This window comes from Chenopodium album, chromosome 1 (genome assembly GCF_948465745.1).
Source record: "Chenopodium album chromosome 1, dcCheAlbu1.1, whole genome shotgun sequence".
NCBI lineage: Eukaryota > Viridiplantae > Streptophyta > Magnoliopsida > Caryophyllales > Amaranthaceae > Chenopodium > Chenopodium album.
Genome location: NC_137834.1, coordinates 87,056,479 through 87,127,448, shown reverse-complemented (window position 1 = coordinate 87,127,448; position 70,970 = coordinate 87,056,479). Strand labels below are relative to the sequence as shown.

At 33.9% G+C, this 70,970-nt stretch overlaps 7 protein-coding genes and 1 long non-coding RNA gene across 17 annotated transcripts in view; 3 read left to right on the top strand and 5 right to left on the bottom strand.

Moving 5' to 3' along the window:
* Positions 1-8,160: 8,160 nt before the first annotated feature.
* On the bottom strand, positions 8,161-8,769 carry LOC145624903 (uncharacterized). Its single transcript, XR_014110481.1, has 3 exons — positions 8,723-8,769; positions 8,403-8,486; positions 8,161-8,294 (listed from the first exon to the last, which is right to left on the bottom strand). It is a non-coding gene; the product is annotated as an uncharacterized LOC145624903 (long non-coding RNA).
* Positions 8,770-9,227: 458 nt separating this feature from the next.
* On the bottom strand, positions 9,228-11,017 carry LOC145624892 (transcription factor TCP20-like). Its single transcript, XM_081677982.1, has one exon. It carries the CDS (start codon positions 10,824-10,826, stop codon positions 9,582-9,584), a length of 1,245 nt encoding a protein of 414 aa, XP_081534108.1. The 5' UTR covers positions 10,827-11,017; the 3' UTR covers positions 9,228-9,581.
* Positions 11,018-23,750: 12,733 nt separating this feature from the next.
* LOC145560708 (eukaryotic translation initiation factor 3 subunit C-like) lies at positions 23,751-28,426 on the top strand. The gene is made up of 4 exons (XM_081621804.1): positions 23,751-23,960; positions 24,327-24,394; positions 24,491-26,275; positions 27,211-28,426. The coding sequence occupies exons 2-4, from the start codon at positions 24,371-24,373 to the stop codon at positions 28,138-28,140; spliced, it is 2,739 nt and encodes a 912-aa protein (XP_081477930.1). The 5' UTR covers positions 23,751-23,960; positions 24,327-24,370; the 3' UTR covers positions 28,141-28,426.
* A 1,690-nt stretch (positions 28,427-30,116) lies between these two features.
* Positions 30,117-35,656, top strand: LOC145624872 (kinesin-like protein KIN-10C). 4 transcript variants are annotated; one of them, XM_081677963.1, is made up of 18 exons: positions 30,117-30,465; positions 31,004-31,169; positions 31,262-31,462; positions 31,563-31,752; positions 31,838-32,043; positions 32,153-32,451; positions 32,545-32,587; positions 32,916-32,969; positions 33,053-33,106; positions 33,194-33,250; positions 33,481-33,540; positions 33,821-33,884; positions 33,982-34,292; positions 34,405-34,451; positions 35,070-35,091; positions 35,197-35,265; positions 35,358-35,396; positions 35,533-35,656. In XM_081677963.1, exons 1-18 carry the CDS (start codon positions 30,290-30,292, stop codon positions 35,572-35,574), a joined length of 2,100 nt encoding a protein of 699 aa, XP_081534089.1. In that variant the 5' UTR covers positions 30,117-30,289; the 3' UTR covers positions 35,575-35,656. The 4 variants fall into 4 exon arrangements, with proteins under 4 accessions (XP_081534089.1, XP_081534085.1, XP_081534101.1 ...); XM_081677959.1 differs by having other exon boundaries at positions 33,821-33,899; XM_081677975.1 differs by lacking the exon at positions 33,481-33,540.
* A 174-nt stretch (positions 35,657-35,830) lies between these two features.
* Positions 35,831-41,025, bottom strand: LOC145638135 (uncharacterized protein At3g49055-like). Its single transcript, XM_081689098.1, has 5 exons — positions 40,981-41,025; positions 40,764-40,840; positions 36,578-36,689; positions 36,371-36,487; positions 35,831-36,289 (listed from the first exon to the last, which is right to left on the bottom strand). Exons 1-5 carry the CDS (start codon positions 41,023-41,025, stop codon positions 35,936-35,938), a joined length of 705 nt encoding a protein of 234 aa, XP_081545224.1. The 3' UTR covers positions 35,831-35,935.
* Positions 41,026-42,815: 1,790 nt separating this feature from the next.
* Positions 42,816-50,168, bottom strand: LOC145560692 (putative metal-nicotianamine transporter YSL6). The gene is made up of 7 exons (XM_081621803.1): positions 49,536-50,168; positions 47,014-47,186; positions 46,410-46,507; positions 45,599-45,736; positions 44,861-45,050; positions 44,386-44,515; positions 42,816-44,123 (listed from the first exon to the last, which is right to left on the bottom strand). The coding sequence occupies exons 1-7, from the start codon at positions 49,891-49,893 to the stop codon at positions 43,183-43,185; spliced, it is 2,028 nt and encodes a 675-aa protein (XP_081477929.1). The 5' UTR covers positions 49,894-50,168; the 3' UTR covers positions 42,816-43,182.
* Positions 50,169-55,543: 5,375 nt separating this feature from the next.
* LOC145560625 (protein LAZY 1-like) lies at positions 55,544-59,541 on the top strand. 2 transcript variants are annotated; one of them, XM_081621800.1, is made up of 5 exons: positions 55,544-55,596; positions 55,677-55,743; positions 56,013-56,758; positions 58,396-58,720; positions 59,328-59,541. In XM_081621800.1, exons 1-5 carry the CDS (start codon positions 55,591-55,593, stop codon positions 59,369-59,371), a joined length of 1,188 nt encoding a protein of 395 aa, XP_081477926.1. In that variant the 5' UTR covers positions 55,544-55,590; the 3' UTR covers positions 59,372-59,541. The 2 variants fall into 2 exon arrangements, with proteins under 2 accessions (XP_081477926.1, XP_081477927.1); XM_081621801.1 differs by lacking the exon at positions 55,544-55,596 and having other exon boundaries at positions 55,671-55,743.
* A 5,887-nt stretch (positions 59,542-65,428) lies between these two features.
* Positions 65,429-70,970, bottom strand: part of LOC145560651 (ABC transporter I family member 11, chloroplastic-like) — a 5,941-nt gene continuing 399 nt past the window's right edge. The window contains exons 2-11 of one of the 6 annotated variants that reach the window (XR_014093291.1): positions 70,964-70,970; positions 68,428-68,507; positions 68,200-68,251; positions 67,974-68,107; positions 67,566-67,680; positions 67,350-67,467; positions 66,579-66,606; positions 66,439-66,487; positions 65,755-65,839; positions 65,620-65,675 (exon numbers count right to left, since the gene is read on the bottom strand). The exon at positions 70,964-70,970 is cut by the window's right edge and continues 51 nt beyond it. Coding sequence is in view for 1 of the 6 variants with exons in the window: in XM_081621802.1 (XP_081477928.1) it covers positions 65,597-65,675; positions 65,755-65,839; positions 66,439-66,487; positions 67,381-67,467; positions 67,566-67,680; positions 67,974-68,107; positions 68,200-68,251; positions 68,428-68,507; positions 70,964-70,970 (688 nt within the window). In the remaining 5 variants the exon portion in view is untranslated. Of the gene's footprint in view, positions 65,676-65,754; positions 65,844-66,438; positions 66,488-66,578; positions 66,607-67,349; positions 67,468-67,565; positions 67,681-67,973; positions 68,108-68,199; positions 68,252-68,427; positions 68,508-70,963 lie in introns of all 6 variants that reach the window. The other 5 variants (XR_014093297.1, XR_014093285.1, XM_081621802.1 and 2 more) reach the window with 5 other exon arrangements.

The window sequence follows — 70,970 nt, the reverse complement described above, 5'->3', positions numbered from 1 at the left end:
GCCAAGTGAATTAGTCAACAGCCAACCGCCAACAGTCATTTGCCAAACAAGACCTTTATCATATTCATATATCTCTAGGACTCCAGCCCATGTATTGAAGGCTAGAAGTTTTTTTTTTCAACACAGTACAAATAAGGAAAGGCTAGAAGTTACTCCCTCCATTTTTAAATACAAGCTTCACTTTCCTTTTTCGGCTGTTTTTAAATACCTATCCATTTTCTTATTTGGAAAACTTTTACAATATTTAATTCATTTCTCTCACCTAGTGGACCTAACATAAATCATATTTTATTAATTTCATATTCTATTTCCTCCAATTCTCTCAACTACTTTTGTTTTTTTTTTTATATAATTTTTTATTCTTCCACCTGCTCCATTACCTTTATATATATTTTATTACGGAGCACTTTCTCCAATTTCTCCTAAAACTTCGCGCATGAAAAAATGGAGCAAGTATTTAAAAACAGGGGGAGTACGTAATCTGCTAAATATTACTGGTCACCTTATCCTATAAATCTATAATATGAGGCTTGCATGACAACGATATCGAGTTACACTAATTTAGTACAAACTTAATTTAGACAAAGTTGCAAAAATTAAGAGCCAAAACAATCCATTCACATTTTTTTTTTTTTTTTTGAAGGAAACAATCAATTCACATAAGGTTAACTAAATATCAATATTTGTCTCTATTCAAAAAAAAAAAAAAAAAAAAAAAAAAAAAAAAAAAATCAATATTTGTCTTACACATATAAATGGCCCTCGTGTTACTTTCTTCAACCCTAATTTGAAAATTCTGATTTGCAGCTAAGTCTTTCTACAAATTAATTACTTAAGACAATAGCTCTCAGTGTCAATTTTAGTGCGTGGAAGTTGGCCAATTAATTTAGATAGATGTTAATCACTAGTGGATGTTGCTCTCTTCTCGTCGTTGTTCTCTCTTTGGGGGGGCAAATGGCCAATTACTCCTTACTATATAAGTTTAGCACATCTCGTGTGTATTGTGTATAAAGAAAAGTTAAAACGATGATACTATCATACTAACAAGATACGATATGATTGAGAGTACAACTTATAGATAAGCATTGGATGTTTTAATTTTTTTTTTGCCAAAAAAAACAAATCTAATTAAAGACTTTGCAAACTAACAAAAAAGTAAATTGTTTTTGTTGTGATAGTTGAATAAATTTTTAATTAATTGTATTAATTTTTATACCTTAACCAAATGTCGCTGGAAAAAAAAAAAAATCTCCTGATTAAGGGCTTGTTCTCATTGACTGAACTCAGCTGAACTGAAATAAATATTTTATAATAAGAGAAGGAAATTATGAGCTGAACTGAACTGAACTGAATTTCAACATAAGAGAACATGCCCTAACTTACAATTTGAGAGACAATACGACACGCATCATATTCGACAATTAGTATTTCCCTATCAAAAAAGTACTACAATTAATAACTAAAACAGAGTGCTTTTAGAATAAACAGATTAATTAGATTTTAAGTTGGTAAAAGAAATTTCTCCACGCACCCAACCAATGAAAAATTTTAAGGTACAGGAGTCTGTACTGAGTATAAACAGAAATTTTAAGATACAAGCGTCTGTATCTGCAGGGATCACCTACTGCCCGACCAACCCTATTAAGATCCTTACACACATGCGATAGATTAAAACTAGAATTCTAGATATCTAGCTAGAGTTGGTATGTATGGTAAAACGTCCTTTAGAGTACCCGAAAGAGCTTCAGAAATGAAGCCAAAATCTTAAAAAGTGCATAGAGACCGAATTTGGAGATTGTATCAATAGGGTGTCTTCTTTTATGAGATTCAAAGAGTAGCATAATTTTTGTGGCCTAACAAAAAGAGAAGGAGGTTCTTATCTCTTTAATAATTTAATTGTCTTGGAATAAAAGTGGCTGCTGGGAAAAAAATAAACAATCTATAAGTGTAATTTATTTTTTATAATAAAAAAGTTTGTCATGCCCTTTTGCAATTGAGATATTTTTAGCTTTATAAAGAACTATAGAAGTAGCTAGATTGACCTCCTAATTAAAATATCTACTTGCACCGTTGCACATGCATTTGGTGTTTTGGCATTTCAAAAAGACTTGTGTGGACCTGGTCCACAATAATCCGAGGTCTATACACACGCAACTGACATTATATTGAACATAGTGACCATTATTTTTAACATAGTAACCTTATTTTTAACATAGTAACCTTTATTAAAACTACTACAACGTTTAATAATATTGTGAACTTGAAATACGACGCTATTATCCTAATTTTAACATAGTGGCCTTTATTATTCATATTGATCAATATATAAAATATTTCATTACAAAAATAACCACTTAGGCCTATATATTACCGAAATGATTTTTATTTCAACATAGTGACCTTTTTTTAAAATTATAGTGACCCTTTTTTTTATTAATAAAACAACCATACTTTCTCTAATGTTAGTGGTTCACAATAAATTAGTGTGAACCAAGTCCATTTAAGAATTTGTATTGGCCTTTAAGTGCCAAAAGTTAAGATTTTTTTGTTGGGTGTGAATGTGTGATATCACCTAAAGTTATACTTTCTTCATTCTTTTTTACGGAGTACTTAACATGTTTCTTTTATTACACTTATCGATCCATAACTTTATTCATCAATAATTTTAATTTTTTATAAGTAAAAATTATACGACTAATAATTAATATTATAATAGTACTTATTGAGAGGATTCTAATAAGATCTTACTTGAATATATGTTTTTCCTTACATAAAATTCACAAAAGACGGTCAAAAGAGCTAGGGGTGGTAAATAGTGTAAAAGTCAAAGCGGATCAAATAAAAATGAACAAAGGAAGTATGTAGTAGATTTTTGTGATATCACCTCATAAAATAATATGTATTAGTTTAATTTACAAATTCTTAATACAGTAAATAAGAACATGCCCTACTCTATTTTACTCCTTTTTTTTTTTTTTTTTTTGGGAGCTCACTTTTGATTAGCCATCTATGTTTTTGTTGTTCAATTTATATGACCTTCACTTTCTATAAATTATTTCGTTATTCAACATAATGATCCCGTTATTTTGTAAAGCTCTTCAAAATTAATTTATTATGAACTAGAATACTAGATAAGTGTGTTATAAAATGATTTCAATCAAAGTTTAATAACTTTGGGATTTGACTTTAAAATTTTTACAGTTATTTGAAAATTTAAATTTGATGAATTAAACAAATACAAACTACAATTATTTTGATTGGAAAGGTACACATAGCGCGCACAATGATCCATACAAATGTAAATTATAGAACATATAAATATGGATCTTGAATTTTCAAATATAGTGAACAATACTTCGTATACTAATAATTGAAAAACACATGACACAAATATGATTTGATGATGAAGGGGGCTTTGGCATATAATACTAAGAATTTAAGATGCATATTTTAGAAAAAAAAAATTAGTCAATATACTAGTATACTACTCTTTGTTCCATGCTTTTTACGATTGTGTGCATCAGATTCAAGATTTCCTCTTATTTACTTATAATTAGTTATAATTGAGATTCAGATTCAAGCGTGGGAATCTAAATAAAACAACTCCCACGTGCTAAAGAACAATCAAGATTAAAAGATGCCATTTTATCTCATCTTTTTATGATATGGAAATTTCATTGTTAATTAATAGAATTATAAAAGGTTAAGTCATATTATACTTGTACTCCGTATATGTATATTTTTTGAGGAAAGTATTATACTTGTATTATTGTATTATTTGTATATGCATTAATCAACAGAGAGTTAAGCATAAATACGATCCCTCAACTATTGTATTTGTAGCATTTTGGTCCTTCATCTTTTTAATAAAGCAAATTGGTACCTTTGCCACCCTTACATGATTTTTTCCGGTGAAAAAATGATGAGTCACCGTAGTTTAGGGACTACAGTGCCCATGTGGCAAAAGAAAAAAAAAATTAATCAAAGTTTAAGGACCTTGGTATGAGTTGGCATTATTTAATTAATGAAGTGGTAAAGTTTAGTGACCTTCTTCCTCGGTTATCTTTGGTCCATGACCTTGTCTTTGACACTATTAGCCCACAATGACACCTTTAACCACTTCCACTTGATCCATTGCTACATCTAGATATTGCCTGTCATCAATAAACATATCAATATTGCTTAAATCTGATCAACTCCTAAATACCTTAATTATTAATTTTATTGCAGAGCAGATACCTTGGCAGGAGCTTTCTTCTTCACTGCAGCAATTATTTTTTTTTCTTTTAGAAGAATTTTTGCTTAATAGCCTGATGGTTTTAATGGCTACCAACATCAATATATATAGCCACTTCTGTGTGTAACAGCTAGTTTTTTGTAACTATTTTGGAATTTGGTTATTGTTTGTTGTTACAATCCTTTAGAATTAAATGCAGAGCCTCTAATCTTCAAACTACCAATTTTTTCAAGTGAAAATATTCATGTAAGCATGCAGCTCCTTAATTTTTTTGGCAAAAAGAAGTGCAGTCCCTAAACTAATGCTGACTCAACGAGAGAAGTCCCTAAACTTTGGCTTAGTTGGCAGTAAACATCCCTCAACTTTACTGACTCAGATTTTCCTCCACCAGAATTGGTGAGCCAAGGGTGGCAGAGGGACTAATTTGCCTCATTTCAAAGATGAGGGACCAAATGTGCAACTAATGGCATAGTTTAGGGACCGTATTTTAGCTTATCTCAATCAACAGACATCTAAATTAAATTAACAAAAAGCATTATCACGTTGGTTTAGAGATATTATGAATGATTGATTTAATTCCAAAATTATCACCTTTTATCTTAAATAAGGAATATAATACGTTTACATATAATCAAATCCGTAATCTTCATTGTATGAGATTGTTAGAATGAGTATTTGCTCAACTTCCACCACTAACAATTTTAATAATCATGTTGATTGGTCAACAAATACAACTGAACTAAATTAAGTCTTTCAAAAAAATAAAATAAAACAAACTTAATTATTATAACCAAGTATATTTTGTAATAGATATTTTTTTTTTTTTTGAAAGAAAAGATAGAGCTTCATTCATTAAGAGGAAATGTCCATCTCAGCTAATGTTACAACACCTTGTGGAAAATTATTAAAACGAACTAATCCTGAATTTCCACTTGTGTCACCCCTAGCAATGAGGTGAGTTACGGTGTTACAATTCCTCTTAGCATGTGAAAATAAACTGACATTAAAACTCGCTCTATCTAAAACAATATCTAATAGACCACATGTATGGGAGAAAGACCATCGTCATGAGAAGATATTGCATTAATCACATTAATCGCGTCCGACTCCACCCAAAGATTATAGTGCGTAACCGAACCTCTGCGCTAAGCAAAGAGCATATCCTACAAAATATATTTTCAAAGAGCATATCATACAACATAGAAATTATAATAAATTAATAATAATGTCAAAGTTGAAATTTTAAATTCCTAAATTAATAGAGAGAGTAGATAAAATTTCCTAGAAGAATACATTGCTTATGGGCTATGCCATCACATTATTGATTTAAATGGTTGAATTAACTTTGATTTCACTTATCTAGTATCGTTGACATGATTTGCTAGCGATTAAAATGTGTTGACAAATTTGTCAACAAAATATCAATTTCAAGAAAACAAGTCAAACATTTAAGCAATCATTGGAAACGCACTATATTCTCATACAAGAATACTAAACTGGGCCAGGCCTAATTATAGTGCATATGGAAGTAATAGGACTATAAATCCAACAAGATGTGTATTATTGGCCCTCTGAAACCTTAAAGTCCAATATTCTTTCAAAGATTAAAAAAGATGTTTTACAATAATACAAGTATAATACTCCCTCACTCTCAGAAATTAGTCTTATAGGGTAAGAAATTATCTCCGTAGCTATGATTGGTACGGTACTCAAGATTCATGTAGTACGTACTGCAATGTTTTCATAATTTAACTTAGTTATTGTAGCAATGGAACTCAAGAAAATCGATCTTAAGAGGAATACAAGTTCTACATGTCTACACGTGACAACTTCACTATTACGGAGTAACATTCATTAAATTAAAGAGTGAGGGATAGCTCAAGTGGTTAGAGCTCCCCTCTCGGTTCCAAGAGAGATCATGGGATCGATTCTCACCCCTGCCCTTTTGGCTCTCTAATCACAAAAAAAAAAAAGCTTAAAGAAAACATTGAAACTTAAAAATAATGGGACTATACGACACTTTGCCTCCACAAATCTAGCAGCAGATAAGAAAATTGAGGTTTTAGCTCAATGATGTTTAAATTTAAGGCTTTGAATTTGTTAAAACATTTATATGATGAATGTGCTTTGATTCACTATAATCAGAGAAAACTTATTAATTAATAGTTTATTTTATTTTATTTTATTTTATTTATGAAAAGACACATTTTAGTGAAATTGCTTCACATGGAGCAATCAAATTAAGGATTTTCCTTTAATTAAAGAGACATGTTCAATTAGTGAAAGGACACATTTTCACCATATTCGTCACTAAAAGTAGGTGGTGTACTGGTATTGTTACAAGTATTGCGATAATTCTAACAAACAAAAACGCAACTTTTTTTGTGAATCAGTTTATTTAAAAACTAAATTCTAGTCGTTTTTTTATAAATCAATAGCCGTATCATGTATTATACATTCCTAAAAAGTTAGTACAAACTATGTAGTATAAGGAAAACAACCATATTACGTGCTAATTAGAAATATACAAATCATTTAGTCTTCCAATCCTTATAACATTGTCCTATCTCTTATGTCTTTATTTAAGTCTTTTAACTCTTTATGTGGAAATCATTAACATACACCCTTTTTTTTTTTTTGTGTAGAGAGGAATCACAAAAGACAATGATGTAGCGAGATTTGATCCAATTTTTGTACACCACTCCGGGCACTCCCCAAGACTTCAACCAACAAAGCTAATAAACTAGCTAATGTCTACCTAGTAGCATGAACATTATACTAAACACATACACTTCCCTCAATTAGGGAAAAGTTACACCCACCAAAAAATAAGGCTTAAATTCTGCATTTCCTGCATAATTTGTTACAACAGATTAACAGTTGACGACAACAACAAACAAAGTATACATTTTATTAATGAAAATTGCATTTCAACAAAACTAGCACTTAATATGAGGCAGAAAACTAATCCCAGGAAAATAGGGTATGTGTCCCTGCAATGGCATGTGTATTGTCAACTAACAAAATAAGTTACAAAGAGGCTGAAGAGTTCTCAACTGCATATTGGTAATGACATACATGATTTATGCATATTAAAGTGCATGAAACATGCATGAAACTAGAAAAAAACTTGATGAAAGTTTATGAAGTAATTCAGCTTGCAGATATGCAGTAGCAAATACATGTCGAAACTGACTTGCAGTGGCATGTCCAGAACTACGACACACAAAAAGAAAGGAACAAATTACTGCTATACATTATACAATAATGTTGCTTAGGCCTCGTATTCCTGTGTCAAACATGAGTACGAGTCCTAGTGCAAGGCTAGGCTTGTTATGAAATTTTTCCATGGAAGTGTCAAACTAGCTAGTAGCTATGAAGTGTTGTCCATGCATCCTCATCTCAAAGTGTAGAGGATCCGACATAGGTTACTTGAGGTGGAATCAAAATTCTAAGTCACATACGTCGTAGTAGTATATAGTTGCTGATTAAAATCAATGTTAGGACATACAACAAAAATTGTACATCTAAAATTAGTGAGTAAGAAGAGGAAAATTGTAAGAGTGTGACAGAATATAACAGTAATATCTTGCAGCACAAAATCTTTTGGTCAAAACTCATTCTTAAGACAACATATTTATTGATTTCTTATGTCTAAAGGAAGTATGCTAAACTCTGTATTACTCTAAATTTAAGACAGTATTATGATGTGTTAGGAAATGTGCTAAACTCTGTATTACACCTAAACAAGTATTGAAGTTTTTCAGGATATTTTTCAAGTGCTGTGACATCACTCTTAAATAGGCATATAACATGACATTCATGAACCTTAGGAAATGCTTCCTAGTAATGTGTGACAGAAATGATAAGCAGGCAGAAAATCACAATGCTCGACTTAAAACAGCTTATGGGGAGGCACATTAAGTACAGTTCAGACAAAGCTTACCCTTCCGGCCAAAAAAAGCTATCATCGAAGACTCGGATCATGACAAGGGCAATATATTACACCGAGGTTTATCTGTAAGAATAGGAATCATGTCTGCATCTTGTGGCAAAACTGCAAATGAACAACTTACAGAATAACTTACCACAGGAAATGAAGGTAAATGGCCATATCTATATTAACTATTAGAGTGTCACTTTAGATTTCTCAGCAATAACTTACACTCTCCACATCTCAGGTCTCAAATGACAGGCGCCATCAATTTTACAGTAGAAGCATCATCTGCTGATGGACTTACACTGCAAACTGATGCAAAAGGCGGTTTAGAAGGCCTGATATATGCAGTCTTACCCAAAAAAAGTAAACAATGCTTGAATACAAACAGCTATTCTGCTGCAAAATAAGTCTATTTCTTAACATTTTTATCAGTACACCCTTAATGACTCCCTAGTTCATAATTAAGAAACTAAGGGCATTATACATCCCCGGTTAGTTGCCTAACTAGTTAAGCAATTAACCCGGCTCATGTATCAAGTGCTTACCACAACCCACTAGGCTAGAGAGTTAACAACTAGAGAACATCTTAGCCTATTGTACAAACCATGCCATATGAAAACACTACAATGCACCTCCTCAACCTGCAATTGTAAATGGCTGCACATGGCCTTCAGTACAAATTAAGTAAGATGCAGAGGCAGATGTCAGCATATGGTCTTTTCAATTTCATGCACTATATAAAATTACAGTATGACAAATATATGGTGCACTTACACCTCTATATTTCATTAATTTCCATAAGAAGCAGCAGACATAGATATCTACCCTATTTATGATCATCATCATACACTTAAAATAAAGCTCATGAATTTCACAATATTACTAATACTCCCTCCGTCTCTAAAAGTCCGCCTCTAACGGTTCTTCCTGTTTAGAGGGTGATTGTTTTGTAAAAAAATTCAAAACAAGAGTACGGAATAACTTTGAGAGACGGAGGGAGTATATGACAGCAAAAAAAATAAAAAACACAAATTTTAATCGATACACCTCTAATCCAAATCAAAGATTCTCATTTCTCCATGAAAATTAAACCTAATTTGAATATAATTAACACACCTCTCTCTCTGCATACTCTATGATCACAAACAACAGGACTATGACAATGAAATTCTAAATCACACTTAAAAATTTACATAAGAGAAAAAAAAAACCCAAAATTGTGAATCTTTTTTGAGTGATTAAAAACAGAAAATGAGAGAAGATTCAGCATTACACTGAAATTAATCCCCCATTCATCCATCTCATCTTCCCTCAACTTTGCAAATTATACAATACCCAAAAAAAAAAAAAAACCCTGATGTTTCTGTCTCCTACCTTCAAACTGCTAAGTTTCTATGAAAACAATCATCCTGAATCTTGAGAATCGTCTTTCGAATCTGATTGTTGTTGATGATGCAAAGAACTCAACCCACTTCCAACATCATGAACACTTCTAGAATGACCCATTTGTTGGTAAATCTGAGATAATGCTTGTGGGGTTAAAACACCAACATGAACATCTTGTGATAAACCAAGCTCTAAACCAGGCATTGTATGATTACTATGTTGTTGATGATGATGATGTTGTTGCTGATGTTGTTGATGATGTTGTTGATGTTGCTGGTGTTGCTGATGCTGTTGTTGTTGATGATGTCCTAAAATTGGTCCAAAATTCATATGACCAAGATTAGCCCCACCTAAGTCAAACCCAGGATACCCAATTTTATGCAAGTAATTACCAGCATCACCAACCAAAGTTGCTGCAGTTGCTCCCCCTGTTGTTGTTGTTGCTGGATTGTTGTTGTTATTATTATTAATACTTGTTGTTGATGTTGTTGACATTTGAAGGGGTTGCGGCGGAGGTGGCCAAATTCCCAAATTACCCCCAGCAGCACCCATGCCTACCAAAGCAGCAGCCCAATTAGTAGGTCTATTACTTGGACCACCCAAGTCATCAATTTTATGATGATGGTGTTGTTGTTGTTGGTTGATACCAGAGATAATTGAGGTCCCCTGTTGCGAAACAGAGGCCCCTGAAGCTGCTAAAGCCGAAGCCGGTATCGTCCCGCTTCCTGTGGCGGCGATGATGGACTGCTCAGCGTGCTGTAGCAGCCATTGAATTGTTTCTCCATCAGATTTATGACCCAATTCTCTTGTCAATTGAAAAATTCTTGCGGCGCAGAGTGCAGGCATCCTGATCCTTCTTCCCCTGCCTTCTACTTTTGTATGTCTGTCTTTGTTTGAACTTCTTTTAGGCCCCAGTTGCTGATTCTGCTGTTGTTGCTTCTTCTGTTGCTGATTCTGCTGTTGTTGTTGCTGATGCTGATCATCTTCTTGTTGCTGGTGTTGCTCATGTTGTTGATGGTGTTGCTGATTCTGTTTGTCAGCAATTAAAATCTGGAAATCCTTGATTTGAGAAGGTTTAATAGAGTTGTTGGGGGTGGGATTAAGGTGATTGTGGGAATTATCAACCATATTAATTGGGATTAATGTTGATGATGATGTTGTAATTGAAGGATGTGGGAGGCTCAAGAAGTGGTGGGGTTGAAGAAGTGGTGGTGGTGGTACATCCTCCTGTGATGGTGGCTGCTTTGTGCCCTTGGGATCCATGAAATCTGTCCCACCTTTCCCTCAAATCTATATATATTTATCAATATTACAAAACTATACTATATAAATTTTAATATAAAATGGAAAGAATATTAAAAGGTTTTTTATACAACTATATTTAATGAACCTAATTTAAAAGGAAAAGATAATACTACTACTCGCAATATTAATACTGGTACATATCATATCGGATCCACATACCTTAAAGCTTAAATCGATGTAATTACTTTGCACTAGAGGCCTTTAGAGATGATTCTCTTACAAGAGGTCTTGTTCTGGTTTATTCTACGACTCAATCTGCCTTGTTGTGTTGAAATCTGTTCTACTCTATTTATCTAGAGTCTAGACGTTCAAAAGAACTAGTCTTATTCTTGATTACTAGCAATTGACCTTTGTAACGTTTAATAGAATGATGTTTTCACCTTAAATACATAAATAAAAAAAATAAAAATAAGAAATGACAAATTGGATACGGTTAGCTGAAAGTCCAAAGGTTTCACAGAAATTTTTACTGTCATAGACAAGAGAATCAGACCCAAGTGTTGGGAATCAGAGGGTAAAACTTTGAAATAATGGTAAAAAAAAAAATTTAAGGAAGTGAGTAGTTGTAGTATAAAGACAGTGGCTGTTACTTCAGAGTTCAGAGAAAAAGGTTAAACCTTAGTCTATTTTGTCTGGTCTCGTACTCTTTATTAACTGATTGCTGCTACTTTTTGACTTTTGACTGCCTTTCATTTGACACTTCATTATTTTCAGCTAAAAAAGAAAGTCTTTTTCTTTGTTTTAACACCCTACTTACTGTCAATTTCCATAATTTATGGCCTAATGTCCATGTGGCATAATATTACAGAGGGATGATGTATGTAAAGTGTGATTCTTATTTTGATGTTTAATCCGTTTCAACAAACTTGTTTCACTTTTTATAATTTTTTAATTTAAAAAAATTAAATAAAATACGGAGTAAAAATTAATATTGTGGTTAATGGCTTGTTTTGCTCTTATAGAGTAATTTTAATTGTATTTCCTCCGTGTTTTAATAAATGTAAATTTCAATTTGACTTTTTTCACTGTTTATATAATGGTTTTGACTTGATTAATTTACTGATATGTAGTATATAAAAAACAAATATTATTGTATTTTACATTGTTGGATTCTATATAACGAATATTTTTATAATATCAATTTCCAATAATTTTAATAACATATGATTAGATAAATTAATGGTCAAAATTGTGTCTCGGCATACGTGTTTGATCTAACAGTAACACTTATTAAAACACAAAGGAGTAGTTAAATTTGCAACAAGTATTCTTCAAAAAACTTTTTAAAAAAATGCAACAAGTAAATAATTTTATTTTACCATAACGCATAAAATAAGTTTCACTTGGTAAAAATTACGGAATAGAATCAATAGATTAATATGCATATATATTTTGTGTAAAATTTACTCTGTGCCATTTTTTTTTTTTTCCAAAAGGAGTGAGGAGTGGAGGGATGGTTAGTCCCTCCATCTCATTCAGGTGTCACTTGGATTTGACTCATCATCTCCTGTGATAGAAGGGAAATCCCCCATATCTTAACGTTTAAAAAAAACAGATTAAAAATGAACTATAGTATGTGCATTTTTATATGAAATATTAATTAAACTTTGAATATGAAATGTACGTATTATATGAAAAATTAACAATCAAACAATTACAAATTCTTAAATGGACCGGTTCACACTAATTTATTGTGGACCACTTACATTAGAGAAAGTATGGTTGTTTTATTAATAAAAAAAAAGGGGTTACTATAATTTTAAAAAAGTCACTATTTTGAAATAAATTAAAAGTCATTTTGGTAATATATAGGCCTAAGTGGTTAGTTTTTTTATTGAAATATTTTATATACGGATCAATATGAATGATAGGCCACTATGTTAAAATTAGGGTAATAGTGTCGTATTTCAAGTTCACAATATATTTAAACGTTGTAATAGTTTTAATAAAGGTTACTATGTTAAAAATAAGGTTACTATGTTAAAAATAAGGATCACTATGTTTAATATAATGTCAGTTTTGTGTGTATAGACCTCGGGTCCACAATAATATTATTGTGGACCAGGTCCACGCAAGTCTTTTTGTCAAACAATTGTTGTTTATAAGATATTGATATAAACTTTATAATATCAACTTTCTTTTTTATTAATGTTTAATAATTTGTATATATACAGGGCCATGCTAAACTAGTGTATTGACAATTGTCAACTTTAACTAAATATATACAGTATATCAATTATTATGAAACATAAATAGTATAAAGAATCATCTTCAAAAGATGAATATATCTACTCCGCCTCTCATCATGATAAATCGAAATAAAAGTGAGTAATCGGACTTTTGTTGAAAAAAAAAAAACAAATCAAGCATCAATGAAAAATTTAAAATGTATTTAAGTCCACACAATTGCTTATTTTCTTTCTATAGCATGCTAAAGTAGTGTAATTAGTTAGGGTTATGTATGATGATGAAAGCCATCTCATCAAAATTTACAGTGAGATTCTTTAAGCTAAGACATCCACTTGGCATGCATTTAACAATAGAATTTGATCAGGTTGCTTGCAAATCACTCCAGATATATATAAATAGGCCCATCTTATTCATTAGTCATTTATATGCATGATACTTTAACATCATTTGTTGATATATATTCTTCATATAATTACATGAGATGTAAAGTATGTAGTACCAGAATATAAATATAGTACAACTATAGTATATACAAATATACAATAATAATTATATAAAAATTGTATGTACAAACAAGATAAAAATTAAAGGATTATGGACCATGGCAATAAGTGGGGATTAAATTAGATTATACAACAGTAGCAGTTTGTAATAATATTAAGTTACAGATCAGCAAAAGCATACATAGATCTTGTAGTTAGTTTAATGTTTTTCAGGTGCATGAAGTTTAAGATAATCCTATATATATTGGTGGTTTTTGTGGGTCCATTAATACAAAAACAAGATCAAGAGTGTATTTATTTGACAGTACATGTGCTAATTCAACCAGAAATACCCTTTTTTTTTCTACCATTTCATGATTTTACAACTAGAGAATGTTTGATTTTGGGTGGGGATAAAGAGCATTTGGGATATAGAAAATTAGTGCACCAATGGACTTATCAATAAGTATAATAACCCTTTGATACCATGTGAAAGGTACATTACATTGTCAATAAATGTGACATGGAAAAAGGGTTACTCTAGTCTCACTCTTTAAATAATCCAAAGTATAGTCTAAGGACATGTTCTCATTGACTGAATTGATGAGCTGAGCTAAACGTACTGAACTTATTAGAGGTGAGCTGAACTAAACTTATTAGAGCTGAACTGAAAATAATTGTATCAGAACAGACCCTAAATGGAAGAGGGTTATATTTTTTTTTTTTTAAGAGTTGAGACTAAATAAAAGTTGCATACTTAATTACATTAGATTTTTAGCGTGGCACAATTGAGAAACTCTAGAGAAACAATAAGTTGGTTCATCACTGTTAAATTTTTTTTCTCTCAAACGTACTTATAGATCTCGCTAAAAATAAAATTAGGACTTGGAAACAAATTAAATAACTTCATGAGTTTTCCAGCCTCTTACTTTTGATTGCTTGTTCGGCCCTTGAAAAGTGGACCAATGGTGGAGGTGTTGTTAGAGTCTTCCCTATACTTTTGAAGATAGAGTTAAGTATAATAGTGGGTACTTAACTTTGCCAGAAGTTGCCAATAGGGGACTCAACTTTCAAAAGTGGCAATTTGGGTACTTAACTTTGGGAGAGTACTAATCGGAGGGAATATTCCAGCAAGTGACCTGTTGTAACCGGTTTCAACCGGTTTAAGCAATTTTTTTAAAATTTTTTTTGCTTATACTTCACTCTTATACTTCACTGATTTCACTCCTTTTATCATTCACAACTTCCTCCACACAATTCATACTAAATCCTTATCAAAATTCTCCAAAACCTCACTTAAATCACCTTGCAAATACCAAAGATACCCAGCAAAATTACTCCTAATAGTCCTAATTACAGTATGAGCATTTCGCCCAAGGCGAAAACTGTGTGATTTCGATGAAAATCTAGACTCAAATACAAGTTTAAGAATCAACAACAAAGCCTCCATAACAACACGGTCTTGAAACGGTAGGTAACTAGAACTCAACAACTTCTTCAACATTGGTTTAGAGGTAAGTTCAGTAGTGGGTTTTTCAATTGGAAGATGATGCAATGTCTATGAGTGAGTAGCGCTGGAGTTAGGAAATGAATAGTAAATGCTTAACAGAACAGTGGTATGCTAAAACCCAGGTATCAAATTTGTAGAGAAATCATGTAAGATTAGATAAAGGCTGGAGTTGAGAAGGATTTTACCCAGATTTCTGAGCAAATTTGGTAAATTTGGCCAAAAAAAAAAAAAAAAAAAAAAAAAAAAAAAACTGAACTAATCCTTGTCATTATAATCTGAACTAATTCTTGACATTGTAATTTCTCATAGTTTGTTTTGATAGTATACCGAATTTTTTGGATCATATAAGTCAACTTTCCATTAAAATCCTTTGTATAAAATAAATCTGATCTACCACAACTTCATCTTAGATTTCAAGGTATTTGAAAAAAAAAAAAAAGAAATAGTTTTTTTTTTATATAATATTTTTATTACAGCTAATAAAAAATTAGTTTTAAAATTGCTTGTATAACCTGCTACAACAGGTAAAACAAGTTGAGTACAAAGTTTAGTACTCAATCTGCAACAAGTGAAAGATGAGTACTCAATCTGCAACAAATTGCAAAGTTTAGTACCTAGTATTATACTTCACTCTTTGAAGATAATGATTTGAATTAATAGTTCAATCAACAGAAAATTTTATGACTAATAGTTCAATCAACATAAAATCTATGATTTTATCAACTTATCAACCACACTACTGAAAACTTAAAATACTACATTTGTTTCACAATATTTGCAACGATTAACTATAAAGTATGAGTATGTAGATTATGTTTAGTTATTGTAAATAATATGATTTATGTTAAATCTTTGCAAATAATATGAAACTAAGGGTTCGTTTGACACTGCTGTGGTTTTCTGTTTTTTGGTTTTTTGTTGTATAAAAATATATGATATATGTTACACAATGAATAAAAAATTATTTAAACTTATTAAAATCATAATACTTTTGAACACTGACAACAAAAAAGTGGAAACACCTTTTTCTTGTTTCCTGTTTTTGGTTTTTAATTTTGAAAAAAAAGGAAACTAAAAATAAAAAATGATGCCAAACAAGCCCTAAGGTGATAGATTTTTTTTATTCTATTTTATTTGCACTCACTGAATTATTAATAAGTCTCAGCTCCCACCATATTAGTAGCCATCAAGTACACATACACACTATGAGAGAATAACCTTTAATTAAAATTAGACCTTTTATTATTTATTAAAAGAGGAGTGATAACATTTAATAAGACACGATTTCTCAATCTTTTTAGAGATAGATTTTAACATACATCTCTACTTTAATCCATAACGCATTAAAATATCTCTTGATTTTTGACTTCTACGATCATTATTGTTAGTTTCTTAACACTTATTTGCCCTTTACAAGCCCTAATTCGTAGGCTAGTAATACTTGTAATAAAGTTAACGATGAGCATTACATGATTAAATTTAATTTAATTTACATCGATCGACTACATAAACGGCACCACCCTTGACCTTAGTTGACATGCTAGGGAGTAGGGAGGCATCAATGCATCACGCATAGCCCAAAGGCGACACTAGCTAGCTTAATTATATTAGTTACATAATTATTCGTCACATTAATAATTGATCCACAATTACGTAAATTAATAATTGAAAAAATGTAAATAATAGCATATAGTAGCATCATAATAATTAAAGCGTGGACTTCACCCTTTAAAAAAACAAAAGAAAAAAAAAAGGGGGGGGAACTAGATTAGTTGTAATAAGGTGGTGTTAAATTACGATTAGACCAAAGTAGGTTATCTAAAAATAATATTGTTCCCTATCATATCATTACTTTACCTCCCGCAATATGTGGGCATAGATATAGTGCCTACGTAGAGGTGTCCACAAGTGGTTTTAAATTAAAGTTACTCATAATTTAATTATATTTTTAATGAATATTATGAAATAGACTCACTTTCAATTGATTGGAATGCCAAAGATGCCAACACAAATTTGCACATTTTGTCAAAAAGAAAGAAAGAAAAAAACTTCCCTCTCTTCTCCAAAGTTTGATTATAATTGAGTGGATTTTAGATATTGATTTAACCTATGACGATAATGACATTTTGACAGTCCGTCATCATCTCTTCAATTTGTTCAACAAAATAGTACCCGTGTTAATACACATGATGGATAAATAAATTTAAGGAAAATTAATGGAAACATAAATATTTTTTTAAAAAAATATTAGGTTAATATTCTTGAGAAATAAAGAGGATGAATAACTTTCTCACTCCTCCAAAGCTCGATTATTATTGAGTGGGTTTTAGGATATTGATTTAACCTATGACGATAATGACATGTTGACAATTCATCATCGTCTCTTCAATTCCTCCAATTAATAATTTTGGTCTAACTATGTTGAATTTTAATTTTAGTCTTGTTTTAGCAACAGAAAATAAATATCCTCTTTTTTTTCTTAATAATATATACGGAGTACTATAGGTTTAAAATAAAGTATTTGTATTTTTTGAGGTTAAGCTTTTGACGTTAAAACTTTGTCTTATTATATATACAAAATTCATCATCAAAATAATTGAGATCGAGAAATTAGTTGGTACTAGCTTGTATTATTATGAAGTACTATATTAAGAGTAGTGGTTAAAGATTAGCTAATAATAACAATAGATTTAAATAGATTGAAGTTAGTATTAACAAATTTTAAAATATTACTATTGTATTTGATAAGATTGTTGTTTAATGTAATGATTAGTAGGGGTGTTCATAAATCGGTTCGGATCGAAAAAATGGACCAGACCACCTCGGACCGACCTCAAACCAGGCCTTCGGTTCAAGAATTTTATTTTCCAGTCTTCGGTCCAGTCCAAAACCCTATAAAAATCGATCTTGGGACGGATCGGTTTTTTTAATTAAAATATGCGTGAAACCCTTCAATAATGGTTAAGATTATCCTTAATAAGCTAATAAAACTTTAAATTTATGAGCTTTTTTGTACTAAATATATATATATAAAAAAAAAAAAAAAGACGTTTATGTGTAGATTTTCCTTTAATTTTTTTTTTCCCGAGTTTTCCATAAAATTAAAAATTAGAATTCTTTTTAAAAAAATTCTTAAATCGGCCCAAAGACTGGTCCGGGTTTTGGACTGATTCTTTCGGTCCGATTCGGGTTTGGTCCTAACTTAATCGATCCATTCTTCGGTTCTTAAAATTCTAATATTCGGTCCGGTCCAGTCTTAGACTAATGAACAACCCTAATGATTAGAATATTCAAAAATTTATTCAACTAAAAAACGTTGTTGTATAGAATTTTGTTCAAAACATGCTCTTTTTGAAGTTTGTGGAAGCGTTTTGGTGAAACTCGACATGTCTTTCTTGTTTTTTTGGTGCAAACGAGGGGTAAGCTCCTATACGACACATGTCTTGTTCGTAAACCAATTGACTTGCATTACGTAAGTAGATCTTCTTACCATAAAACACTACTAGAAAACATGCTATTTTTGACGAAAAAAATTCATTGGAAACACCCTATTTTCCGCGATTTTTGACGGAACTCCATCGGAAAGTGGCATCGTAACAGTATTTATAGGAAATTCGATCTTTAAATTACCTAGCTCACTAGTCACAATGATAAATATCGATCAACATGTACTTATTGATCATAATGAATATACTGAGTAATAATTTAAAGCTAGTTGGCAATAATTTTATGAGGATTGTAATTGAAGGTATCAAAGTGTGATCTTATAATTACTAACTACTCAGAGTATACGCATGAGAAGAGGTTTGTCCAAGAATGCATGAATAAATATAAGGGGGGTAAGTGGCAGTCAGTGATTGGTGCATGTGTTATCTGATCTCAAATATTCTCTGACAAAATTGTAGCTAGGCTCACTTCTATGATAACAAAAAAGGGAATTGATCGATCAATTAAATGCCATCAACGTTTGATCATTCATCCATGTATACATATTCCCATATAAACAGGCAACTATATATATAAGTGATATAATACCCCACACAAATCTAGCTAAACTTAATTATATATACCACTTTCACGTGATTAGGATGGATTTATGAATGAATGGATCATCCTCGATTTTGAGTTGTCAATTTTTCGATCCGTTAAATAATAATTGCAACAATTTATTAACTTTAACTACTTTATAAATGAATTTACATATTACTAATAATTTAAGGGTAATGCTATACATAGTCTTTAGGGCTATATATAAGCATTGAATTTACTCTTGAAAAATGTATAAAGTTAGGAATTCATGACAAAAACACGCGCAGATCGGTGTAATTAGTGTGTTTTTGTCATGATTTTCTAAATTTAAACAATTTTCAAGAGTAAATTAAATGCTTATATGTAGCCCTTAGGGCTATGTATAGCATTTTCCTTAATTTAATTAAATCTAATTACTTCACATAAGTTATAAATTTGTTAATTAGTAAGTAGAGATGTGTGATGTTATCATAAAAATGCTATTGGATTAGTGTATGAGTAATACTCCCTCCGTTTCAAAAAGAACGACCCATTTGGCCAAAATTTTGTCCCAAAAAGAATGACCCATTTGCATTAAAACACCACCAATTTGCAACAATATTTGTGCAAAATTAGCTTCCCCATATAAAAATTTCATTTTCCATGTTATTTTATTACTTTCTCTCTCTATTTTTTACAAACCCCATGTAAATTTATCTTTCCAATATACTTTTACTTCTTTTTACTTAACTTCCTTAATATCCACGTAATCAACCCAAATGGGTCGTTCTTTTTGGGACGGAGGGAGTACATAATTAAAAAATTCAAGTGATCACTATCCTAGTGACTTTTCATTCATCGCAGTTTAATAAATTTACATATCTTTCATTTCTTTTCCTTATTATGATTAGTTTATTTGTTATACTTGATCTGAGTATATATATTATCTATATAATACATTTTTTTTTATTAATTTAATATAATATTTTTATCAATTTAATATCCATCTAAAAGATGTCATTGTTATAATACGAAGTATTTTATATGCATATTAAATAAAATAATTACTATTACACATGTTAGGGCCTGTTCTCATACATTGAAATTCAGTTCAGTTCAGCTCCTAATTTCCTTCTCTTATAAAATATTCAGTTCAGTTCAGTTCGGTTCATCTCAGCTCAGTTCAATTTAGTTCATTTCAGCTGAGTTCAGTCAATGAGAACAGACCCTTAATATATCATGAGTTGTTATGTATTTTTTTGAAATCATTGAAGCACATATGCATGTATGTATTAGATCTTGTCATGAAAAATAAAGACAACTAATTTTCTTAAAACAACCATGCATGCTAAAAATCTATTGATTTTGTACATGTTCTTATAAACCAACCTCCTCCTTCCAAAAAAGAAACCCTAAGCTGTCATCATCTATCTCAAGTTTCCAATTCAATTCAATCTCGGACCTAATTTAGGAGGAAAGGACAGATGAGATCTTTTGCATATCTTGAGAATTTGGCTTTTAATAATTTCTATAAAATGTAGGTACTTGTCCAATTTATATTAGTCTTGTTAATGATAATAAAATTAATAATATAAATAATAATGGAGGTTTGTATTGTGCGTTTTGGACTGCCTTACTTCTCACATGTGTTACCCATCATGGGTGCTAAAAAGGGGCCCCTTTTTATAATACTTGTTGAAATTTCATTCCATTACATTTCACACAATTATATATCGTGGGAAAAGGGCAAGATTTTTCTATCTTTGTGTTCCCATCAGCTATACTCACTCCCCTCTTCTAGTCTTCTTCCCTATATTTTTTCCTTTAACTTTGTCTTTTTAGATAAGCAAAATGAGCCTATTGAATTAATTGGTACCTCTCAAAGGTTAATTCAATTTGACTTTACATGTCAAGCTCTAGGTCAGTGTCGTAGATAATGAGAGAAGAGATAAGAAAATTTCCATCATCAAATAAAGAGTGCCTACTTAGTGAGAGTTGATTCCATAATCTTTAAGTCACGAGATCAAATCCTTATTATTAATTAGGCCGCCAAACCTCACTTGGTATGTAATTATACTCAATCCACTTGATGAGCAATGATGTATGCTAAGTCGCTAACCATTAAAGTTAAATTTAATCTGTTTATTACGGAGTATGATTTAATGGGTTTTTTTTTTTTTTTTTAAAAAAAAAAAAAAATAAATTAACTTTTTTTAAAAAATTTTAAAAAATGGATCCAACTTTAACTTTTACTATTTTTGGTCTATTCTTACTAACCAATATTAGAAACCTATCAATCTATCATACCAAAGAATAGAGTTATGTGGCTAATGCCTTATAGATAGGTTATATCTTTTTAGGCTTGTTCGTTAAAATCTTTCTCAAAATTCCTAAATGATCCCTCTAATAATTGGGAAGTATAAAGACTAAATACAAGTATAAACTAAAAGCCCAATGTGTGTCGTGCAACTCAACAATATCTTATACTTTGTATATGGTCGTTTTCATCTTATGGACATTGTTAAATTTGTGCACTTAGAGAACTAAGAGAAGGATTTTCATTGAGGCTCAATGGCTCATAGTGACTTTCCTCCCTATTAATTTTAAATATAATTACGTAGTAGTTTATTATCTTATAATATAAATAGAGGCTAAATTGCCTAAATGTTCAAATCTTGATCCCCTTAATTTTGGTCCAAAAGATTCACCATTGCAATGGACTAATACTCCGTAGTTTGCAACATATGGACGAAAAAAAAATGCCTAAAACTAGAAAGGATTGAAAACAAAAAAGAAAAAAGTTTATAGCGTATAAATAGTGGGCCTATTGTATATCTTGGTTGGCACAGAATAGATGGGTATCATGAATTCAGCCCAATGCAAACAAAAAAGGGTTACCTTGGACCAAAAAGCTAGTTTAATGTTCAGTCCAATCAAAGAATGTTATTTTCATAAGCTCACTACAAAGAAAGGATGTTCCTTCAAAAAACACAAAATTTTGGTTTCAGTTTAAGTTGAGTTGGTTGATTAGGTCGGTTCATGTCAAGTCAGCTTGAAACGGGTGAGTTTGGTCTTTTGGGACGGGTGAGTTGTGTCCGGTCCAAGTTGGATTAATCGCGCATTTGGTTCATTCTATCTGAGGCGTTGCTATAAATAGTTGTACAAGTACATATTTTAGTGATTGTTTTCATTTGAAAGATTTTGGGGTTCTTAAGTCATTTTTGGCCTTTGAAGTGACTTTTGGTCTTGGTGACTTATCTCTAAGACAATAGAATTGCAACTAGGTATAAGCTTGATTTCAAGTCAGATGAAGCAAGATCATCATTTGACTAGTGTCGAAGGAGAGTTGTGTTTCATAACCTAAGAAGTATATGTGACTTGTTGAGCGTTTATTATATTTGAGGTTTACTCAACCCTAACTTATTCGATATATGTGTCGGCTTAATTTATGTCAAATTTCATGGTTAGGGAGGTAGCCTTTGTGTTTTCCAAAATCTCAAAATGATTACGAGTTTAAGTATTTTTTTTCTACATTGTGAGTACAATTACAAAATATAATGGATTTTGTGGCAATGATTCGGCATGTTGTGATAACACGACTGTTTTTTACAAGTTAATTTTTAGCTTTTTAGATCCTTTTCGATCTCTTGGAAACGGAGAAACAACCAATGGTTTCTCACTCGTTCACTGAAAGCAAAATACCACTCAATAGCTATTGTTACTTGTGAATGTTAATTGCTGAAATTTGTTGTCTTGTCTCGATATAAGACGTGACTATTCTTACGAGGCTAAAATGTGATATTCAAGTGGAAAACTGGTAATGTCTTTTGTGGCTAATTTAATGTTCCACAAAAGTATGAAATATATCAAGGTTATTAGTTGCCATTTTGTTAGATTAAGATTAATCTAGGCAACTTTGCTATTTGCTACATCCTACATTCAAAGTGGTGATCAATTGATACTCCATAGTTTTCAATGCACGAGACCTTCATGGCTACATGTTGTAACTTGAGGGGGCTTTATGATAAATGTTATGATCTTAGTTATTTCAGGATAAAAATAAATATCCACTTTGACCACTTATTCCTATTAACAAGTATTAATTTTAAAAATGATTTTCTTATTTTATTTTTTTTTTTTACAGTGGAAAAATAAATGGTACTCCCTCTGACACAGAATTAGGGCTAACAAGTGGCAATCCATGACCCGACCTGAACCCGACTCGAAGTTACTGAGAAATATCCAAACCCGACCCGAACTGAATAACCTGAATTCGACCCAATTTCATATTTCGTAATAATATTAATTTTCATACTATTTTTGATAGTTTTTCATAATCGACCTGAAATCTGACTCGAATTCGACCCGCTGACCCAAATTGCCATCCCTATCCAAAATACATGACACAATTAATCTTGCACACATGTCAATACACTAGTTTGACTTTATGTTTATATAATTAAATATTAATAAAAATTTATTTTTAAAAATATATTATAAAAATTTATATAAATATTTATTTAATACTCGTAGCATATTTTATACTGTAGTAAATAAAATATGTTTTGATTAATTAAAAAAAAATCATGACCAAAGTTAATACATGAATACATAAAAAGTTACGTTTTATGTAATATTTCGCATGAGACGGAGGGAGTACATACAAGTAGTACACAATTGCTATTCCAAAAAAAAAAAAAAAAAAATTAAATAAAAATTAGTGCACAATTGTATTATTCGATTGATTTCTAATTTGGCTTAGTTTCCTACCTATAGTGAGTCTTTTAACCTAGCATATATTGAGCAGCCGTCGTCCCGCTACAAGCTGCTTTGCAATACACACAGAAAGCATCCAACATCGTCTTCTCTTCATTCAATCTACCATACTCCGCAGCTTCTCTGGTAAGATGTTGTTTTTTCTTCTAATCACCGAATATCGATTTCACTATCTACTGTTATTCGTTAATTTTTATTCAAATTAGGGTTCGTTCAAGGTGGATTGATTATTGCACTATTGGTTATAATTCAATTCTTGTAAAGTTAGAATTTTTCTATTCATATTCTTTTACTAGAATTATTATTCAATCGAATTTGGTTTTTAATGTGTTTCAGAACCCTTTAATTTGATGTTAGGATGAATTATAAAGATGATATTTTTCTCACTCGATCTGAGATTTTGAATGCTTTGATAAGAATTATTGGGTTATAATTTTGTTAAATTTCTTCTGAGCTTAGTGTTTAATACATGAATTTTCTCCCAATTTGTAGATTGAGATAATCAGAAGCTGTTGAAATTGTGAAAAGGAAGAAAAATGGGTTCGCGTTTTTGGACTCAGGTTTGTATTCCGTCAATGTGCTGATTTTTTCATTTAATTTGCAATCCATTATGTAAAGAACATCAATAAAAAGTGTTATCTTTTTTCAATTTGTAGGGTAATAGTGACACCGAGGAGGAGGAGAGTGATTATGATGATGTTGATGAGATTGTTGCTGATGAACCTGAAACTCGAGTTGGGGGTGGTGAAAATAAGTATTTAAAGACCAATGATAGTGACAGTGATGATTCTGATGACCAAAAGCGAGTTGTCGTTTCGGCCAAGGATAAGCGGTTCCAGGAGATGTCTGCTACCGTTGAGCAGATGAAGAATGCTATGAAGATCAATGACTGGGTGAGCCTACAGGAGAGCTATGATAAGATTAATAAACAGCTCGAAAAAGTTATGCGTGTTGCGGAGGCTGGTAAGGTTCCCAATGTCTATATAAAGGCTCTTGTGTTGTTGGAGGATTTTCTGCTTGAGACCTTGTCGAATAAGGAGGCTAAGAAGAAGATGAGCAGCAGCAATGCGAAGGCATTGAATAAAATGAAGCAGAATCTGAAGAAGAACAATAAGCAATATGAAGATCTGATCAACAAGTTTAGGGAGAATCCTGAGTCTGAAGATGATGGGGAGAAAGAGGAATCTGAAGAGGAAACTGAATCAGAAGTTGAAGAATCTGAGTCAGAAGCTGAAGAGTCTGACAAAGAGGATGAAACAAGGGAGGATGATGCTGAAGATGAGGATGACGAGTGGCAAAAGACAGGGAAGAATAATAAGCTAATCGATATGAAGTTACTGAAAAACCCTAGTGAGATTACTTGGGATACTGTGAACAAGAAAGTCAAAGAAATTGTTGCTGGACGTGGTAGGAAGGGAACTGGGAAAATTGAGCTTGTTGAGCGGCTTACCTTTTTGACCAGGATTGCGAAGACACCAGCTCAGAAGCTGGAGATCCTTTTCAGTGTTGTTTCTGCTCAATTTGATATCAATCCTAGTCTCAGTGGACACATGCCGATTAATGTGTGGAAGAAATGTGTGCAGAATATGTTTGTTATACTTGATATTCTCACTCAGTATCCAAACATTTTGGTAGATGATTCTGTGGAACCTGATGAGAATGAAACCCAAAAGGGTCCAGAACATAACGGTACCATCCGAGTATGGGGAAACTTGGTAGCCTTCCTTGAGAGGATAGATATTGAGTTTTTCAAGAGCTTGCAATGTATAGATCCTTATACTCGTGAATTTGTCGAAAGACTCAGAGATGAGCCTTTGTTTTTGGTCCTGGCACAAAATGTTCAAGAATACTTGGAGAAAAGTGGAAATCTGAAGGCAGCTGCGAAAGTAGCCCTGAGACGTGTTGAATTTGTGTACTATAAGCCTCAAGAAGTTTATGAGGCAATGAGGAAATTGGCTGAACAAACAGAAGAGGAGAATGATGAAGCTGCAGGTGAGGAACCCAAGGGGGCTGGTGTAGGTAAGAATCCCTCTTTGTTTGTGACAACACCTGAGCTTGTGCCTCGGAAATCTACTTTTCCAGAGCGCAGCAGGGTCTTGATGGATAGCTTAGTTTCTCTCATTTATCAATTTGGAGATGAGAGAACAAAGGCCCGTGCTATGCTATGTGACATTTACCACCATGCCCTTATGGATGAATTTTCAATTGCTCGTGACTTATTGTTGATGAGTCATTTACAAGACACAATACAACATATGGATATTTCAACCCAGATATTGTTCAATAGAGCTATGGCTCAGCTTGGATTATGTGCTTTCAGAATTGGTCTGATTTCAGAAGGGCACAGCTGCCTTTCTGAATTATATTCAGCTGGAAGAGTGAGAGAGCTGCTTGCACAAGGTTTCTCTCAAAGTCGTTACCATGAGAAGACTCCTGAACAGGTATGTGTGTATAGTTGTGCGACTGTTATCCAGTCAATTTTCTTATCTTTTAATTGCACATTTTACTAAAAATTTGGAGGATATGGTGATTGGATCTGATATTTGCAGCAGCTTCCTTTCTGTTGTAGGAAAAAATTTCTGATTCAGTTTGATGCCTAAATTTATCTCGTCTAATTTGGTAAATTCAATATTGCTGAGTTAAAAGCAGATATTTTCGTAAATATCCTTAGTGCCCTGTGATAACTGTTACATTGCAAAGAAATGCTGGTTGTTGTCCCATGTGATTGAAGAAGGGATTGTGGACTACCCTAATCATTAAATTTATTCTGTTAAATCCATTTGATCTAGGCTCATTGGACTCTTCGATATATATTTGTGTTGTTTTGCTGTTGTAACCCACCTTTTTTCAAAGTTTGTGTTTTGGACCTGCCTAATACTGGGACTTGAACTATATTTGTGTCCAATCACTATTTTTGTATAAACTACTTTGCATAAAAGTAGAATGTACGAAGTTTGTGGATATCATACTGCAAATGTCGTGTGTGTGGAACTGTCAATTTGGATATGTAAAAACTGGAATTACTTTGCAGTGGGTTGTGACTAAGTGTTGTGGTGTGGATTAGCTTTTGAAAGACTTATCTTTGCTATTAAAAACAAAGGAGACATCCCATAAAAGTGCTGTCTTGTGGAAACAAATTTTGGATGAAATAGAGAAAGAAACTGTTAATCCTCTTCTTGTCTTTGAGAATGCAATATGATTTCATAAAAGTGCTGTCTTGTGGAAATAATTTTTGGATGAAATAAAGAAAGAAATTGTTAATCATCTTGTCTTCAAAAATGCAATATGATATCATAATGCGACAACATTTAGTTAATTTAAATTCTTGTCTTTATCCGTTTATGAAACTCACTCTGGTAATTTTTACTTTTATCAGGAGATGAAAGAAAGAAGACAACAGATGCCATACCACATGCACATCAATTTGGAACTCTTGGAGGCAGTTCATCTGACCTGTGCCATGCTGTTGGAGGTCCCTTATATGGCTGCCAACACCTTCGAATCACAGCGCCGAGTCATAAGCAAGACATTCAGGAGATTGCTTGAAGCTAGTGAGAGGCAAACACTTAGAGGCCCCCCTGAAAATGTCAGGGATCATGCTATGGCTGCTACTAGAGGACTCACTCAAGGAGACTTTCAAAAAGCCTTTGATGTTATCACATCTCTGGATGTGTGGAAGCTACTGAAAAACAAAGAGGGTGTCTTTGAAATGCTGAAATCCAAGATCAAAGAAGCTGCCCTTAGGACATACCTTTTTACTTACGCTGTTTCTTACAGTTCTCTGAGCCTTGAACAGCTGTCTAAGATGTTTGAGCTATCTGAGCCACAGATACACAGCATCGTGAGTAAGATGATGGTTAATGAGGAGCTGCGTGCTTCATGGGACCAGCCTACTCGATGCATCATCTTCCATGAGGTTGAGCACACTAGATTGCAGGCTCTTGCTTTCCAATTGACCGAGAAGCTGTCTTTCTTCGCAGAAAATAATGAGCGCGCTATGGAGGCCAAGTTGGGTGGTGGTTCATTGGATGGTTTGCCTCCTAGGAGGAGAGATGGACCAGATTATGCTGCGGTTGCCTCTTCTGGTGGTGGTAGGTGGCATGACAACTCTTATTCTCAAGGAAGGTCAGGTGGGCGTTCAGGATATGGCGGAAAGGCAATGAATCCTGGACAGTTTTCTGCTGGAGGATATTCAAGAGACCAAGGTGGTCATGCTAGAGGGGCAGGCTCTTATGGGCGTGCATCGCGAGGACAACACACTGATTCTTCGGCCCGTATGGTCAGCCTTAATCGTGGGGCTCGTTGATTTGCGAACCGTGATACTTAAGCTATCTGAGTAATTTTGTCCCAAGGTTTCTAAGTTAAGTTTGGTCAATCAGTAATATTTTCATTTCCGGGAAGAAGTTTTGGTTTCAATTAATTAAACCAAATTAGACTAATTAGTTGTAACTTTTGTACGCTTTTTTGTAGTTTGAGTTATGAAACGCAGTAACTTCTTATTTTGTTCCTTCAAACTATTTCGTCAATTTTCTTTAATGTTAGATTGGACTGAAGAGGCCAATGAATTATGTGAGTGTCACCTTTTCTTTGCACTTGTTAGCCCTTGCTCCTTAAACTATAAATAGACAAATATATCATTCACTTTGCATTTAGGCCTTGGATGCACTTAAGACAGTTGATGATGTTCATTAGGGGCTACTATTCTCTCTTAAGAGGACTATTGTTTGAGAGGACACCTACTGATTCGAGTGCTCTTAAATCTTAAGTGAAATCAATTACCACGTCTTTGATTCAAATTATTGTAATAGACGGAAGAAAGATGAACAAATGCAGAGAACACAGAATTTCATGGTTCACTTTGAAATGTGTCTAGAGAAGGTGTTGTAGTAAACCATTCAAGTAAGGTCTTGTTTAGTTTAACTTCAGATCAAATTATCGTTTTATGTGCATACTTTTATCGCTAAGTATCTTTAATCTTGTAATGGAAAAATTATGAAAATTACTTATTAATAAAATACACATTATTACGAATCTAATAAGACTCCATTTGATACATTTTTTCCTTATAGATTATTGTACATTTAAGGTCAAAGTTTGGACAAATCAAACAATCAAATTAGAGCAAAAAGTAAGGTGAATCAAACAAGTCCTAAAGGCTTAGCCCTAAGAATGACAATAAGTCAGATCTGGGCTGAGTCTGACGAGATTCAGATCTAGACTTGGATTTTTAGAGGTGGATTCAAATCTGACTTAGAACTTTTGGGTCTAATTATATCAGACCCAAATCCACTAGGTCTAGCGGGTCTCGGATTTAAAATGGGTTTTAAATGGGACTAACTATGATTTATTTATTTATTTTAATTTTTGTAATCACTTATAATTTATATATTACCTCCGTCAATGGTTGTTCGTAGTTTTGAAATTTTATGTGTCTCACAAATAATACCCCAAAGTTGCAGATAACCATTAATAGAGGTAGTATTATAACTATTCTATTACTTGAATTTGAAAAAAATTCATTAAAAAATCTTGATAGGTACATATGAAAAATGATACGGTACTCTAAAAACAAGATTACTGTTTGAAAACTTGATAGTTTTTGTTTTTTTTTTTTCCTTTTTTAATAGGATTATTAAGTTGTTAAATCAACTTATGACTTATTTTAAGAGCCCTTTCCCTAAATAATGTTGGGAAATTGTCTAATTCCCAAATTACAACTACTCTTTTTTTAATTCCCACCGCACGGTCCACGTCAGCTACGGAAAACAAACCATTTTTTTTTTCTCGATCCAGCAACAAACCGCTACTTCAAGTAACGGTGTTATGAGGAAAACCGGGTTTATGAAATTAAAACCGCTACTTCAAATAGCGGTTTATTCTCTTAACACCGCTACTTCAAGTAGCGATTTGTTATGTAAGTTTTTTTTTAAAAAACAAAATATCTGTAAATAAGTAAACCGCTATTTGAAGTAGCGGCTTTTAGTAGCACACCGTTACTTGAAGTTGCGGTTTTCTAATAAATCGTTTTAAAAAAAATTCCCACTGAACCGGTGACATGGACAGCACGGTGGAAATTAAAAAAAAAGTAGGTGTAATTTGGGAATAGATGATTTCCCATATTTAGGAAAAGGGCTCTTATTTTAATGGGTCTGAACCCGACCAAATGCCAAATACGGCTTAAACATTAGCCAAATCGAATGACTCATTACTCAAATATAACATCATCCTCGAAAGGGGCTTAGGGAGTTAGGGTCTTCAAAAGCTTGCAGTGTACGATTCAAATAACATCAGAGGAGCGCTACGCCAAAATCATCAATTTTCAATTACAACGGCTACTTCTTCACTCTTATCAATTCTGTTTAAAATCTTCGCTTTTTCTCCCTCTTCTTTACCCTTCAAATCCACTCAACAATTAGTATTTCTCTCACTCTTCTTAACTAATTTTGTCAAGAAAAATGAGTTCAAACCCTAAAGTTAGAATTGTTGCTCGAATTAGGGTTCAATCAAACAAATGTGGTGATAATATTGATGGGATTTCAATTTCTAAGCCTTGGATTTCGGTTTTGAGACCCGACACGAATTCAAACCCAAGGAGAGTGAAAATCTCTTTTGGGTCAGATAAAATTTCTAGGTAAATTTCTCAATTTTTTATCAGTTCAATTCTTGATTATTCTCTAATTTGGGTTATTTTGGCTGGTGATTTTCTTGAGTGTTGTAATTATTAGTGCTTGGTATAATTTTTTTAGTTTGCTACTCAATTTGTATTTTTGTCGCTGGAATTTTCTGATTCATTTAATTCTTTGTTGTAATACAGAAATATGGAGTACTATTTTATGTCTTTATGATGTGCGGAAAATAAATGTAATCTAACTTATATAGTAATGCTTTTTTAGGATGATGGAAATTCCAATTATTGTCTATCATATTGTAGGATTGGAAAATTATGATGTACTGTAGAATTTATTTGATAATTTTGTTTGTGAATTTAGTTTCAATGGGTGGCTAAGTGATTTGTTTCGTTGTTGGCTGTTATTGGGTTCAATCTTTTTCCTGAATTCAGTTTACCCAATTTTTGTGTAAATATGAGAATATACATGCATAATTATCCTAGTTGCTTAGGATTTGGTTAATGTAGTTTAGTTATTGATTAACTTTTGGGAATTGGACAGTGGTAAGCAGAGTTGTGAAATAGATGACTGTTATGAGCAAGATGTGGGCAATGAGGAGATTTTTATCAAGGAGATTAAACCCTTAATCTCTGGATTATTTGGAGGTCAGAATAGCACGGTTTTCGCTTATGGACCACGGGAAAGTGGCAAGACTTGCACCATTCAGGTTTGGGTTATTAGTGCTGTCACTTAGTTTGGAACTCTTCAGAAGCGGAATTCTGATGTGCTTGATTTTTTTTATGCTTGTTATGTGTGTAGGGATATGAGGAAGAACTGGGATTGGCAGTGCTTGCAGTGGATGCTATTTTGCCTCTAGCAGAAGAACAAGGAAAAATTGTCACCATTTCTGTATTTGAGGTGTACCAGGACCGAGTTTCGGATATGTTAGACACCAAAAGACCAGAGGTTGCAATATTTGAGGATGGCCATGGCAAGATTAGACTCAAGGGACTATCTAAGGTAAAGTTTGAGAAGGTTACACTAATGGTGTTGAATGTAAAATTTCCACTTCTTTTACACTCTTGGTTATAATTTTGTATGTTTTCTTTATCCTTTTCAGGTCAAGGTGAATTCTACTTCAGAATTTCAAAGATTGTATTTGCAGGCCGCAAATGCTCGTAAAGAATTGCAGAAGATGACCGAGCCTCCTCATCGATACCACACAGGCTGCATTGTCCATGTTGTGTCACCTCAAACTGACAAATCATGTGCTCAACTGGTGGGCAAGATCAATTTTGTCGATTTGGCAAGTATGTCCTTCTACTCAATGTTTTGTCCATTTTCATAACATTCAATGTATGTTTTGTTTTCTAAAAATTAATTTTAACTGAACAGGCTATGAAGATTCTAGAAGAAAGAGTATTGATGGCTTCAACTTGACCGAAGCCACTAGGATAAACAAATCCCTCTACACTGTGCACAATGTTCTATATGCCCTGAATGCAAAAGATGCCCGTGTACCTTACAGGGAAAGTAAGTTGACTCGGATGCTGCAGGACTCCCTTGGGGGCACAAGTAAGATTTTGATGATTTCCTGTATGGTAAGTTTCTTTAAGTCCATGGCTTGGCAGGCTTGCACTTTCTCTGAAGTGGCTAAACTGAACCTTAACATAGTGGTGAACTGATGAATGGTGATAATGTTTTCTGCAGAATCCCTCTCTTTGCCAGGAAACTGTTCAAACAATCAGCTTGGCCTCTCGATCATGCATGGCAGGCTTTTTGGCTTGTTTAGATCCTGGAAAGAGCAGTAGAATTGTTAACAAGACAAGCGGGATGTCGTCTCCACAAGTAATGAAATCAGCTTCAAAATTTAATACGAGATCAAATATGGTGTCTCCTAGGGTTGTGAAACCCATGAGCGCTTCAGTTTCTGGGAAAAAAACAGCTGGGTCAAAATTGCACATGTCTATGAAGAAGGACAAAGATGTATCATTTGAAGTGAAAGGAAGGTCTGTGATTAAGATTAGTACATTATGTATACTATCTGATACTGATGATTGGCTTGAATGCTAATATGTGGAAGTATTGTTTTGGATGTTCAGGAAACTGTTTGATGATACTATTCAATTGAAGAAATCAAAACTGGTATGGCTTTTTTTCCATTTGGTCTGCAGTCATTTTCATTTCTGATTTTTTCAGAAGAACATTTTCAGATTACAGTATATCTCCAAGTATTAGCTAAAAAGTTCATTTTATTCCTCAATAAGGAGTATTTAATTATAAATATTATTCACCAAGTACTATGCAAAATGTTTATTGAAAATAAAATTAACATATTAGTAAACAAACCTCTCACAATGCTGTGTGGAGTATTCCTATAGATGTTGTTAAGTGAGTGACTAGAAGCATTGAGCACTTATTTCTCAATGTTTCGTTGTATCTCTTGAAATATTAATGTTATTTCCCAATGCAGGGAAACAAATGCCCTGAAAGTGCTTCTGCCATGGAATCTTCATCACAAAGAGAGGTAGATATCCATGCCATTAGACATTATGCGAAAAAAATATTTGTCTATTAAAATTGTGCAATTAATTGGATTCTTCTATGCAGACGAGTCTCTCCTTAGCAAGTGAGGCAGTATCCAATTCTTCTACTCAGCAAGAGGTAGGTCTATGACAATCTAAATCATATTATCAGCTCTCCATGACAACGAATAGAATTTGATTAATATTTGATTACTTTACTTTTCAGGAGCAATTTGCATCAAGTGCTATAGATTTGGATTCTTCTCAGCTTCCTTTTGAAGAGGTGATTCATTTTGTCCTTCTAACCAATCTTTTTCTATTAGACTATTTTTGAGCATCTTAATAAGAGCCATGATATTAAATGATGTTAGTAAGATATTCCAATTGAAATCACTAAAAGGCTAAACTTTGTTGAAAGATGAGTCTTTGAGCAACTACCATAGACCCAAAGTTAACTTCTTAAGAAAGAACAGTGAACCTCTTTCTATCTAAATTGAGTACTTTGCCTTTTAGGGGAAAGGTACATTGACAGCATCTTCTGACATGGATTCTTCTTGGCTTCCTTCTGAAAAGGTAGTGCATTATTTCTTTTAAACTCCAACCCAATTACACAATATCATTTGTAAGTTTCCAAGAAAGAAAGCCATATACTGCAAGAATTGTGTCAGCAATTTCAACTTCTAGATTTGAGATCTTTTACCATTTTCAATGATGTAATGATTTTTAGCATAATTGCTGTAATTTGTAGAAGCATTTGAAAGAGCTTAGTCTTTTAGGAAGCAATACATTCTGTTTGCCACTTTTACATAAAGATGTTTATTGTAACAACTTTTAATTTTTCTTTGTACTTTAGGATGCATTGCAAATTGTGAACTACATTGCCCCTACAACTCCTTTCACAGATCAAACACCAACAGGTTATTTTCTTGAAGGTGTATCTCATGGAAATTTACAGCACCTTGAAATTATTATTATTTTTATAATTATTTACTTTTTGTTCATTTGTGAATGTAGAAAAGGAAAACAAGAGTTCTAATCTTAATGACCGGCCATCACCACCACTAAGTGCAAGAATACAAGAACTCAGAAACAACTTGAACTCGCTTTGTTTTTCAACCGATGCAAACTTGAAGATGGCTTTGGAAAGCTTGGAGCCTGAGACTCCAAAATATCTACCTAAAGTGGAGGCCAGTGACAAGCATGTCATTCTTGAAAAGTCGGAATTCAAAACTCCAATTGCTGAGAAAAGTGCTAAAGAAAATTATGAACTTGCTACTATGGAAAGCCCTTGGGAAAGTTTTCACATGCGCAGTTCTAGAGCGAAGGTTAGTTGTTTTGCTGCTTAATGTTGTCAATCTTGGTATTGTTGTTTAGAATTTCCTTTCTCGCCCTTATTTTCATCTTACTTGAACCTATATTACTTATTTAATTTTGTAGGATTCTCTAGTTCAAGAATATTTGAAGTTTTTCAACACTGCAAGCAAGTAAGTTCAACCTTTTGATCTTGGTGAATTATATTATGCAATCATTTTAGAATATATATAGATCATATCTAGACTATGGAAATGTGTTCAATTTATAACCAAAGATATTCTTTGTTTTGGGGGGAATGGGGGATAAAGTCAAGTAATTTATTTTCAGACATCTCCAGGACAAGAAGCATCTCTATTATTTTTCTTGGCTTTCTTGGTTTTATTTCCCCCATTTTCATCGATCAGAAAAACTTGTTTTGATAAATCAACACATTGTTAGCTAAAGTGGAAGACATCTATCTGAATCTAGGGTAGATTGTAGTTTGCCCCCTCAATGTTGGGGAAATCTCTTCACTAGCCCACACTAACAGCCTTGACATCAGATCACCATGCCGAGCGCATTGAATTCAGACCCTATTTAAGAACCAAGCAATGTAGCCAATTATCTTATAAGAATTTTTATGGAGTAAGTATCAAATGCCTATCATGTAAAATAAATTTCGAAAGGAGTGATGAGGGATACTGCTATCAGGTCAATCCTAGCAGTGTCTTTTTTACCCTTGCAACTTCAATTTGTTAAAGATTTTATCTTATCCATCTTACTGATTTTTTTATTTTTCTAAAAAACAGGGAGGAGCTTAAAGGACTGAAGGTCAGTTTTATATTGTGTAGCATTAAAAACCATGTCAATCCTTCTGCTTTATGCTGAAGAATCTTAAATTTTTTTATTCTTTTGTTTACTTTCCAATTTAAACAGGGAATCGGAGAAAAAAGGGCTGCAAACATTATTGAAATGCGTGAGGAATCACCAGAACCCTTCAAGCGGGTAAGTAAAATTGTTAGGGATGATTTACCAGGATTCAGTAGTCTCTATTATGTGTTACAAATGGTTTGATTTTTGAAATTATGAAATTGCAGCTTGATGATTTAACAGAAATTGGCCTTTCAAAAAAGCAGGTAAAACATTCAGCATTTTAGGTTCCAAATACCCATTATTATTTTTCTCTTTCGTCATATTACTGAAATAAAATCAGTTAGAGTGTAATGTTTATGTTGTGTCTAACTTGAGCTACAATTCATTTTGTTTTTTCAGATCAAGATAATGATGAAGGATGCAGTTGGAGAGCTTTTATAGGAGCTAAGTTTAAATTTTTTAATGTATCAGCAACACCATGTTGCTAATTATCAGCAGAAATTAATGTATCAGTACTGTTCTAAAACTATGTTATCCAAGTGTTGGTAGTCAACCTTTGTATGATAAACATAAAAGTATGCAATATAAATGTGTAAGCTACAAATTCTCAAGTACATTCAACATTTTACACCAATTGTGCAAAATTTGTTTCTATTTACTTCAATTTTATTCAGCATAGATGTTCATCAGTTCAATAATGAGCATATTTTCTGAAAGGATCACTCGAAGATTGAATATAAACAACAAAAGCGAGAAGGAAGACCACAACATGCAAAGAGGAAGAAGCTCCTTGTGTGTAATCTTATATTCTTTGATGTAGGAAGGCTTGCATTTCCGGAAGCATATGTTTTATATCCAAATTTCGAACCCTAGAATTAGTAGTTGCAGGATAAAGAGCTTGCCATGGCCAACATATACGCCTCAACCTGCGTTTGTTATTCTTCTGTCTGCTTTCATCTTCTTCCACTTGTCTTGTCAATTCTTCAATCCTCTCTCGAAATATTGCAGCCCTATTGTCAGCCAATTGAAGAGACTTCTCTGCAGCTGATTGTGCTGCCATTGCAGCAACAGCTACTTCTTCCTTTAACTTCAACTTCTTGTTTGACACTTGCAAAGCAGTTCTTGTCTTCTCTAACTCTTGTTTCAATATAGCAACCTATTATACAAACTGTTAGTTTTCTGCACTCTAATTTAATAAATTCAAACGCAAATAAATTTTAAATTTATAAGGTTTTACCACTTTGTTATGCTCCCGAGCAACATGTTTTCCAGCTTCCACTTCCAATTCACAGGCTTCTCTCCATCTCTGAATCTCCTCTTCCATTGCTTTCATTTCAACGAGGAGCTCCTCAACCTTAGAATCATAGAATAATTGAATGTCAAGAACCAAAATACGGAGTAATAAATCTGTGGTCCATAAATAATCCATAAATAATAAATTTACATTTTTACTCAGGAGTGTCTCTCTTTCTTCTAACTCTTTGATGTATATAATTTGTTCAGTGATCTTTTGACCTTGTTTCTCTGATAGACTTTGTAACCGCTCAGTTTCAGACCTGTTTTGAACACAGAGAAAAAGGGAATTAGGATTAGAGCTGTCAATTCGGGTAAACGGGTCGGGTAAGAGTGGGTCGGGTCAACTCGGGTCGGGTCAATTCAGATAATTCCATAACCTATGAGGGTCGGGATTGGGTTGGGACATGCTTGAATCGGGTCACGTCGGGTCATACTTCTTATCGGGTTTGGGTCGGGTTTATAACAATTCGTGATACATTCGGGTCGGGTGAACAATAGGTCGAGTTTAATTCAGGTTTTCACGGGTTAGGGTAATTTTCGGGTTCGAGTCAAGTCAATAATTTGTGGGTTAGAATCAGGTCGGGTCATTCTCGGGTTCGAGTCGGGTTCGGTTAAAGTCAATAATTTGCGGGTTATAATAAGGTCGGGTCATTCTCGGGTTCGAGTCGGGTTCGGTTAAAGTCAATAATTTGCGGGTTATAATAAGGTCGGGTCATTCTCGGGTTCAAGTCGGGTTCATTTCAAGTCAATAATTTGTGGGTTATAATCAGGTTGGGTCATTTTCAAGTTGGATCATTCTCGGATTCAAGTCGGGTTATGTTCAAGTCAATAATTTGCATGTTACAATCAGGTCAGGTCATTTCCAAGTCAGGGCATATTCGGGTTCAACTAACTGTAAATAGATAATTATCATTTTTATCAAGCTAATTATTTCCTTTGACTATAATATATATGGCAATATACTAGGGAGCTATAGTCTATAATTTAGGAAGATAATTATCTCCTTTGACCATACAACAAATATATACTATATTTAACTCTTAAATTTGAGGATGATGCTCCTTTCTTTTGCTAGCCTAGACCAACTTGGTCTCCCTAGACAAAATACTTTGATTAGCAATAATAAGATGGTCTAAATTGCATTTAATGTGATTTGAAATCTGGTCAAGAATATTTTGGGTTGAATTTAGGTTGGGTCAAGAACAAGTCGTGTTAATTTCGAGGCGGGTTAGTAACAGATCAGGTTGAACTTTTTAGTCGGGTAAGTAATAGGTCTGGTAAAATTCGGGTCAGGTCAATAACAAGACGAGTTTAATTTGGGTCAGGTCAATAACAAGTCGGGTTGATTTCGAGTCAGGTTTGTAACAAGTTGGATTAAATTTGGGTCAGGTTAGGAACGGGTCGGGTTGAATTCAGGTCAGGTTAGTAACAAGTCGGGTTAAATTCGGGTTTTGACGGGTTAAAACGAGTCTGGATCAATTTCGGTTCACGTCGGGTTAAATGATCATTATATATTGTTATAAATGTTCGTGGTAGGCTTGAGTTAATGAAATCGGTGCAAGTTGTAAACTGGTAAATTAGCCGTTTAAAGGCAAATTGGATGGTTCCACCCACCCAATTGGACTCCCGGAGGGTATTAGGGACAATGATAAACATTTCGACAATTTTTATTACGGGCGAAAAAAGTAAAAAAATTCTAAAATTGAAGGCATGTCCACGCTTTTTGAGAAATTTTGGAGGTTTCGAGGCCTGGTGTCACAAAGTCTTGAGATTTTAGGGAATACATATGGGGGTAATATAATTCCATTTGGAACCATATATAATCATTATTTTTTGTCATAAATGTTCGTTGTAGGCTTGAATAATTAATGAAATCGGTGCAAGTTGTAAACCGATAAATTGGCCGTTTAAAGGAAAATTAGATGGTTCCACCCACCCAATTGGACTCCCGGAGGGTATTAGGGACCATGGTAAACATTTCGGAAATTTTTAAATCCGGTCGAAAAAGTCAAAAAATTCCAAAATTGAAGGCTAATATCCATGCTTTTTGAGAAATTTTGTAGGTTTCAGGGCCCGGTGTCGAAAAGACTTGAGATTTTAAGGGATACATCTCAGGGTCATATAATTCCGTTTGGAACCATATATGATCATTATATGTTGTCATAAATGTTCGTGGTAGGCTTTATTTAATGAAATCGGATCGGTGCAAGTATTAACCGGTAAATTGGCCGTGTAAAGGAAAATTGGATGGTTATACCCACCAAATTGGACTCCAGGAGGATATTAGGGACCATGGTAAACATTTAGGCAATTTTTATTTTCGAGCGAAAAAAAGTCATAAATTCCAAAGTTGAAAGCTAAGATCCACGCTTTTTCAAAAATTTTGGAGGTTTCGAGGCCCGGTGTCGAAAAGCCTTGAAATTTTAGGGGATACTTCTTGAGGTCATATAATGTCGTTTAGAACCATATATGATCATTATATGTCGTCATAAATGTTCGTGGCAGGCTTAATTTAATGAAATCGGTGCAAGTTGTAAACAGGTAAATTGGCCGTTTAAAGGCAAATTGGATGGTTCCACCCACCCAATTGGACTCCCGGAGGGTATTAGGGACCATGGTAAACATTTCAACAATTTTTATTTTCGGGCGAAAAAAAGTCAAAAAATTCTAAATTTGAAGGCTAATATTCACGTTTTTTGAGAAATTTTGGAACTTTCGGGGCCCGATGTCGAAAAAGCTTGAGATTTTAGGGGATACATCTCGGGGTCATATAATGTCGTTTGGAATCATATATGATCATTATATGTTGTGATAAATGTTCGTGGTAGGCTTGAATTAATGAAATCGGTGCAAGTTGTAAATCTGTAAATTGGTCGTTTACAGGAAAATTGGATGGTTCCATTCATCCAATTGGACTCTCAGAGGGTACTAGGGACCATGGTAAACGTTTCGGAAATTTTTATTTCTGGGCGAAAAAAAATCAAAAAATTCCAAAATTGAAGGCTAATATCCACGCTTTTAAAGAAATTTTGGAACTTTCGGGGCCCAGTGTCGAAAAAGCTTGAGATTTTAGGGGATACATCTCGAGGTCATACAATGTTGTCGGAATCATATATGATCATTATATGTTGTTATAAATGTTTGTGGCAGGCTTGAATTAATGAAATCGATGCAAATTTTAAATCGGTAAATTGACCGTTTAAAGGCAAATTGGATGATTTCACCCACTCAATTGGACTCTCAGAGGGTATAAGGGACCATGGTAAACATTTCGGCAATTTTTATTTTCAGGCGAAAAAAAAGTAAAAAAATTCCAAAATTAAAGGCTAATATCCACACTTTTTGAGAAATTTTGGAGGTTTCGGCCTGATGTCGAAAAGTCTTGAAATTCTAGGTCTCGGGGTCATATAATGCTGTTTGGAACCATATATGATCATTATTTGTTGTCATAAATATTCGTGGTAGGCTTGAGTTAATGTAATCGTTGCAAGTTGTAAACCGGTAAATTGGCCATTTAAAGGCAAATTGGATGGTTTCACCCACCCAATTGGCTATTATCCACGCTTTTTGAGAATTTTTGGAGTCTTCGGGGCATGTTGTCGAAAAGTCTTGAAATTCTAGGGAATACATCTCGGGGTCATATAATGTCGTTTGGAACCATATATGATTATTATTTGTTGTCATAAATATTCATGGTAGGCTTGAATTAATGAAATCGGTGCAAGTTGTAAACCGGTAAATTGGTCGTTTATAGAGAAATTGGATGGTTCCACCCACCCAATTGGACTCTCTGAGGGTATTAGGGACAATGGTTAACATTTTGGAAATTTTTATATCTGGTCGAAAAAAAGTCAAAAAATTCCAAAATTGAAGTCTAATATCCACGCTTTTTGAGAAATTTCGATTGTTTCGGGGGCCCAGTGTCGAAAAGCATTGAGATTTTAGGGGATACATCTCGGAGTCATATAATGTCGTTTGGAACTATATATGATCATTATATGTTGTCATAATGATCGTGGTAGGCTTGAGTTAATGAAATTGATGCAAGTTGTAAAGTGGTAAATTGGTCATTTAAAGGCAAATTAGATGGTTCCTCCCAGCCAATTGGACTCCTTGAGGGTATTAGGGATCATGGTAAACATTTCGGCAATTTTTATTTTCGGGTGAAAAAAGTAAAAAAATTCCAAAATTAAAGGCTAATATCTACACTTTTTGAGAAATTTTAGAGGTTTCGGTTTAGGATAGTGCTACAAAATTTACAACAAAAATGTAAAGAAGTTCTAGGGCAAAGGTAACTAAATCATAAAAATTCAAGAAATTCATGACAGTAATACCTGGAATCCTCAAAACCTCTCCTTAACTGAGTAATCTCGAGTCGAAGGCCCTTCATGAGTTTCTCCACAGTTGAGGCCTAGCCAAGGGATTACAGACATATTATATGAAGTACTTGCTTCAGAGTTCTAAGATCTAAGCAATCAAGATATTGAATAAATACTGTATCAAAACAACTAAAAGCAAACAGAATACTATGTAATGGAGAACTGTATGTACCAAACTCACAACTTCCTCTTGGCATTCACTGCTAACATCAGACATTATACAATCTGAAGTTTGATCAGCATTTTTGTTTTGATCATCATGTTGCTCGTTCGAAGCACCTCCTATTATAAATAAATCCAAACCCAACTCTTTGCAGCCCCCTCTCTGCAAACTGCAACAAGGGAACTCTCCTTTGTTCATTGTTACCCTTCAACTTGCTAAGACTCTTCTCTACTGCTTCCTTCTCAACCAATGCAATACGAAGCAAGGCATTAACGTCTCGATTCTCTTCAGTTAGACTCATCACACTCCGTTCCAATTCCTTCTTCTCTTTATTCACCTTCTCTAGATGAACATTCATTTTTTCTTCAACCCCTTTTGCCATCCTTGATACAAAATCCAATTTCGCGTTCATCAACCCTCCTAATTTCTCTTCTACATTCAACACTTGCTCTTCAATACTATGGCATTCATCATGATCAACCCACATTATTTCCACTTCTTTATCATCTAGACACTCATGAACTCTCATCAAACACTGTTTAATAAAGCCAAGAACTTTTAAATTTCTCAACAAATTCTCCTCAATCTCTTTAGTCCTCTTCTTATAAGCTTCAACTTCATTCAACAAATCCTTAATAACTCCATAATCTCCCATTCTATCCTCAACCCTTTTCGCCAACCTCGAAACAAAATCCAACTCCTCCAACAAACCCTCCATTGATCTCTTACAATCTATCATCAATACATTTTCCTCAAATCCTTTCCCATTAAAACTATCATTTACCTTGATCAAACAATCTTTGATCAAGCCTAAAACCTCGAATCCCCTCGACAAATTCAACTCAAACTCCTCAATCTTCCCCTTTAAAGCCTCAAAATCCTTCAATAACCCCACTTTTCCCCTCAAACCAAAATCAAGTTTACTCACTAACTCCTCCCTTTCTCTCATACCCTCATAAATTTCCACCTCTAAACATTCTTTCTCCCTAAACTTATCTTGAATCCTCCTTAACAACTCCTCTTCCCTCTCCCTAACCTTCGCCTCGACCCCGAAAAACTCTGTCTTTAGGCAATCTCTCTCGATTGTGAGCTCCTCAATAATTACAGCAAACTCAATATTCCTCCTCTGAGCATCCTTTAGCTGTTGTTGTAGATTTACTATATTGCCCTCTTCGTCTTCAAGAAGGGTGCTTTGGTCCTTAATTTGGGCTACTGGAGTATCCATGATTTTAATTTGGGGAAAAAAGATGAGAAAGTTAGAGAGTATCATGGTATAGTGCATGCTGTGAGAAGGTTAGTTAGAGACAATGCTAACTACCAGTCCAACTTCCAACTAAAACTAGAGGGAAGTCCTTAATCCTTATTTGTGTTCTCTGTTTTTTTAATCTTTATTTTTTCTAAATTATTGTATGATTTTTATGAATAATACGAAAGTATTTAATTTTATTGAAACAAAAATGCCATGCCACCCTCATACTTCCCTCTGTTTTATATAAAGTAATAAAAATTCATGCAACAATTTAATGTACACATTCGCCAATACTTAAATTTTGAAATTATTTGTTAACATGTAGTAAATATATTTAAAAAATTGGTAAGTATGAAAATATAAGTCGTGTATAATTCAACAACATACTATACAATAATATTTTACACACTACAAATACAGTATTTGTTAGTTTTAATATTAATATAATGTCAAAATTAGTTTTAATATTAATATAAGTCAAAATTATTCGTACACTGAGTACAAATAATTCAAAAAGTCAAATTATTACACTTAATTTAAAACAAAGGAGTAGTAACAATACTTTTGTTTAGACAAACAATTGTCTAATCAAGTAAGCATGCAAATATGCAATTATAAACAAATATTGACAACATTAACTTGTCGTGTACATTGTAAATAATCATAAAAGGTAGACAATTTAGCTTGGGGGGCTCTTTCTTAATAGAATAGAATTTTCTATTCAACCAAACAAATTTTGATAATTCTAAACAAACAACCATTTAAAGTCTTTAAAACTTTACCCTTATTTCCGGGCTTTATCCATCCTAGAATGTATATACACAGCAAGAACTTGAATAGTCACTAGATAGGATCACAGCTAAAAGAAATGTACTATTTTTTTCCCGCAGTGGAAGACGGAGTATTTACAAACCAGCTTGGAAGGAGGAAATTCAAGGCAGGAAACAGAACTACAGATAAACTCATGTTCCGCCGCTAGCAGTTGGTCCGAAATACATGCAGATTGGGGGGTTAATCCTGAGAATGGAGAGGATGGCAGAAGGTATTGTCCATATTCCATCCCCGCATATTAGACCTGAAGCAACAGCTCCAGCAAAATCCTCAGAACCCTGGCGGTTTATCTTCTCCCACACAAACAGTATGACAGTCCCAACAAACATATCAATTGCAAAGTATGCCCCAATGTAGAATGGGACAGCCATTGCCATTGGAACTGGAATGAATCTCGAAACTTTGGAAGGTGTAATATCCTTCAGGAGGTTTATGACAAGTGCAGCAACAAAAAACCCACATGAAAGAGCTAGACAGTGCTCAGGCAGCTCTGAGAAGCCCTCTACACCTAAAATTGCCATTTCTCTGAATATTACAGCATATGGTGCTTTATATGGACCAGTTGGTGAGCCAATGTCAAAAGCAGTCCAATACATCCAGTATGTTAAAGGGGCAAGTACACAACCCATAGCGGTTCCAATCAGCTGGCTCACGAACATAGATTTGGCCGAAGAAAGGGTGAGGTATCCAGTTTTAAAATCTTGCATAAGATCAGCAGCTGTTGAAACAATTGACATCATCACTCCACAAGCTGCTAACCCAGCTATGACCCCACCATTGGATCCAACTATGGAAGCAAACATGAAAAGACCAATTTTCCCATATGTTGAAGCTAGACTCCAATCAGTAAGCCCTGTTCCGTAAGAGTTGCAGAAAGCAAGAGCAGGTGCAACTATATATGAGCAGAGAACTAGATACCACTTGAGTGGTGGAAATATCATTGGCACCGTTGCAGTGGATATTGCAGCAAGGCCCACATATCCTGCCCCAGCAAACCAGGAAGGAATCCGGTCTTTCAAAAACACCTCATCCCTTCGCTTTTGCTCCAGATGCAATTTGGTATCCTCTAAGCCTGAAATATCAAGTGCCAAAAATATAAGGATCACTATTTAAAACAACTATCAAACAACAATTCTTCTGGCCTGCCAAAGAGTTTATGTAGTACAACTATTCAATGTAATATAAAAATCTAAAAATTATAAAGTTTTCTGGACACGGAATGAATTTAATCATTTATCCAAAATAGAATACCACTCAAAAAGCCTAGAATTCCATTAGCAGTTCTCATAGCAGGCTCATCAAACGACCTCGAAATGCATGAATAGACAACTAACCAGGTAATTCTTGCATAATAGGAAGCTTCTCTTTGCTTCTACTGTTACTTAATTCCTTAACAGTAATAGAAATAATCTTGATTAAGTTGTAGAGACCATCACCGAGAATGAGGGCTATTGCAATGAAGACCTGAATACATCACATGTAAGAAGTTTTCTCTTAGAATTGGAAAATACCACATTAAAAATGAATAAAGTACTTTGTATTACTGCGTAGCCTCCATGCCCAGAGAGCAGAAACTAATATAGTTATATGCACGTGTAAAGCAGCATCACACATCATTTGGTTCTTGTACACCACAATGAAAGATAAAACAAAATGGATATATCTAACAACTGCATCAATATTGGGGCAGTCACTAGGACAATATCTGATATTGTATTGAGTCCGTTCTTTAGTAGATTATTAATCTTTTGGCATAATTCTATATCCACAGTTTACAGAATTTATTTTAACCAGCTAGAGTCACATTACCTTGTATCCATAAAGTCCTTTGAAGTCATTGCTCTCAAGATTAGCAGGATACCAATCTCCGGCATGTGTTGAGATATAGGGCCAGAGGAATCCCCAGGAAATAATTGCGCCAAATAGTACAGAGCAATTCACTATGTGCGGACAGATAAGCCCACATCCCACATAAGTTGGACTAAAATCAAAGTAAAATCTGCAAACATATAAAAAGCAAATAAGTACTTTAGGCATGGCAAAAGCATGACAAAAATATATCAAAATGCCTAAATCACACAAACTTTCTTTAGCAATAGAGATAGATACATGAATTACTAAAAACACTCTTTATGCGCAGGATAGGTAGAAATTTAAAAATTACATACTAGTATTAGTGTTTCTAGTATCAAAGGCTAACAAATGAGCAAAGAGAACTAAAATAAGCTCTCATGGAGAAGAGACAACTAATAATAAAAACGACATTCGTCATTCATCTTCATTACATCCCTCCACGAGTCCATCAGCCACTTTTGTCCATATATTCATGTGGCTGATAATACAAGGAATTAACAATCCTAAACTTGTTCATTTACAAGTCCTAGTTTAATTATTCAGCATATACCTCAATTATTGCAAGGCCTTACCTAATCTGGTAGTAGAGCTAGACAATATTAAACAACAGGAACTTCAACAAATATAAAAAAATATTGTACAATTACAAGCAGGAAAGAATTATAAATGAACCAGATGGTCAAAGAAGCTTACGTATTCTTGAATAGTGTTAAGCCAAGAGTGGGAAAATTATCAAACCCACACGAGTCACCAATACCACTGAAAAACCACTTAAAGCAACTCCAGATTAGACTAATGCTTAAATACTTCCCAAGACATTTCACTTGTTTCCTGCAAATGAAGAGATTATACACATTAAAAGAAAGAAACAAATGAGTTCATATATGAGAGTAAAAAGCCAATATCCCTTTTTCAAAAAGATATATTAGCAGAGCTGTATAGTCAATTCCTCCTTGGTGTTCTTGAGTAGTTGCTACCACAAATAGTACAAACCAAGACCATATGTTGTGCTATTGATTGTACTGTAGCCTAACTAATGTAACGAATAATCAAACAGCATTGTTCAGTCAAACATGGGTATAAGGATTTAATCTAACATATGAGTGATTATATAAGAAGATTTCTACATACAACGTAAAACTTAATTATGAGTTTATGACAAGCTTCAAGTACAATATATTTTCTGGTGACATTCCTCTAAAAAAAAAAATATATTTATTTCCTGGTGACATAAGTAAGAGACGACAAACGGCCACACCTTATGCAGCAAAAGAAACATAGCTTAAAATATTTTAAAGCGCTATGCCTATGAAGCAATAAGACAAGTAAGAATGTAAGATCAAACAGCTTATATTAAAAAGATATGACTATTAGGCTAGTAACCTTCAAGATATAACAACCTTTTGCCTGGTATTCATGAGACTTTAAATTAATGAAACTAGCTCCACATTTATTTTCTTTGCTTCCAACATTTGGATGTATATTGTCTACTAGTATTACTTACCCTGCAAGCACAGCTCCAGTTGTTGTGTGAAAACTGTTAATCAACATAGCTGTGGCTGTCCCACTTGGGTATGTGAGCTTATAATCCATCACCATGACCTTGATAACCAAATAAAACACTATTATTCAATAACATTCAATAAAAATAAAAAAACTCAAAGACTTAGTAAATAGATACCCAGGTCCTTAGAATCTGCAAAGGATCCTTGTATCTTTTAACAATTATACTAAATATTCTGATGCCCCTAAAGAAGATCCCACCCCAGTCAAAGTAAGGGAAGTCTAATCCAGCCTGACTTCTGCAATACCAAAGAAGCTAAAAAGAAACTTCAAGTTCACCCTTGATTAAATGCATAGTGCTTGTATGCTTCTCTCTCTGCACCAATTTAATTGATAAATTTTCCTATTATTATTGTACCTGATGATATGAGCTACTCATAGTAGTGCTGCAATGTAATAAAGCCTCGAGCAACCCATAAAGCGAATCAGATATTCTTGTCAAAAAGAGCAACTTCACTGCTTAATTAACTACGAAGTCTATCACTCTTTTACTTATATGTTATATCCATATTTAAAGTCAGCATCCAATGTGTAAATGAACATACCTTTCGAAGTGGGACAAGACTAAAAAGTCCCAAGAAGCTAACGACAAACAAAAAACCCATCATCCACCACAAACCAGGGTTTATCACATCTTCTGCCCGATTACCAGGATAATCAGGGCCAATAAGATTGTAAGTTTTCTCATCCATAGCTATCAAATATGAACCAAAACCACCTGAGCAAATTCAAATTCAAACAGACTTTAGAACACAAATAATCTAGTACTACTAAGCAACATTTATAAGGGGGGAAACTCAGTGGGAAATCTTTATGAAACAATATAAAAATATTATGGAGTAAATAATAAGAACCTAAAACACATGTAATTATGAAGATCAAGAGTAACAGAAAGACAGCATCTATTCAGAATACATCAATAAAGAGAAGAGTTAACAAACAACAAAGGTCAAAGGCACTTATTATTGGATAGAAAGAGCATTTTCACCACAGGCAGCTAATGGTCTAACCAAAACACAAAGTAATTAGGTTAGAATGACTGGTATTCCCAATTTATTGTCAGTTAATACATAAAAGTGCTACCGGCATTCAGAGTTCAGACCCATGAACTCGATGACAGTCAAAGTTTATGATGGTTGGTTTAAAAAAGATACTAATTAAGTCAGATTAGAAATCTTGGACTCATTTGAACAAGAATTTGAGCTATGTTTCGGATCTTGATTCCCTTTTAAAAAATATTTTCTTTTTAAGTCGCTAAATATTGTGGGTTGGACTCATGTAAGAAGGGATAACAGCCCATCACCTTGCAAATTTAGTGCCTTTTGGTGTAAAACAATGTTCTGTAAACCAATGTCTGTCAGAGCCTCAGAGGTAGCCCCATAAGTACTTATGGGCAAGATTGTCTTTATGAAGCACTAAAGTTTTCTCTCAAAAGAAAATAAGAAAAGACTCTTCGATCTTAAGTGTCAAATTAAATTTCAGGATATTACAAATAAAGTTCTCAAATTCTCTATGAAATTAAGTTATACATTTACTCAATTGCCTTTTCAATAATTAAAGGATTGACGCATGTTTACATACGAGAATATATGTAATGAATGAAAAAGTGCTCTAGCCACATGGGTACTCTTAGTATCAAGGTCAAAAGTTAATTTAAAACGTTGTTTCAGGATGAAGGGATATCGCAATAATGCCTCGTAATTTGTGGAATCCACGATCGTCAAGTATAAACCCCATTAGCTAAATTCAACATTCACAACCACCATATTAGAAAACATCAGCACCAAATACAGTCACCTAGAATTTCTTCCAATCAACAACTAAGCATAATTTACCTTTCTCTAGGTTCCCTTAACAATACAATACAACACCTTACATAAAGGTCTTCCTGCATCCTGCCTCCCAAAGCCTAACTCAAAGCAATACAACACCTTACATCCAGCATCATTTGGTTCACAATACAATGCTATACACTTTATAAACATAGTGGTCAATTTATACGAATATATGAAGGATTATTCTAATAACTGAGCAAAAGGTATAGCATGCTAGAGAAGCAAAAGGGTTACAGGGTATCACAAGGAAAAAAATATTTGATGAGACGAACATTTTTGGATGGTGGAGCTGACACAAGAATAGGAAGTTGGCTACAGTGAGATTGAGTGCAGGGCAGGCTTGTAAGTTAAATTGGAGCGATCTGATTTGCAAACTTAAGATCCAATAAGTACTATTAACTAAATCGAGTAAAACAAAACATTATATTGTGAGAGGAGATATATTTACAGATTAATCTCAGAGATCAACTTGAATTTTCCCCTTTAATTACTTAATTTTACTAGGATACTCACTATAAGATCCTATCACTATGTAGACCTACATAATTATGTTTATGAAATATCAGATAGGTAAAGGAGAAGATGGGCAGTACTGCTGATTAATTCATAGAACATTAGCAAAATCTAATAACATAAAATTACTTCACAAAATCATGTTATAATGCAAAAAGATGTTTTCCATCAAAATACAATTTGTCCAGAACAAACAATGTAGCTTTTTTCCCAGAAAATCTTCACCTTTTAAGCAAATTCTCAAGATTCAATTAATGAATCGATCAATCTCCCTTGAACTTCAAGTTAAACTACCTTAATTCTGTCATACTTCACACCAAGAAAGTTAAACACACCCGACTTACCAGCAATGGAAATCAAACAAATACAACACCCCAATTTTAGCCCCTGTTCCATTACTGATTACAGTGAATCAAACAACTATCATAGAGGTAGTTCTACAAAGTCAATGTTCCTGTCAATCTGAATTCAATATCAAAGTTTTTCATTGTTCCCAACTAACCCATCATCATCATCTACCAGTAAGTAATGCATGCAAAATTAGTCAACTAATTAGACTAATTACTATTTCTCAAAATCAAATCAAGAACTACATTAAAGTAACAACAACCAAAATTTACCAAAATGTAAACCCATCAAAACAAACATAAAATCAAATCAAATCAAAAGTACAGAATCATAAACTACAAAATTAGTCAAAAATAAGGGCAGAAATTTACCACTAAAAGCAAGGCCATAACAAGCAACAACACAAGTCTGAATGACAGTATTTTCCTGACGAGTAAAGGGCTTGACAGAAAACCCCAATTGATTAAGCACACCAGTCCATGATTTCACAAAGAAGAACCCTAATAACCCAGCAGCAACATTGAGAGAAGGGATAATTCCAACAGTCAAATTCAATTTGTGGGTAATTATACAAAAAAGGGTACCCAATAAAGCACTCACTACTAATCCCCTTATAGTAATTTGATCTTGCCATTCAGGAATTATCTCTTCAACTGGGTTTTTTTCATTGATTTTATCCCCCTCTAATTCTTCGATTAATGGCTCTGTAATCTCTACCTCTGTCCCCATTTTCTGGGATTTTTCTCTCCAATATTTGGTAATTGATCTGGGTTAAGGATTAAGGAAGAAGAAGGGTTGTTGAAAAGTTGAAGGATGAAGATGATTGTGACAAGCAAAGTTGAGGAGAGAGAAAGCAGATAGTTGTGATTAAAATATAGGGATTATTCAGGTAAGCAGAAAGTTTGAATTCCAAGAAAAGTTTTTACGTCACGCCATTCTGGATTACTGGATGTTGATGGGGGTGGAGAAACTGCTGCAAACCGCAGTCTTTAACAAATCAAGCGCTGTGAAAATGCGCAACTACAGCTATTTAGCTGGGCAGGGCCAGGCTAACATGAGGCTGGTCCTAGCTCAAAGAGCCAATTATAAGCCCGACACGACACGAGAGACGATTGAGCAATGACATGCTTATTTTTCATTTTTGTAACAAAATAATTGACACATTATAAAGTTTTTTGGTTTAATCAAAATGTTAAAATATTGTGAAATTAGTGTTTATATAATTTCATAATAATATCAACATTTATATAATTTAACTAATATGAAGTGTATTAATTATTACCTGTCAAATTTGTGTGTTTATTATGATTGTCAAATTGTGTCAATCATTTGGAATAGATGGATTAGCCAATATTATTAAGGGGTCTGCTGGCATGGCATGTGAGTTGGGCTTTGTTTATAAAATATATCACCACAAGCTTGAGAGCTGATAAAAGACAAAACTTTCTTTTATCGTTCCAAGTATGACGTATAACACTTGAGCTTGCACTACCCGATTCTTGTCCTGTGTCTAGGGGCGATTATGAAGAGTAATCTATGCATTTTTACTGTGCAAAATGATCCATAAAGATATGTTCTTGTTATCTTTTTTATTCTTCTAAAAAAAATGTTGTTTAGAATTTCATTAAAAAAAGGTTGTTATTTGTCAATAACCATTAAGCTTAAAATGCACAATTTTTTAAGATACATGAGTATGATGAGTAATTTTAAAGAATTAAAGAGAGAGAAAAACAAGGATAAAACCTTAGAATTTTTGGTTAGTAACCTATTTAAAACCTTTTCAATTTTTACCACTTGTAATATGTTCATCTATGATTTGAAATATTATTGCTTTATACGAAGTATGATGTAGCCATAACTTGATTCATAAACTCTTGTATTACACAATTGACTTACTGATTTGCTATCTAAGAATTCCTATTGGTAGCAAGAGTAAGAACCAAAGGAATAATATTTATAGCAATGTTTTTCAATTCATTTTTTCCACAAATTCTTGCATAAAATGTACTACCTTCGCTTCTTATTACTCGCAACAAAGTACAAGAATGCGAAGGCCGAGGCAAAAGATTGAAGGGGGATTAATTAAGGGGAGGGGTAAAGTATTAGGGGAGTTAAAAGGGGGGGGGGGGGGAAAGGGAAGTGGTCCATGTGCAGGAGAGAGAAAGTGAGGGAGGGAATCTTTTAGAGTGGGGATTGGGAGTAGTAATGTTGTGAGTTATAAAATAAGTAAAGGTGAAATGATAAATTTATAAGAAAAAACCTACCATAAAAGGAAAGAAAGTAAGTTGTTCCAAAAAAGGAATTTGTTGCGAGTAATAAGAAGCGGAGGTAGTATATACAAGTATATACTAATAATCAATCACCAAATTACATGTAAATACATTTTGCAAGTCAACTAAATCTCACAATACACCCCGTCTATTTCAATCACAATTAAAGACTTCGACTAAAATATCTAAAACACCTCATTCACTTGAAGCAAACTACCTAAGAAAGGATGATTAGAAAAGAAACAAACTGTTGTCAAAAAAAAAAAAAAAAAAAAAGAAAAGAAACAAACTATATCTTCTATCAATCCTCTCATCCAAGTGATTTTATGGCCTTTATCTTCACCTAATATAATTGAGTATTAATTTTTAGTATTGACGACTAGATGAGTATATACTAATCATAAAGAGATCTCCCAAGTTCCCTACCTTGGTTATAGTCCAATAGAATAAAATGAAATTTGTTAGTGCCCATTTTAAAAAGTTTCTGTCTAATGCATATAATTTTCCAACAAATATCTTAATCACTATATCTTATGCCCTACTAAATCTTCATCTTTTTTCTTTTTTACTATTATTAGTATTATGGAACTAAGATGCAAACTATAATGTCATACAAATAAAACCGCAAAAAAAATAAATAAAAAATTAATAATAATGTCATACAAATACCATCATAAATATTGTATACCCTAACTCTACGTGTGTGATGATGATGTTCATATTGAATTTATGTTTTCGTAATCTTACTTTTTAAAAAAATAAATAAATAGTTAAGATACACATGGAATCGGGGTATAAGATATTTTATATTAAAAATTACAATTCTTTCTTTTTTTACTACCTCCTCCGTTAACTTTAACTGTCAGTTACAACTTTAGATTTATTATTTGTGAGGTATAAAATATTCAAGTCACAACTGAAATTAACGGAGATAGTATATAGTCTTCAAAACGGAACAAAGTGAGAAGTTATTTCCAATTAGTCCATTAGTATCAAACTATTAATCATCAACTTAAACTCAATGGTAAAGCTTTCACGTTCCAAGGTGTTAATATTTCAAAATTAAAGGAAAAATAGTTCTTCTATAATGATTTTTAAGCTGGTAAGGTAAGAGCAAAGAAATGGTATGAACTTTCACAATCTCTCAATAGGCTTTTTTATCGCCTCAGACACATATTATCATTAATATCAACCACATATTATCCCAAAAAAAAATCAATTATCAATTACCTTGTTTAGGATAAATTATAATTTTCTAGTCATAAACATTCTTCCTCGGCATTTCAAGATAGAGGTGATTGACCGATTGACCCCATATTTCTCTTTCAATGAACACAAGTATTGAAGTATATGAGGTTGACAAAATCTTATTAAAAAAAAAGGGGTAGACAATATCTTAAAAAGAAGAGGTTGATAATAAACATCTATCTAATCCTCAAATATTTAGCCAAACCTTTTAAAGGTTCAATTGGTGGTTTTGGTGGCACGCGTACTAGTCGCAAACACATACATGGAAAAACCTCCGGTCATCCCCTGTTCACCCGTATTAAGTCAGTCCAAATGTTCAGAGCCAGAGTATAATCAAACTGAAAGGGGGAAAAAACACAGATGAACACTGAATTACTCACTCACTTAATTCCAGGGAAGCATTAGAACAAATGGCAAACCAGAGTTGACAACCATTTTGGAGCTTTAGAAACAATTGAACCTTTACAACTTGAAAGCGCCCTCTTCTAAGTTTTCGATAAATTTTGTTGAGTTCCCTTAAGTAGGTTGGACATTTTCAGGGAGGACTGAAAGAAGGTTGCTGTTAAAATTTTGTGCAGCAGCAAAACTGCAACAAATTGGAGCTGCAATGTTATTCTGCAAAAGTAGACAGTACTGTTTCCATTAATACAGTTAATACACAAACTCTAATCTGAAACCTAAACCAAAATCATAAATCAAGCGTTATCTACATTTCCATTGTTATACATCACTCCAACTAAGATCAAACAAAAACCAACCCTTTAATGCACAGTTACCGCACTCGTATCTGCAAAGTTCATCCAGCTTACACATTAACCCCACATGATAGTTCATATATAGTACCAAGTATTACTCAAATAAAAGCGGAAAGCACAAATTTTGTTCCTTAGCTTTTATAAGTTTCTCCATCTTACATGCAAGTGGCAAACAGCTAGTAGTCAGGTAATAACCATCCAGATCACAAAACTATTTCACAATTATTGAAGGGAAGAACACAGATAAACAATAGACCGGCAAGGAGGTAACTAGGCAGAGAATGGAGAACTATATGAATCCAAAGAGCTTCGTTACAATTGCAAAAGACAGATCAAGGTAAAGGTAACTTCACAAAATGATAATACAGACCATAAGTGGAGAATACACGTGTGATTAAACACATTAAATTCATAACAAGTCGTTAATCTGTAGTATCCTTCCTAATGTGGAAAAATTCAACAAATTAAATCCAAGCATCCAACCTTCCTAAATATGTTAAGCAAAAAATGACAAATAGCTAATCCATCTGCAGTTGCCTATCAATTGTGATGGCAAACCGAATTAAGATCTTAAGGAAAAATTATATCATTTCTTAGTGCACGATTATCAAGGTTAGCAAAGCTACAAAAGCTTACTGTACATGTAACAGCCATCGTACGTTCAGAGATATCTAAGATAGTAGATAAAATTGCAAAGATACTATAACATGAAAAGACATATGTAAATAATGTAATGGCCATCAGATGTTCAAAGGAACCTAATTAGATCTCAATGCAAAGATAACTATAACATGAAAAGACATTAGCTTACCTTCATCTAACAGATCCCTAAAAAAAAAAACTTCATCTAACAGCTATTTGGGTGGATCCTAAAGGTAAAAATGCAAATTATTCTGAAATCAAGGACAAAAATGCCAGAAGAGGATTTAAGCACTTGTATGACATCTCTAAGACAAGCTAAAAAAATAAACAAGTTTAAAATGTAGCATATTGACCTCTAGAAGTCTAGAGTTTCCGTAAGCAAATGAGATGAATAAATAGCAAAGGTGTTCACATAAAGTACAAAACACGATAATGCGTATAATGTGCATGCCACAACCATGTCTCTTCCAGTAGTTCTTGTAAAATGCATACATGCAAGGACCAAAGCCAACCATATAACTAGACCTCACAAAACCAACTCGTACAGTTTATGCCCTTTTTAGATGACCCGATTTTCAGATGAACTATAATTAATCTTGTTTAAATTTACAACGACTAATATTGAATGATTTGTCACAATAGGCTCTTTGACAATAGACCCAAATCAAATTAAATCAACCTAAATAAATCACATGACTCATCACCCGAATATGTCCGGAATCGAATTGACCCAAAGAAAAACCCGATTTGAATGACAGTTGGCACCTTCTACATGCAACCATAAGGCTGATCTCAACGTTAATCTGAAGCAACTATATAAATAATTTTTTTTTTTAAAATAAATAAATCCAAGAATAGAGATAGGGATAAAGAGGGGCTCTTATAAGACAATCTTGAACCAAAGGGTTAAAAAAAAACATTCCCAATCCCATATAAAAGGCTCATACAAATACTTGCCAATTGATGTGCCAAGTCAGACGATTTCCATTATTTTAGTGATACAAGAGCATCTGATAGTAATTTTGTGAACCAAGAAAAGAAAAGAAAAAAAACTTTACATGACTGCAGACATACTGCTATCCTAAATTTCCACAAAGCTCTTATAAGAGATGAGGTCTGAAGCACACCACGTAACTCAGTGTGGCTGATCATTAAAGAGCAATGTAACCTATTTGTAACATATGTCATCAGCAAAACCATAGCAAGACGGGACAATCAACAGAATTTAGAAAAGTAATAAATGATGAACATAGCAGCTTAAAGAGTTAGTAGAGTAAGCCGGAACCTACTCCACAAATGTTGACCATGACAAGATAATCCAACCTCAATTTGTACTTTTCTAAGTGTTTCTTCTGTCTATTTTTTCGTTGCAGTCTTCTAGAGGATTTTACTACAATCATTCAATCATAAAAGGATGTCCAGTGTGGCCACAACTTCTTATATATTATCACCCAAATCATCAAATTTGGAAAGCAGAGTAAAATCTAAGAAAAGGGCTGAAGGATATCACAATGAAGGTATGTAAACTCCTCCTTGCACAACATACAAATACCTTTTATTCAATCTAATTCTGAGTTTATGTAATTATTCCATGCAGTTACTCAGCTGGATGCACCGGAAGTTCCAAAAAGATGCCACAAGTTCATTGCAGACTTTGGTTGTTGGTATGACCACTCACAGTTCTTTTAAATATCGCACCTAATATATCTCTGGCTTTATGATTTGCCGCTGTAGAAAAAAAAATAAAAAAATACAGTGCATCTGTTATCACCTTGTCAGTGTACAAAGTTAAACCTGCAATTAATTGTTAAATGTCAAACATTCCTCCAGCCAATACATTTGAAATCCATAGGAGATCTTTTCCAAATATAATTAGCACTGCAACTATCTGGGGCCTACACAACTTCCTAATTTCAATTTTATCTGGTTTCAGGGAGCACTTGCACTTGCTTGTTGCTAAAGCCATCAGCCAACAATCACGGAGAATACAAAACACCAAGTAATGACTCCATACAGAGGTGGCAATCAAGACAACAATGCCAACACCACCTTAAGGAGATCAATGATGAGAACACAGAAGAGTTCAGTGAAAATCAATCCCCAGATATATTCCCAGGCTTCCTAACAATTGGAACTCTAAGTGTAGAGTCGATATCAGAGGCCCCAACGCCAACATTTGATTTGCCTCATCAGGTAGCAAATGAAAGTGGAATGGCAGAAATGAGATATGACTTGAAGCTTATCAATGAAGAGTTGGAAAAATTTCTCAAGGTTGAAGCTGAAAAGGAAGGAAACACTGATTTATCAAGGAAAAACAGTGAAGCAAGCACTATAACCCTCAGTGAAGAGGTAAAGGAAGATGAAAATGATCACAACTCTGTCAAAATGTATCCCCTGCAAGGATATCTTTTTGGGTCATCCAACGAACTTCTGGAAAGTAAACCAAAGGAAAAGAAAGAAAAGGCATCCCTCTTTGAGCTATTTACAAAGAACACAATAATGGCCAGGAGCTCCATCAAAGAGGCTGACAAATCCCAGAAACAAGCAGCAAAAGGAATAAAGTCGTCTGACAATCTGATTAACAAGATACTACACACAGCTCAAATTTCTCATAAAATCTCCAATTGTTTTAGTGGCCATGCAGCTGAATCATTTCCGACTACAAGAAAACTCAACAAGGTAAGTCTTCCAACACTCTATCCCTCCCTAATCAAAGGAGCTGTTATACTATCCTGAAATATTAATTACACATAGTGCTAATAGAAGCCTAAGATATAACTCAAAAGGTATGATTTCTTAAACACTGCTTGCAGATACTATTTTATGAACCGTGTAACACAATTTCTTCAAATTATGGACGTAAAGAGATAGACTACCTTTACAACCAGGAAACAAAGCTTGCACAAAATCAAAGACCATCATGCAGCCAACTAAGTGGTTTACTATGCCAAAACCAAGTCTAGTCTTCTAATTATTAGTAGATTAGCTAAATCGACTCTAGTTTCAGGCTTATGGATCTCTTTCAACCATATCAATAACTATATACTAAAAGACACACCAGCAATGACACGTGTCATCTTCTAGTGTGTCCTTAGTAATTTTTATTTTTTTGAAAAAAATTAGTTATGGTATAAAATAATAAAATAATCTTATACAAAAATAATTCTTTTTTATATATGTTAGTAACAAAAATAATTACTGTGAAATAAATAAGATTTGATATACCTTTCCACACAAAAATTTATGACTATAATAAAAAGTATTAACATAATTTGCGACTTACTTTGATTTACTTAAAGAAAGTATTCATATATTTTCCCTAATAGTAGTTTATTTATTGATTAGAATTCACATCAAAGTAGTGTGCATATTTTTTTTAAAATTTTTTTTAAAGAATTTTTAACTTTTGTAAAATAACCTATTATAATAAAAAGTTGATATTAATTTTTAAAAATTACCGTGCATGACACAGGACCTAAACTAGTTGTATATTAAATTTATGTCTTACTAGTTCACTGCATTTTATGTTGCACAGGACCTAAACTAGTTGTATATTAAATTTATGTCTTACTAGTTCACTGCATTTTATGTTAGCAACCAAAAATTATAAAAGAAAATGAAATGTTGTTGTGTACTTCAAAATTTAGACCATCTTATTCTGATAAACTCTATAATATCCCAACTTTAGGTGGTGCATTTTCATGATAATCCTAAGACCCTCAACTAGAGTCTTATTTTCAATGACACCTCTATGTAAAAAAATATCAAGAACACACTAAAGTTTCTTCTCTCTGCACTAATACATTGTGAACAACTTTTACTCATATATCATCGCATTGAGGTAGTTTATAATTCTAAATTTAGCCAACCTTAATGGAATTGGGTTTTCTAAAATATTAGTATTTTGAACTCTAAACAACACCAAAATTTCTTGTCAAAAAAAAAAACAAAAAACAAAAAACAAAAAACAAAAAACAAAACAAAACACCAAAATTGGGTTAATTAACAGTAAATTATCTTAATTTAACGCTTCAAAGAAAGGAAAAAAAAAAAAAAGGTAATTGGTGCAATTAAAAAGATGAAAGAGCAAATCAGGGTGTATCTGGGAATATTATCCAGTTATCCTGTTATGGTCCTAGGGGTGTCATTGAAAGAAGGAGCCCAACTTAAGGATGCTATCTAGCAAACTATCCTTTTAAAGGTATATTTGTAATCAAGGGAAATATATTCCCAACAGCCTTTGGAACTTAAAATTGTCTTTCTCAGCATAACATGGAATTAAGAATAACCTACATGATACAATCTATCATCCACAGATCAACCAGCTTTTCCACAAAAAAGTTCACCCTGAAAACAGCAAGGCTGCATATGCTGTGAAAGACCCCAAGGTCAGCAAGTACAAGTACAAGCACAAGACTCCCAACTCCAGTAATACAAGGGTAGATTCAGAACTTGGCAGTGAAAGGAGTAAAATTAGGTGCTGGGGTACACTCAAGAGAGGAAAAAAACATTGCTCCAAGACCGATATGAAACTACCACGTGATGCAATCACCGGGAAATATTTGGATCTTCCACAAAGATACACTAATGGTGAATCTGGTGACGCAGACAAAGAGCATTGGATCAACACTGATGAAGAGTGTAAGTGCACATGCATCATCATTGGTATAAATCACATTTAATAGTATAATTAAAATTAATTAAGTATTATAATTATTTTTAAGTAACAAACTCCTAAGGCTGTCCTCTCTCATAAACCAAAATGAATGCCTAGCTTCACATAACCCCTCTTCCCCCATTTTCGATGAGAATTGATCCAGGAGCTTCCCCTTGGGAGATGAGGGGGTGCCACCACGTGGCTACTATAAGGACCTCAAAATTTAGTACTATAATGATGACAGATTAGACTACTTTTGCAAGGACAAGAAGATAATCATGAAGAGTCATGCCAACAACATTAGAAAAAGTCAATTATCTATAATCCAACCTAGCTTCTGTTTTAGATCCTTGAAATAGTATGAAAGAGAATTGAGGCTGAGGTCTGAATGCGATCTATTGTCTCACGACCAATCAAATATAATGACAATGTCTAGGGCCCAGAAAACAAACATCCATATGACTTTTGCATGAAAGTAGATAATTAATTATCATACCATTCTTTTTGCTCTCCTCAATTGCTCAGTAATAAATATGAAGTCGTAATGACAGCCAATAAGCTCATATAATGATTTCCAATTCTTGAATGCAGATTTTGTGTTGGAACTGCAGCAGAACGAGGAAGTTCAGGATTAGAAGTTGTTTAAATAATTATATTATATCTAGTATGCATAGAGTGTTGAGTAATGCTATGCATGGTTAGAAGTACATGAGCTCATGCAGTATATGGTTATTTGCAAGAAGCTGCTCTTCTATTTATATAAAGCTTGTGCTAGTGATCATTGTAATAAATCTTTCTATTCTTTTCTATGCCATTTCCAATGAACATTAAGTACTGTACTCTGTAACAATCAGGTGTGCTGCTATTATATTCCTTTATAACCAAGTTTGTTAAAAACTTTACCAATTTCATTACATATTTGATTTTGAGTTTTTGACAGTGTGTTTGGTAACTTCACATTAAAGAGGAAAACTTAGTAAAAGCATGAAAATGTATGAATTTCTCAATTTTACCATGTTTAATTAATGAGGAAAAAACATTAGAAAAGCAATATAACGGCAATATGTTGAAAACTGGGTCGATTAGATTTTCATAGTTTCATTTTCAATTTAATGGAAAAACTGTAAAAATGTAAATTACTCTTTTTAATTTCAACAGTTTTCCTCATCAAACTAAACAGCAAGCTAGATTTTTTTTTTTTTTTTTTTTTTTGGTTCTCAATAGTTTTGTGCTTTCACTTTCACTCATTAACAACTACACGAATGAAACTCTGAAACTAGTAATTATAATAGTTTTGCTTAGCTACATATTTTCATAATCTTACTTTTCAATAGATTTCATCCCTAACCAAGTTCCCAAACTCACTGTAAGCCTATTGAATTAAATATAGAAATATATTCACATGAGTAAATGATACATGATAACATCATCCAATACATACTATTTCCGTTTCACAACATTTGCATTACTTGCTAGTTTGGGATGTTACAACACTTCCTTTTCTAGTAACTTTTAAGTCTTTCCCATTTACTTTATTCATACTTGGCACATTCTTTCTCTCCCCTCCTGTCTATCTTCATTACAAAAAATACATCTAACTTATTGTGTAATCACCTGGATCAGCCACCCACTTCTATCCTAAAACAACTATGGAAACTTAGCGCCAGTCTAACCAAGAGATAGTCAAGGAGAACCTAACGTCCATAATTTCTCATGGGACATCCTTTACTCCCCACCCCCTCACTCTCTTCTTTATGAGGCAAAGGCCAGGGAGTAGACTCAAACTTACATTCATAACTGAATCAACAGAAAGACCATCAAACAATTCCAAGAGGAAAACCACGATCCTAGAATAAAAAACCTACCTCCCATAGGCTGTAGCATAATGTAAAATATTTCACTGCAGTTAGCTAACTCTAATCAGCCAATGTAATCCAAATTATTATCTACAATAAAGGCCAGCTTTTACAGAAAATCTTAAATACTCTTCTGGTAAAATTTTTGATAAACTAATTTTGTTAAAATATTGAACTAGTAATGAAAATTTTAAGTATGCAATATTAATTCCCCAAAAAAAATACAGGGATATTGATGCAGAGATATTAATGGTTACAAGGAACGCATAAAATATGCTTTCCTGAAGAAGCAAATATGAGAAAACAAGCTTTGGCGAATTACTCTTTATCGTGCAAGCAAACCCACCACATAGGTCAAGTGTCTAGCACAAACAAGGTTAGGTTAATCTTTTATTTTTAGCCATAACTATGTAACAAAAGATATTGAAGGGAAAATCACTAAGAAAGTATATGACCAACTACCATAAAGTTTAACAATCAATCAATTCACTATGCAGCATTTATTTATTTATTTTTTTTTTATCAGACACTTCTCTCTGCTGAGTGCATTCCGCAACATTTCACAGTTATAACTAACACTAGAAGCGACGCGCCATATTGCCCAATTGTGGTGTCAAATAATCAAGGACTTGGAGTTGGGATCAGGAGGGAGCGTGGGAGAAAAGAATTTAGTTTGCGGATTGGTTCTTGGAATGTGGGGTCTCTTACGGGAAAATCAGCAGAATTGGTAGAAGTAATGAAAAGACGACGCGTGAACATCATGTGCCTCCAAGAGACAAGATGGACAGGAGAAGGAGCTCGAGGCTTGGTTTTGGGGTATAAGGTATGGTATGTTGGGCAAGAAACGAGCCACAGAACAAGGAATGGTGGAGCTAGGAACGGAGTTGGTGTGGTTCTCGATGAGAGGTTGGCAAAAGAGGTGATCGAGGTCTATCGGAAGAACGATAGGTTGATAAGGCTGAAGTTGCTATGTGGCAAGGAGATTGTGAATGTTATCAGTGCTTATGCTCCCCAAGTGGGTTTAGATGCAGAAGAGAAACGACAATTTTGGGAGGACCTAGACGAGGTGGTGCAGGGTGTCCACCACTCAGAGAAGTTATATATTGGAGGGGATCTAAATGGGCACGTTGGGGCGAGCCGAGATGGCTATGAGAGTGTCCATGGAGGCTTTGGGTATGGGCAGAGGGACGCCGGTGGTGAAGCTATTATGGATTTTGCCCAATCATATGATTTAATTTTGGCTAATACTTGGTTTAAGAAGAGGGATTCACACTTGATAACTTTTCGGAATGGAGCAAATGCAACTCAAATAGACTTCCTGCTCACAAGGAGCATAGATAGACAAAGTTGCATAAACTGTAAGGTTATCCCAGGGGAGAGTGTGGTCACCCAACACCGGCTATTGGTAATGACTATTCGTCTGAAAGAGAAGGCGAAGAAAAAAGTTAGACAAGAAGAACCAAGGATAAGATGGTGGACCCTAAGGGATGCAAAAGCTAAGGTTTTTACAGAAAAGGTAATTGAAGAAGCGGATTGGGATGGAGAGGTGGATCCGGACATGACCTGGTTACGAATGAAGAACTGTTTCCTAAGAGTGGCCAAAGAGGTCTTAGGGGAAGTAAGGGGAAGAACTTCGGTACAGAGAGATACTTCGTGGTGGAATGAAGAGGTGAAAGCAGTAATTAAGCAAAAAAGGGAATGCTATCAAGCCTTAGGAAAATGTAGGAGTGATGAAACCTTTGCAGCGTATAAGGAGGCTAAGAGTAAGGCAAAGGCAGCTGTTCGCCAAGCAAAAGAAAAGGCATATCAGGAGGTTTATGAAAAGCTTGATTCCAAGGAGGGAGAAAGGATCATTTATAAGATGGCAAAGAGAAGACAAGAGGCAAGGAAGGATATTGGCATGGTGAAGTGTGTCAAAGATAAGAACCAAATGGTCCTAGTGCAAGAGGAGGGCATCAAGGACAGGTGGAAGGGGTACTTCGATGAATTATTTAATGGAAGTAATGGAGTTGTGATAGGAGATACCTCTATGAGTGATGAAGAAATCAACATGGAGTATGTGCGAAGGATTAGGAGAGTAGAGGTGGAGATTGCACTGAGGAAGATGAAACCTAAGAAGGCGGTTGGCCCTGATGGGGTACCGATAGAGGTGTGGAGGTGTTTGGGTAAGATTGGTATTGATTGGTTAACAAACCTTTTCAACAAGATATGGACGGCTACAAGGATCCCACAAGATTGGAGGAAGAGCACCTTGGTCCCGGTTTATAAAAACAAAGGAGACGCTCAAGATTGTTCTAACTATCGAGGAATTAAGCTTATGAGCCATACTATGAAGTTGTGGGAAAGGGTGATTGAACAAAGGTTGAGGGCATGCACAAGCATTTCAGATAACCAATTTGGTTTTATGCCTGGGAGATCTACTATGGAGGCAATCCATTTGATAAGACAAATGATGGAGTTTTATAGGGTAAAGAAGAAAGATCTTCATATGGTCTTTATTGATTTAGAGAAGGCATATGACAAGGTGCCAAGAGAGATACTTTGGTGGGCAATGTTGAAGAAAGGTATCCCACGAAGGTATGTAGACCTAGTTAAGGATATGTATCGGGATGTGTCAACAAATGTGAGGACATGCGGAGGGTTGACAAAAGATTTCCCTATTACAATCGGATTGCATCAAGGGTCTGCATTAAGCCCTTTTCTTTTTGCAACGGTTCTAGATGAATTAACTAGACCAATTCAAGATGAGGTTCCATGGTGTATGCTGTTCGCAGATGATATCGTTTTGGTGGATGAGACTAAGGATGGGGTTAATGTCAAGTTGGAGCAATGGAGGCAAAGGTTGGAATCTAGAGGGTTTAAGCTAAGTCGGAGTAAGACTGAATATTTGGTATGTCGTTTTGGCACTCAGAGGGGGACAAGCAATGAAGTGGTGAGTTTGGATGGAAAGGATTTGACCATGAGTGAATGTTTTAAGTACCTAGGGTCGATCATCCAGAAGAATGGTGACATTGATCAAGACGTGACCCACAGGATTAAGTCAGGGTGGCTTAAATGGAGAGCGGCCACGGGAGTGTTATGCGACCGCAGCATTCCCTTAAAGTTGAAGGGAAAATTCTACAGGACTGCCATAAGACCAGTGTTGCTCTATGGTACAGAATGTTGGGCTTCTAAGAAAGAGCATATTAAAAAGATGGAGGTTACGGAAATGCGCATGTTAAGGTGGATGTGTGGAAACACTTTAAGAGATAGAATCAGAAATGAGGTTATTCGCAAGAAAGTAGGTGTGGCGGGCATTGTAGATAAATTAAGGGAAAATCGTCTGCGTTGGTTTGGACATGTAAGACGGAGACCCGAGGGTGCACCGGTGCGAAGAGTGGAAGAGTGGGACCATGGAGGGATTAAACGAGGAAGAGGGAGACCAAAGATGACTTGGTTGGAAGGAGTGAGGAAGGATATGAAGTGCATGGATTTACGTGAGGATGAAGTTTTGGATCGTAAGGGATGGAGGAGAAAGATTTATGTTGATGACTACACGGAATAATCAAATTTGGTTCATGTTAGCCGACCCCACTTTTGGGATTAAGGCTTTGATTGATTGATTGATTGATATAGAACTAACACTAGTGTGTTTCAAAGTGCAACACAATAATGGACATGTACATTACTGATAATATACATACATTCATGCAACTAACATAAGATATTGTATTCAAGACATATTTAACCATTCAATTACATTATGAAGCCATTCTTCGTGATCATATATTATCAGTTAATTTCATACACAGATATCTCAAAATATTCATGGACATTTATGTACATCAAGAGGGAATATAGAGAAAAACTTATCTGTAGATTCTTGGCTTGAGTGTTTGACTTCCTCATCCTTCAATACAGATCTTTCCTGTTTGTGATAATACTAAGACACATAAAATAACCAACTAAACATTTGATCAATAACATTGCCTATATCTCCTTACAACAAAGCCATCCAGTTCACTGTAATTTAAAGCCACACTTGCAGAAATGCAAGATAGATTAGTCTTTCAGTCAAGTGAGGTAGCATGACAGCATAAATGATTCCTATTTCTGGGGATGTACAAGGTATACAATCTATACACTTGATCCACCCCTATGTGCAAAAAGACAAAGTTGATTAGCTTTTGGGATATATACAGCAACCTTAAATCATCTTGTGCAACAATACTAAGCTGCTAAGTGTACCAAGGATGTTGGGAATCTTATGGAGCAGCCTATATTTCATGGAAAATGTTCCTTGCCAAATACATATTGTAGCTCTGATTAATTAGGTTGTTGGTTGGTTTGCTAAGATTGTTTGACAAATTCAGAGTATCTATCCATATAGGCTGTTATGGTCACTTGTTAACAATAGTTAGTTATAAAAGAAGTTTGATAAATTCAGCTTTTGGCTGTAAGCTGCTAACATGCAAGACATGATGGCTAAAAAACCTGGCAAAAAATTACGCAAGCTGCTTGGCTGTTTGACCATATCTATAAGCTGACAGCCAAGCATAGCTTGCCAAACTAAGCGTGTGACAGTGTAACACTGACTATTAAATGCCATGTCACTTCATAAAATGGCTTCTACTATCAAAAACATGGTCATTAAACAAGATTAATGGTGATGGCAAAATTATCAAATTTCAATACTACCTACACACCGTGTCACCACATATTAAGTTATGCTTTGTTTCATTTAACCAAACCCGCTGATCAAGTAAAGCACCATCAAAGGCTCATATATACAACCACCACACTTCTAAGTGCAAAAGGTAGACACCTACAAAAGGATCTAGGGGTTTGAGAAACGAATTGGTAAGTTCCAACTGCTGATATTCATTTCATAAATCTTTTAAGACAATTCATAGACCATTCCTCAAACAATATAGTCATTTTCTTATGTATTGCTTACTACCAAGTCTAAGACATAAAAATGCTGGCATCAGATCTAAATCAGAGCAACAATGTTTAGAATTAATTTCATAATGGTGGCAGCTCCTCTTTCAGAACACCACCACCTTCCATCCTCCATGATCGATCAACAAGGGGCGCTAGCTCTCTGTAATTCAGAATACACAATATCACCATTGATACATCCACAGTATAGGAAGGAGGGGCAAAAATTAAGGAAAGCTTACTTAAGATCATGGCTGACAACAAGTAGAGTCAACTCCTTCTTCAGATGCTTCAGTAGTTTAGCCACATCTGCCCGTGCTTTCCAATCTACCTCAATTAATTAATTGATAGATATTTAAGTCAGACCAACAAAAAGATGCCTTCATAAATTAAAATAGTAGGAAGACTACAATGATCAAATTCTATCAGCCATTTTCATGCATTTTTCCAAAATACTAATATGTGTCTTGTACAAAACAACAGGCAAAAGCAATCCAGCATAATTTTCAACCTTCACCTAAAGACAGTATGATATGTCACTTATGTGTATGTACCCGATCCTTAGCAAGACACTGAGACATAAGTTACTAAAAAAAAAAGTACTAGGCACTCCATCCCTAAATTGGTTGGGGGTCATTTTTTGGGATCTGAATTGAAATACCACATGTATCCTAAATATTAAACATTACCGCACATCAGTGTAGTTTTTAATGGAGTTCTTAGTTGGGGACTTAAGGTCTATGGATTTCACTAGGAATAATGTAGATAGTTTTAACTTATCATACTATCTTTAGAAGTGGTCAACTATTTATGGGAGAAACTGAAATAAAAAATGTTCATGAGTTAGGCACGCATGTGGTAATGCTAGTAAATTATAAAAAATAAAAAAAAATAAAAAGATTCAAAAAAAAATTGCATCTTCATACCAAGACCAGCTAGGGGCTCATCTAGTATCAAAAGCTCTGGAACTTGAATCTGAAACAAAATTGAGAAAAGTTAACAAACACTCTGGATCACTGCAACTAAATTATTGATGTCTTAGTTAAACTACTACTAACTCGAGTACCTCCATTCTTTTTTGAAAGTTGGAGTTGCTGTAGATACACATATTTAAAAGAATGGAGAGGGTGTGAGTAGTTGGCCATGTCCGCGTGTTAGCAGGAAAAAGAGTTTGTCAGTGGGATTTATACAAGGAAAAGAAAGAATATAGACAGTTGTATAAGGGCTTAAGGTAAGGAAAAGAAAAAAATATATATTAAGTGTTGCATGTCGGACAATAAAAATAGGAATAAGGTAGAAGTGTAACAAACAATAGGGAATGGCCAAACGGGTGTTGATTGAAAGCAAAACTAGCAAAAAGGAATGTAAATGGTATTTATATTACCTCCATTTCATAATATTGGGCATCCACACCATCCAAAGATGGAATTTAATTGTTATATTTTCTCAATATATATTGATAAAATACATAAAGCCTTGAATTTCCTCTGTGTTGAGTTATTGCAATAATTGGAGTTTCACACTTCCCAACGCATTATTTTAACCATTAATATCTTCAACTATCTACAACTACAAATTTTAAAAAGTTGAATTATGAATGTGTTTCCTCACGTAAAAATCACAATAGATTGTCACATGGTATCGTGTGAATAGTGTAAAACCGAATTGGTGCAACCATTAAAGAACAGAGGAAGTATCATAAGTATTTTACAATTCAAATGTTGTAGCATTGAAACATTCTAACCAATATAATTATTTAAAAATATATGTATACATATCAAAGTTCAAACGCAGAAAATGTGGGTGTATTATGTTATGAAATGGATGGAGTAAATACCAAGATGGATGCACACAATAAAAGCTCTTACTAATTGAATGGCCAGAGCAAGCCGTCGCTTGTATCCACCACTAAGGGATTGGGGATCTTTATCGAAGGGCACACCATCCAAACCAACCTAACAATTAGATAAATGCAAGTCAAAATAATACAAATAGTAGATTTAATCAAAGATCCATCATTAAATAATATAATTTTCAAAGAGATAAACAATACCCAATTTAGAGCTCGTGCAAGATTCGAAGCAAGGTGTTCCCTTATTTGAAGACCTCCCTTTTGCTTAGGCCAAGCAAATGTTACCTCCTCCAACAGCGTATCGGCCAGAAAGTATCTGACACAATCACAAACACCAAGTAGGGACTTCAGGCCACTGATAATCTAAAAAAAATAAATTAAATAAAAAAATAACTAGGGATATATCGATCATTGGTTCACTTAGGTGGGTGGGTGTGTGTGTGTGTGTGCGCGCGCGCGCGCGCGTGTGTGTGTAAAGACCATACCATTACACACACCCTACTTCTCATATGCATTAAAAGCTACTTTCTAGAAGCAAAATTAAGAAATCCCATTGACCAACCACATAATTAGATGAAATGCAGCCCCTAATTCAGCAACACTGCACACCTTTCAGGAAACTGGAAAACTATACCAACTCGCTGTGGTGGTAATGACTCAGGAGGCTGATTTGGAGATCCATCCTCTGCATATCTTTGTAGAATGATGGAACCTGATGTTGGTTTGTTTAATCCAGCAAGTAGCTGCGAACAAAAAGAAGTTAAAAATTAACAGACTAACATAAACCACAAGAAGATGAGATGATGATGGTACTGCCAATAAAATTATTTAAAACCTGCAGTAATGTTGTTTTCCCACTCCCACTCCGTCCAAAGATTAAGCCAAAACTGAGGAAATCATAATATGAGGTCAGCTTGTCAATTATTTTTTACAAAATACACACCAGAAAGTAAAGAGACAAAGAAAGAAGAAAGCAGGCTCCAATCCATAAGAAAGATTTTTCAAGCTACTAAATACAAAAATTGGAGTAATTGTATTCAGAAAAATACCAAATGAAGCATACCTTTTTTGTGGAAGACAAAAGCTTACATCATTCAGAATATTGAGCTGAGTGCCAGGTGGCTTATAACAGAGCTTCCTAACCTTGCAGGAACCAAAAAAAAAAAAAAAAAAAAAGGGCACATGAGTGTTACAGTGTCCACAATATCTAAATGTAAAGATAATTTTCCATTGGATTCATCAAGATTCTTCAATAAAGTTTTAAGAAGCAGACTGTACCCATAACAATGAGAACTAAGAAAGTAGGAATCTAATTTCATCTACAAGCAAAACAAAAAGGTATGTTCCTAAAAGCACTTAATAATATTGTTGATTGCTATTTCATAAATCTGCAATCAAGGAATAGAAAGTCACCTCATGTAGAAATATGGATAAAAAGATATGATAGCATCAATAGTAGAAGCAGGGGCTGGAACATACTCAGTTGATGGATTTTCAGGTTATTGATCCAGCTGAATTTCCTTTTAGATAGTCGCTACTCAACGAGTTAAGCAAGACTAATCTATTACTGTAATTGTAAGAGACCAAAGAGTTCTTGTAAATATAGGAGCCAGATAAGCTATTACATTGCTTAAGCAACTTACTCAAGGAAGACATTTTATATAATTGATATTACTCATTTTCTTTGATATAAAAATTAATTGACCATCTGATAGACTGATTCTATATATGCTAAGATCATTCTACTATAATATATCACATTATCTCGTCAAAAAAAAAAATATATCACATTATTAATGCTACTCCCTCTATTTCGTAATAATCGCAAAGTAGTGCTGACACAAAGTGGTTAGGAAAACTATAGGGTAGGGACCAAAAGAAGAATTTTTTTATCTAAAGTATAGTTAGTGGGGATATATATTTAATTGATAGTAGGAGCGAGAAATAATAAAAACTAGTGTAAGTGGGGTTGGTAGAAGAGAGAAATAATAAAATAGCTGTGGGTCATTACCAAATAAGGAAGTGTTGCAATTATTGTGAAACGGATGAAAAAGGAAAGTGTTGAGATTACTATGAAACGGAGGGAGTATAAAGAAAGTTTTTTGATGAAGTCTAAGACTAATGGTACTCGCATGCAACAGAAGCCTAAATCCAGTTATTGGAAATGCGGAAAAAGCATTTGTCCTACAAGGGTCTTCGATGTAAAACGTGCCATGAGGTTTTAATTAGTGAGGTCAGCCCACACAGTTGCAATTATCAGGATAATCCTATACAAGTTTGGCAACTCTAGATATAAGGGTAGTTGATCTATATGAAGCTACAAGTTGTCTATTAGGAAGTATTAAATCAATCAACTGCACCATGTTTGGACTACCACTCTATTGTTCTATTCTGAGGGATACCACAGACTACAGTGGTAAAGCTGCCAACAACAATTTATCTAAGGGGAAAACAACGAGAGCCCTCAGTATAAAACACTTAAGAAGGTGCAATCAAAAAGTATTGCTTCTCACGTGATCAATAAGATAGGGATTATTTTAAGGAATACTATTTGACCCATTTACTCCATTACTGTAATCCATTTCAGTGGTACACTACAGTTTAAACTGATTTTATGACATTGATTTGGCTCATATATTGTTTTACACATCATTCTCAACACACCGTAATCCCTAATTTTCTCCCAGAGGTAGATGTAACTAGAAGTTCTAGAACCACACCATAGGACATCTAAAATTAGACAGATCCACATTTCTTTATCAACTGTTCACTATACCAAATACCTGATAATGTGCATTTTTAATTTTATGTCAAGTAGGACTGCCTTTTATTATTATACAATACTTAAGACTGTGTAATATGCACATCGTAATATGCACATCATAATGGCTAAATCAATGATAAAATAAAAGGAAAACACAGTCACAAATATTTGCATAAGTTTGCACAGATTCTCACCATTGATGTCATAGTAATGCAATCAACTTAAATTGAACCATCAAGGACCATTAACAGCAATAAAATACTAGTATGTACTACCTAGTACCTACTTGTTAATCCTCGCATGTGTTCCGTTCACCAAGAAGGAAGAAACAACCCTCATTGCTAGAATAAGTGCTAAATAAAAACATAAAATTCAAACAATCTACTTCAAATATCAGCAAAAATATGACTGTCTTTCAATATTTTTTTTTTTTTCAAAAAAAAAAAGGTAAAATCAATGGAAATTTACATGGTTGCAAAACTGTGATAATTTCCTTTTCTATTCCATCCAAATTCCACCAAATTACAAAAGAGAAACTTCACTGATTCTTCCCCACAAATTCCCTTTTTCCCAAACATTTGCAATATAGGTGGGTGTGAACCGAGAAATTAGCTGACTAAACCCTAAAAATCAATTAACAATCACAAAAATCATAGAAAAATAATTGAAAGTCAACAGTCAACTTGATTTTGTTTTTTCCACAAACCCAATTGAATTTTTTCTATAATTTGACCCAGAAAAAAAATTCAAAGTATACCCTAAGTCAATCATCATGTGTAATCAAATTAAAATAAAGTAAAATGCATTTGCACATGATAAATTGTAATGTAATTACCTCAAAG

Coding starts and splice junctions, on each gene's coding strand:
- LOC145560625 (XM_081621800.1), top strand. Junction 55,744..56,012: donor ATTGCAGACTTTGGTTGTTG/GTATGACCACTC, acceptor ATCTGGTTTCAG/GGAGCACTTGCACTTGCTTG. Junction 58,721..59,327: donor GATCAACACTGATGAAGAGT/GTAAGTGCACAT, acceptor TCTTGAATGCAG/ATTTTGTGTTGGAACTGCAG.
- LOC145560708 (XM_081621804.1), top strand. CDS start 24,371: ATGGGTTCGCGTTTTTGGACTCAG. Junction 24,395..24,490: donor GTTCGCGTTTTTGGACTCAG/GTTTGTATTCCG, acceptor TTCAATTTGTAG/GGTAATAGTGACACCGAGGA. Junction 26,276..27,210: donor ATGAGAAGACTCCTGAACAG/GTATGTGTGTAT, acceptor TACTTTTATCAG/GAGATGAAAGAAAGAAGACA.
- LOC145624872 (XM_081677959.1), top strand. CDS start 30,290: ATGAGTTCAAACCCTAAAGTTAGAATTGTTGCTCGAATTAGGGTTCAA. Junction 31,753..31,837: donor CAATTTTGTCGATTTGGCAA/GTATGTCCTTCT, acceptor TTAACTGAACAG/GCTATGAAGATTCTAGAAGA. Junction 35,397..35,532: donor TTGGCCTTTCAAAAAAGCAG/GTAAAACATTCA, acceptor TTGTTTTTTCAG/ATCAAGATAATGATGAAGGA.
- LOC145560692 (XM_081621803.1), bottom strand. CDS start 49,893: ATGGGGACAGAGGTAGAGATTACAGAGCCATTAATCGAAGAATTAGAG. Junction 47,187..49,535: donor TTATGGCCTTGCTTTTAGTG/GTAAATTTCTGC, acceptor GAATTTGCTCAG/GTGGTTTTGGTTCATATTTG. Junction 45,051..45,598: donor TTAACACTATTCAAGAATAC/GTAAGCTTCTTT, acceptor ATATGTTTGCAG/ATTTTACTTTGATTTTAGTC.
- LOC145638135 (XM_081689098.1), bottom strand. CDS start 41,025: ATGTCTGATGTTAGCAGTGAATGCCAAGAGGAAGTTGTGAGTTTG. Junction 36,690..40,763: donor AGAGGTTTTGAGGATTCCAG/GTATTACTGTCA, acceptor TGTTCAAAACAG/GTCTGAAACTGAGCGGTTAC. Junction 36,290..36,370: donor CTCGGGAGCATAACAAAGTG/GTAAAACCTTAT, acceptor TTTGTATAATAG/GTTGCTATATTGAAACAAGA.
- LOC145624892 (XM_081677982.1), bottom strand. CDS start 10,826: ATGGATCCCAAGGGCACAAAGCAGCCACCATCACAGGAGGATGTACCA.